This window comes from Euphorbia lathyris, chromosome 10 (assembly GCF_963576675.1).
Source record: "Euphorbia lathyris chromosome 10, ddEupLath1.1, whole genome shotgun sequence".
NCBI classification, from domain to species: Eukaryota; Viridiplantae; Streptophyta; class Magnoliopsida; order Malpighiales; family Euphorbiaceae; genus Euphorbia; species Euphorbia lathyris.
The window spans coordinates 25,656,515-25,728,603 of NC_088919.1; the positions used below are offsets into that span (position 1 = coordinate 25,656,515).

The 72,089-nt window shown below is 34.9% G+C and overlaps 4 protein-coding genes across 4 annotated transcripts; 2 read left to right on the plus strand and 2 right to left on the minus strand.

Annotated features, from left to right (window-relative positions):
* The first annotated feature begins 1,226 nt into the window (after positions 1 to 1,226).
* On the plus strand, positions 1,227 to 3,419 carry LOC136209959 (large ribosomal subunit protein bL28m). The gene is made up of 2 exons (XM_066001598.1): positions 1,227 to 1,576; positions 2,505 to 3,419. The coding sequence occupies exons 1-2, from the start codon at positions 1,380 to 1,382 to the stop codon at positions 2,941 to 2,943; spliced, it is 636 nt and encodes a 211-aa protein (XP_065857670.1). The 5' UTR covers positions 1,227 to 1,379; the 3' UTR covers positions 2,944 to 3,419.
* Positions 3,420 to 40,156: 36,737 nt separating this feature from the next.
* Positions 40,157 to 43,545, plus strand: LOC136208610 (protein OBERON 3). The gene is made up of 2 exons (XM_065999669.1): positions 40,157 to 42,210; positions 42,816 to 43,545. Exons 1-2 carry the CDS (start codon positions 40,452 to 40,454, stop codon positions 43,397 to 43,399), a joined length of 2,343 nt encoding a protein of 780 aa, XP_065855741.1. The 5' UTR covers positions 40,157 to 40,451; the 3' UTR covers positions 43,400 to 43,545.
* A 2,747-nt stretch (positions 43,546 to 46,292) lies between these two features.
* On the minus strand, positions 46,293 to 47,098 carry LOC136208056 (probable ascorbate-specific transmembrane electron transporter 1). Its single transcript, XM_065998894.1, has 3 exons — positions 46,943 to 47,098; positions 46,829 to 46,877; positions 46,293 to 46,738 (listed from the first exon to the last, which is right to left on the minus strand). Exons 1-3 carry the CDS (start codon positions 47,096 to 47,098, stop codon positions 46,293 to 46,295), a joined length of 651 nt encoding a protein of 216 aa, XP_065854966.1.
* Positions 47,099 to 50,509: 3,411 nt separating this feature from the next.
* Positions 50,510 to 51,776, minus strand: LOC136209310 (probable transmembrane ascorbate ferrireductase 3). Its single transcript, XM_066000749.1, has 3 exons — positions 51,544 to 51,776; positions 51,404 to 51,452; positions 50,510 to 51,341 (listed from the first exon to the last, which is right to left on the minus strand). Exons 1-3 carry the CDS (start codon positions 51,703 to 51,705, stop codon positions 50,884 to 50,886), a joined length of 669 nt encoding a protein of 222 aa, XP_065856821.1. The 5' UTR covers positions 51,706 to 51,776; the 3' UTR covers positions 50,510 to 50,883.
* Positions 51,777 to 72,089: the final 20,313 nt, after the last annotated feature.

The window sequence follows — 72,089 nt, forward strand, 5'->3', positions numbered from 1 at the left end:
GTAAAACTCAAAAGAATATAAATTAGGCATTATTTCAAGGATTGTCACACCCCTACTTGGCCTCCATTACCCTGCCATTTTCAGCTTAATTGCTTGGAAAAATTGACAGGACTGACTGAAATAAATGTACCCACCATCCTCAACCCGCTGTCCTCCCTGTCTGTTGGGGTTGTAGGTAGCTTAATCGTCAAGCCATCGTCTTCCTCTTCAGTAAATGAAAGATTGGTGGATTTTTCATTCATCCTGATTGCCAGATTCTTGCAATCAGATTCTTTCTTATTCCCCCAAAATCCCCAATTCCCTCCATTCTTTCTGTTCCAAACACCAGCACAGACCTCTCCGGCAGCCGCTCCACTCTGATATGGTTTTCCCTCTAGTCTTCTTCAAAATCGCAGAACCACCTGCTTCTTTCTCCCAACAATACCCTTTCTCACCAAAGCACTAGCCTTGCGATTTGTAGGAAGAGCTGCAACCTTTTTTCACCGCAGCCTTTCTCCCAGCAGATCGTAGAACTCATGATTCAGTAACTTAGGAAGAAAACACCCTCACCAAAACGACTATCGAAGCAAAAGCCAAATCAATACACGCAGTATAACCCTCTCACAGAAACGGAGAGACTACTCCCATAGTCACCGGCAGTCGGACCCTCACCGCGAGATATGAAGGATTCTGCCGTCAATCGCTTGGAGAGACTAGGTTTTCTTTATCGCAATATTTTCTTTTTTCCTAACAATATTTTTTACTATTCAGTTGTTTTTTTTTATTTCATAAAGTATATCTGGTTAATATTGAGTAATAACCTGCTAATAGTTGTTTTTGAATAAAAATAAGTGAATTTCTTTTTTTTTTTGAGGGAAAAGTGAATTTCTTTTAGCTATCATAAATAAACAACTAACAATAACTATATGAACCTCTAAATCTTTAATTGGATTTTATCATTTTTTTTTTAGTGATGAATTGAATTATTTTTTTTCTTTGAAAAATAGTGAAATTGGCTAATAGTATGAAGATAAAATTAAGCTATTCTTGTTTTTACAATGATGGTAAAATTGAACAACTGATTAATAATAATATTTTTTTAAGAAATCAATAATAATAATCTTAAGAGCCAAATTAATCCCCCATCTCACTCTCTAAAAAAAATAAAAATAAAAATAGAAAAAGACAAGTAAAACTAAAACTGAAACAATATATGGGCTTGAACTAGAGTGTTGGACAATGACACAATTACATGTTTCATTGTTGGAGATTAGGGTTTTACTTAGTTCAATTATACAATTCACCGTATCCTTTTTGCTACTAAGATCAGTCGATCCTTTTTGCTACAGCTGTGGAAAATTTAGTTTAGCAGGAACTAGGGTGAGGCAGAGGGGTTCAAAATGGCTTTTAGAGGGAGGGAAATTATGAACAAGGTACTGAAAAAGGTAGGAGAGAAAAATTTGGCACCGGGAGTTAAGGAATCGCTCAAGAAATGCATACCCGATAAAAAGATCATTATGGGCAGAGCCAATCGTGGCTTGTATGCTGGTCGCCACATCCAGTTCGGCAATCGTGTCAGTGAAGACGGCGGTAACAAGTTTGTACTCTCCTTCCCTTCTTTTCATTTTTTGGTGGGTTTGGATTATGTCTCGGTATGTGATGAGTGGTGAACAATTTTGGGCAATTTTTTGTGTTTTTATTACTATTAGCCGTGTTGGTGCGATCTACAATCTTGTTATTGATCTCCTGGAAATGGTGTGGCTTCCGAACACATTAGTCTGTTGATGTTAATATTATCGCCTTCTCCTTGCTCTGAAAGTGTTAGAGAATGTTGTAAATGAAGGATAGATGTGTATTGGGTTTTGGATCAATAGAGTTAGACAATCGGTAAATATGAACAACTTAGGTTTGCATATGCCTGATTTCAGACATTAACTAGTTGGAAAGCTGCTGCGGCCACTAGCAAGCATATCTATGTAATGTATGTAACTGGAAATGTCTGCATCAGAATGAGTCAAGAAAACTTTTTGAATCTTGTGTTTTTCCTTCTTACGCTGAAGAATTTTTGCAATTAAACTCTTATTGAAATGCTTGATTCACTTTAATCATTAGGTGACAATGTAGCATTCTTCTGCAAGTCGCCAATTCCCTTTGTTGCTTTCAGAATTTCACTATTGAATATGTAACTTAGATTCTTCTCAAATTAAAACTTCTGTTTGATCTTGAAGAGATGGATTTTTTTTCCACATTGAACACCATATGTTATCCAAAAAGATTTACTAGCTGAGTTTGGTATGCCTGTCAATGCCATGATTTTCAGTTCTGCTCCAGTTGGAAGTGATTTATAAAATTCATCACATAATCTTGAGTGTGTCTCTTTTGAAGTTTACTTCTACAACTTTCTGGACTTTGATGCTCAGTTTTTCTTTAACATAAATACATATGTTGTTTTGTTTGTGGATTTCTGTTTAGGAGTAATTGATGGTGCTGAAGTGCACTTTTCATGTTGGTAATTGTGACGACAGGACCAGGAGGAATTGGAAGCCAAATGTTCAGGAGAAGAGACTATTCAGTTACATCCTAGACCGACATATTAAAATTCAAGTCACAACTCATGCCCTTCGTTGCATAGACAAAGTAGGAGGGATTGACGAGTACCTGCTAAAGACTCCTTACCAAAAAATGAACTCAGAAACGGGCCTCTTTTGGAAAGCTAAGATTGAAAAGCTGTATGAAGAAATTGGGAAGAGGGATGTAGTCTTCTTTTTGGCAGAAGATGAAGCCAAACTTGAAGAGGGTTTCAAAGATTTGAAACTGTCTGAAAGGGAGGCTCGTAAGGAATTCAGAAAACAGTTGAATGCTGATCGGACCAAACAGAAGCAAACCGAGGAAGGTAGAAGCTGGACTAGTTTCACCTTATCAAGCACCGAAGACTATCCAGGTAAGATTGTGGCTAACTATTGAGTTTTAATCTTGTTATTAGCCTCAGAAAATTATGTTGCCCAGTTTAAAAGTCCCAATCGTCTCACCTTCTGTGATGTTCCACCATTTGAATCTTGTGGATGAAGGTGCAATGGTTGGAACATTTAAATGAGTTTTTTTTTTTTGTCTACAGATCTTTGCAATATTAGAAATAATAACTATATTGGTCCTTTTTAAGTGTTCTTTTGAAAATTGTAATCTCTCTACATTGTTTCCAAAGGTTTGCATTGTTTGGTTCTACTGATCTCTAGGGTGGCATCAGGACAGGGATTTCCTGTTTCCTGCAGGGATCCGATCCATCGGGGATTAGGAATTCCCGAAATGGTTGCCTGTGGGGACGGAAACGGGGACATTTTGTCCCCGACGCCAAAATGGGATGAGGTTCCTGAATATTTTTAATATATACCCTTATTTTCAATGGAGATAGAATGTTAAATGTTTGAAATTGTGGTTGAATATGTATTTATAGTATACGTAGAAGTAGTGGTAGATTTAAGAATGGTTAAAATTTCATTTCTTGTAAGTTTACCATCGACAAGTGATGATATCATGTTTAGGTGTTTTGTTATATGTTGGTAAAGATGTCAAGAATCTGTTAAAATAACCTAATGATATTAATTTGATGATCATGTTTCTCTTTTTATATTCAAGTACATAAATGCTGGATCATGTTGCACTCCTTTTTGTTTGTTTTTTTATACTCAACTTTTGTTATGACTTATCACGAATGATTGGTCAAAATGGCTCCTAATGTTGACAGACAGTTATTTTAGCCCAAAAGCAATCAATTTTAATACCTAAAAGTTTGTCAAATTTTGGTTAATTTGTCAAGTTTTGCCAACATCGGAAATGATACTGATCCCTGCATGTCAACTTCTGAGGCCATTTTGAGTGTTATCACACATCTAAAGTTGGTAATTAGAGCATCTCCAATGGAGTACGATGAACCACTCGTTATACTCCTTTATTAAACTCTTTTCCATTGGAGTTAGTTTAATATATTGAGCATTTATCAACCACTCAATAGATTTTGAGCTTTTGACTATTTTTATGATATATTTTTAATTTTTAAAATAATATGATAGGGTCTAATTAATGTTGGATCCCTTGTGATTGGTGGATCCTTTATGATTGAATGGGTATAGAGTTTAACCATTTGAGTTAGAGTGCAAGTTATGGTTAGTTTGTTTTTGACAAAGTAATTATTACTTTGTGTGTTTTCACCATTGGATTAATTTTATACCTTTTAATCCAATGGTAATTAATTTATTGGTGAAAACACACAAAGTAAAACAAAGTAACCATAATCCAATGGTGAAAATACGCAAAGTAATGGTTATTTTGTAAAAAAACATAAGTAACCATAGTCTTTACCAAATAACATATATGCTCCTTACATAGCATCGATATATCATATATGTCGTTATGCTCCATCAACCATTTGAAACGTATAAGCTTAAATTATTAAAAATCACTAAAACTGTATAAGCCACCAAATATGTAAAAGTAATTCTAAGTAACAATTTTAATATCACAGTCAAATTAACCCTTGAACAAAAAAAAAAAAAAAAAAATTGTACGTTAGTACAAATAAAAAAACTAACCACTTCAAAAACTTCCTTCGCCATTTTAAATCAAAGAGCATTGCCAGCACAAAAGAAAACAATCGAGAATCGCTCAATCCTCTAAAATCAACATGGTCTGGGCAAACAGAATACTAACAGATAACCAATTGAATTAAATTAAGAGAAGCAACTCAAGAATTAGAAATATCTGAGATATAACTCTTGCTAAGTTTCAATTCATGGGCAGTGAAGCGAATTCTGCCAAGGTCATGGATGAATCGATATCTCAATCTTTTAACTCTTTTCAATTCAAAAAGACACGGGTCTTGTTTGGCAAAAAGCTATTAGCTGATTATTTTTTGGTTAGCGATTGTGTAAACTTGTTTGGTAAAACTTAGCTGATTGCTAATAGCTGTTCGATAAATGACAAATAAAAACGTGATAAAACATTTATTTGAGATTAAAGAGTAATAATTAGGTGTAAAAATGTCGTTCAAAAGAGATGAAGTAATAAGCTAATTGAAAAAGATTCTAAAATGAACTTTTTTAAAATTTTCTTTTTGGATCTAATAAGCATTTTCAAACATTTTTTTTTACCAAACACCACTGTTAAAGATTTGACTTGACTCAAACCTCTAATTTTATCCCAAAAAAACTCTTTACCAAACAAAGCAACAATTAGAAAATTAAAACAAGCGTGAGACTTTCCATCTTGAAGCAGATCGAAAACATAAACAGAGAGCAACACAGATGAATATGTTTCTTAATACCCATGTTGTTAAAGAGACTCGTTTTAATCTAGTCAAACCCGAAGAGACGGTGTTTTATTCTGCTGAAAATCCATATGAGATAGAGAGAGGGACGTACCATGTTGCAGATTGAAATCGATGGTAATTGAATACAGATAATTGAAAAGAAGATGAGACAAACTTCAAAAATGATAGACAAAACAATGAGATGCCGAGTCGCCTTCTGTATCACATTCATGGTTATTTCCAGAGATTTTAAGATGGAAAACAACAAATAACACAAAACTTGAAATCAATCTGGACTCAAAGATTATTTTCAAGCTCAGATGCATAATGAATTCTAGTTTTATAATATTATACAAGAGCAAAGTTTTCATTTTCCATGTATACTCAATAGAAAATTCTTTTTTTGAATAATAATGAAGGATTTTGCTGGAAAAACAATTTATTGGATTAGATTCCATTTTCACACTCATAAGATGTCGGTGGCGGAGATGCGTATGTTGAGATGGATGTGTGGTCATACGAGAAAGGATCGGGTGAGTAATGAAATAATTAGGACAAAAGTAGGGGTTACATCAATTGAGAATAAAATGAGGGAAAACCGACTAAGGTGGTTTGGCCATGTAAGATGAAGAGCGCTTGATGCGCCGGTTAGGAGGACTGAAGAGTGGCAAAGGGATGTAGTGGTGAGGGGTATGGGAAGACCTAAGCAAACTTGGAGGAGGGTGATCGAGAGTGATATGAGTTTATTGGGGATTGCGGAAAATATGGTAGTGGATAGGAAAGAGTGGAGGGAGAGAATTTGTGTCGATGACACGACTTGATTTCACGGTTTTATATGATGGTTCATGTTAACCGACCCCGAATCATTTCGGGACTAAGGCTTTGTTGTTGTTGTTCTATTTAAGGAATTCATTTTCGTGATTAAGCATATAAAAATTAAGGTGGAAATGAAATTTAAAAATAATATAAATTCAAAAGTTACTGCTAAAATATAACTAAAAAATGGCATGGAATTTGAAGGTCTCCCACCAACATTTCCTTTTTGGCGAAATATTTAATTTCTGTTTGGTAAATTAGTGGCATCATTAACATACCACAGCAAATCAATTAGAAGAAAAGATGAGGATGTATGAAATTGGGGAGATATGTAAGAGTGATGAAGAGATACGAAACCAAATAAAGAACCCTTAAACCCTCTAATAAAGTACCTGATCTTGTTGTATCATAGCAGGAAGCCAAAATGGCTCTCTCTCTTGGTTGTTTTGAAGTCCCACTGTTTCTAAGTTTTTGCTGTTGCATATACCCTTGTAAGGGAAGGGTTAATAAGGATTGATAGAAACTCTTGTTTGGGAGGATGAAAGGTTAATAAGGGTTTCTACAAACCCATGTTTGGAACATAAAAAACTTAGGAGGGTAAGGATTTGGAGGGGTTTTGAAGGGTTTCTTTTTAACAAATTGCATCCAATTTTGAACCCTCCAATTTGATGGGTTTGGAAGGGTTAGAAATTACCCTTCCTTCCCCTTCCTTCCCTTTCCTTACCTTTTCCTACCCTTCTCTACCCTTCCTTTATTAACCCTTCCCTACCCTTCATCCAATCAAGCCCTTACTTGCTTGATTTCAACATTAGGACCAATATCCGAAGAAAAAAAAATATTGTGAAAGAAAACCAGATCGCAAAGGAAAAAAGGCATTTCAAATTTTTCATGTAAATCGGAAAAAAATAAGGAAGATAGTGGAGTTTGTTGGTCCCTTGTGAGGTAGCATTAGTTCCAAAAAGGGATGAATGGAACTATTGGTTACTTTTTAACCTTTTTAAATTGTAATCACGTGGCGTGTTTCTGTTTGCTAAGCACAGAAACAAAATTCAAGATCAGAAGCAAGTTCATATCAGTGACAAGTATGGTCTACTGAGCTTGGTTCTGATTTCAAAGAGTATGTTACAACATGCTATTAATTTGGACAGAGCTTCTGATGAAACTATAATTAGCGTTTGTATGACAATCAGTCAAAAGCAATTGTGGTGAAGCTCTTAGCCTAGTGGTTGAGAGCTTACCTATGACTAGGGAGGTCATGAGTTCGAATCACATCCGGGTTTGGTGGGGATTTTTCTTTCTTCTTTAATGTAAGCGCATTGTGCGCAAATTTTTTTTAAAAAAAAATCAGTCAGAAGCAATATATATATATATATATATATATAGGATAAGTGTTAGAGCATAAATAATCAGAAGCAATAGAGGCAGAGTTAGAAAATAGTTACTCAATAGATTTATACTGTTTCGGTCTCTAGCCTACGTCTAGTCCTCAGAATACTTTCTTCTGAGCTTTAATCCACTAAAGCAATCTTTCACGGGTAGAACACAAACGTTTATACAATAGTCAGAGCCTCTATAAAGTACCTTCATTTATAATTTCTCTCAACTATCTATTTCTTAGCTATTTGCCTATAACCGAAGCAAACATCAGAGCTTCTGAAATACCATGAACATAAAATGGTTCTAAGAAGGAACATAATGAAGATCTAAATCTCTTTTGGACGAACACAAATATTACAATGATTGTGTATTACAAACACTTTGAAAGAATTGATCTCTTTTAGCAGCTTAGGATTTTCGTCAACTTCTCAATGAGCATGTCTTGGTATTTATAATAGTGGTTGGACAGAGGTTCCGTTTGAAATTCAAACTCGCTGTTTGGAGGGAAACAATTTCTGTCAACATCAGATTCTGACTTCTGTGTTCTTTTCTCCAAAAGTTCCGTTGCAGAAGGATGAGCTCTTTTGTCATGAGCTGCGTTTCTAATTTAGCAGACGTGTAGCCTGTGAACTTTCGAAGTTAGGCGTGTCCATAGAGACGTTAAGGGAACATGGCTTTTGTAGCTTGTCCTTGTTGCTAGTTTGGGAAATATGCGTGATGTGACAAGGTCAACGCCGACTATCCGTCTCTATTGCTTCTGGACTTCTGGTTCCTTTGAACTTCTTTCTTTTGGTTCCAGAAGTTCAGCCTTTTTGGGCCTTTGTGCATTGTAAGGCCTTTTTTTATTTTTATTGATTTAAAGCTTATGTGTTAAGACATTTAACAAACATAGTTAACTTAAATCAATTTTAATTTAATTCATTTGACTTGAATATTTTTAGTGATCTAATTTCCTTAATTAATTTATTTTTGTTAGAATAAAAAACTTTTAGAAATTGTGTTTCAACAATCTCCTCATTTTTTAAGATGACAAAAAATTTCAGAGAAGAAATAGATAACTTACTCCCCCAAAATTATTGAACTTACTCTTGCTTTTGGATACTTCCTCATAAGGGTTGCACTGCTAAATTTCGTTAAGCTTGATAAACAATCAAAGGGCTAAAATATTCAGTAGCAAAATAAATTCAGAGTTTATTGGAACTTTAGCATATTCAATATCAGATGTGGTTTTAACGTCGAAAGCATGCAATTTATATATATGTGTCAAAAGACAAAAGTAGCTTGATGTAGGTTGGTGTTTTAACTACTTTGTTAGACGTTCTAAGTTAAGATATGGCAATATTGAGAACATTCAGAAGAAGAAAACTAAAACGCGAGTAAGTTAAATTAGTAGCGCAAATATTCGGAGTCATAAGGATATTATATATTTAGCATCAACAAAAGGTTCAAGGATAAAGCTCAATAACTTATTGTTATGAGTACAACAATACCTATCTTAAAATACTTGGCATCTACTTATGCAAATTTATAGATATGGTATTGGATTTTTGTGGTGGTTTAGTCAATGGGGGATCCTTCTCTAGGTTGTTTTTCTCCCCCATTTTATAAGCTTCAGAAGGAGGATTGAACGGTCTGGCCATAATATGATCAGTGTACTTTCGGAGGAGCTCATTACTCTTCTTCAGACCCATAAAAATGTCTTTGCTAGTATGGAATGCTCAGGAGAGAAGGTGCCACCACGACTCATTTCTGAGAGGATCAGTTAAAGCGCCTTAGCATTCTAGATGGATGTGTCAGCAAGAGCGTAGGTGTACTTCTGATGGATATTCAGAATGGCAGCATCCAACATCTTGTAATGATTGAAAATTAGGTGAAGGTTCTGGTTCATGGTCTGGTGCTGACTGTAAAAGGTAGTGACCTTTTTTATCCAAGGTTTCTACAACAGCTTTGTTCATGTTCAGAAGATGTAGGGCTTCTGTTAGTTGATCAGTAGGATCCTGGTCAATTATGTGTGTAGTCATGTTCCTCAGCTCGAAAGAGAGTTTATACAATTTAGAGGAGAGCTGGGTTGATACTACGTACCTTAGCTGTCTCAGTACCAGAAGGTATGCTTTTGATCATGTGCTAAAAAAGAGACATGTGATATACCATGGTCAATTTTATGGAGACCATCCTTTTAGCATAGGTGTGAATCCCTTGTTGAGTGATCAGAGCTACAATGGTATGGACTGGGCTTTTGATGCCAACAAGCTTATTCAGCAGAATGGTAGTAGAGCTGAGGGTGTGATCTTCTTGCTGAGTAGTCAGAGGCGTTTTAAGTGCGGTAAATGCCTTAGCCATTTCATTGAGGTGAGTAGTTGCAGCAGCAAGTGATTCAGCAATCTATGGAGTGGAGAGTGTTTGAGAGGTAGAAGCGCTTTGAAGTTGCGTAGATATCAGTTTCCCACCTTTACAAAGGTTACCAGCAATCTGAGGAAGATTAATTACATTTTCCTTAAGGGAGGATGGGTTGGTTGGAGGGGTAGGTTACAAACCAGCCAGAAGGGCATCATCTATTGAGCTTTTGGGAGTGATAGGGGCGTTTCGTCCCTATCTTTTAGCGTGATTTACGGATTAATTTTAAGAGAAATAAATAAGTTTAATTGCAAAAATAGAGTGTTTTTAATAAAATAACGAAATAAAAATAAATTCCGTACTTTCGGTTAATTTTTCCTATTTTTGATTAATTTAGAAAATAAAAACGTCAAGCTAACTCGGCTCTCGAGAATTGTATTTCAGGTACAAGCAAGGAGTGAAATTCCACCGACATACGCGGGGCGTATCTCCCTTCACGCGGGGCGTGGAACATTTGGTCAGAAATAATTGTGCAATCCACAGGCACCACGTGGAATCTAGTCACCAATACGCGGGGCGTATCAACCACCACGCGGGGCGTGGAACATGTGTCAGAAATGATAAGCCTAATCCTGAAAGTCAGACTGCATGGTCCCCCTGAGTCAACTACCCTACGCGGGACGTACCACCTTACACGCGGGGCGTGTAAGGAAGTTCTTCAATCTAAAAAGCTCAGAAACTTATTTACGCGAGGCGTGCTTCAGCTACGCGGTGCGTAAAAGGCCCAATTCAAGCAATAAAATCTCAGAGACTCAAACACGTGAGGCGCACTCCAGTCTACGCGCGGCGTGATTGAGACAACAAGATCTGGATTTGGTCCACATGCAGGAGATTTCTGATGGAATGGGCAATTACGCGGGGCGTACCCTACCATACGCGAGGCGTGTCATGGGAAATCTGCATAAAATCATGTTCCTCCATGCTTGTATCCTATGAAATTATAACTTTACCCTAGCTTGATGTGTATAAATAAGAGTGACTAGCACTCATTTAGACACCTCTTGAGCTCTTAATCTTGTAATCTTGTATCTTAGACTTTTTGATTCTTATTATAGTTCTTGTTAGATAGTGTGAGATTGTAGTTTATATAAGCAATTCTCTTCCACCTTGAGAGCTTGTTCGTTGATCCCGGCATTCCATCAAAGTTCCGTTCCATCTTCGTCCACCAAGCTCGAAAGCTCCACCTCCAAGTCCTAAGAGATGGCTTTGAGTCCGGTTAGCTAGTTCCGAGGGTGGATTCTTCCCTTTTCACTTGCTAATTAGCTTGTACTCTTCCTATGTACTAGGCTTGGTTGTATTTCATATTTACATTCTCCATATTTATAATTCATGATTCATAATCTCCTTCTCTATATTTGTGTTGATGTTTGCTACTTGTTTTGATACTCGTAATTGATTATTGTATAGGAGAACGCGATTTCCGACGCCATTCGGGCTATCTTTAGGGATTCATATAGGTGTTGCCTTACCGGAATTGACGCTCCGGAAACCATAGGGATTGACAAACCACGAAACTTACGGGCCCTAATTTCTGGTCCCAAGCATTAGACACGCCTTGACTAGGAACCACGTAGTCTAAGTACTTCACGGATCGGTCACACTACACGTAGTCGTCATTGCAAGAGTAAAACATTAACCGTTTATATATTGAGAGCCATTATTTGTCATATTTATAACTTATCGCCGTCCATATCATTCCGTAGAGTTTTTTTATATAAACTTGTCTCACCCATAGTTAGGAGTAGTTTGTAGTTGTTCCCCGCATCAACTCAAAGTATTCATCGCTTAGATAACGTATAAAACCGAGTCGTTTAATACTTGTAGTTATAAATCCCGTGGATTCGATACCCGGTCTTAACTGGATTATTACTTGATACGACGGGGTACACTTTCCCCTAAGTAGTGGCGTCTAGTAGAGTTAGAGCATTTAGAAAGATCACATCCATAGTCGTAACGCAATTATCGTAATATACATTTCATCGTAGAAAAGCTCTACCTAGCCGTTCACCCCATCAGGGAGCATCAATAGTGAGAATCGGCTTCTGAACAACTTGAGAGTTAAGTTGATTCAGAAGTGACTTGGCAGTAGAAGTGGTTGGAGGAATGGAGGTCTCAATATCTCTAATTGGTGATTGGCCCTGTGGAGAATTTGCCTGAGGAGACGAGTGATCTAGGGTAAGGAGGTCCACAACCTTAGCATGTTTGGGTGGAGGAGGGGAACAATCAGAGGAAGAGGAAGAAGAGCAATCTTCAATGATGGGCTTATCCGGATTAACAGACGGTTGGGTTTCAGCAGCATTTGGGTTTGGTGTTTGTTCAGCAACATGAATGTTAGAGGCTAACGAGTGTTAATGTTCAGTATTTTCCTCAGAGACATGCTTGTCAGAAGCAGAGGTCGTTGAAATTAGCTATTCTTCAACAGCGTCCTCAATAGAAGTTTGATCATTGTGTTGTTGCTAAGACAGAGAGGCTTGATTTTCTGAATGTAGATCAGAGGCTTGATTTTCCTAGATTGGTACAACCTTTAGAGGCTCAAGCATATATGGTTCCATATGATACATAACAACATAGAGTTGCTTGTAAAGTTCAAGTTTAGGGTTTACCTTCAGATGTGAGAGGTCTTGGATTTTGTTTTGGGCACCCTTGGTGTGTGCCTTAACCAGTTTCCTAGAAGAGGTCTTCTTGAACCTGGCAGATTTAGGTTCAGAGGTAAGAAGAGGTGGAGGTGATAATGTTGGAGATCGTGGAGGTGTAGTTTGTTTGGTGGGAGACTTCCCAGAGCCGCTTCTAAGGTAGTTGTCTTTGAGACCAGGCTTGCTTAGGTTGATGGCCTTCTGAATATCAAAAGCCTCTTTTTCAGTAAGTTTAGCATCTGGTTGGTGTGCTTTTTACTCTTTGACCTTTCCTTTCAGAAGTGCCTAGGCAGCTAGAAATTTCTCTTTTTCTTTGGGTAAACCAACAAGATGGAGGTTTTCCACTCTTACGAACTCCTTCTCAATAACATTTTTGTTCAACAGCTGTTGAGGCCTTTTTGCAATATGTTGGTTATTGCTGGAGTCATTTTGGAGAAGACTGGAGGGGTTTCAGAGGTTCTAGGATTCTTGAGGTGGATCTTCAAGGGTTTAAGAATTTTTGGTTAAGAGGCTTGAGTTTCAGAGGCCTTTTTTTGGGTGCCTTCTTTGGCTCGGCGTCAGTGGGAATGGTTTTGTACGGCTTGTTATGGTCTAGGTCATTGATGATTTTCTCATTAATGATGGATCCTGATATGTGTTTTATAGAGGTAGAAATAGGAACGTTGTTTTCTTGAAGGATCATGGTGATCAGAGATCCGAACACCAGCTATATATGGCATCTCTTTATAGCGTCGATTAGAAGGACTAAAAGATTCAGAGGCTTCCCTTTTAGGATATGCCACATAAGAGAGAGCTCAAACTTTGAAACTGAGTTGATAGAGCCCTTCTTAGGAAAAATGCAGTTCACAATGAGGTAGTGTGTCTGACATGGTGCTTCTGGAAGAGAGTTGGAGATGAGTTCTCTATACAAATTGTTCGGAGTCAGATACTTCTAGGGAAAGTTTGCAATGCATCTTTCATCCCCGGACTTTCAAAGCTCCTCTCCTTTAAGATCTACTTCCAATAGATCTGCCAATGTCTATGAGGTTACAAAGAAGGTGATTTTTTGAATGGTGGTGACAAGTTGGTCCTTGTTTTCAGGATTTATGTGAAGGTTCTAGTAGAACTCTACTACCAGATCGTGATAAATGATGTTAGGAATGCTAAAGAACGTTTGTCGTTTGTTCGTCTGAATCCATGTTGCAAACGGTTCAGTAGTGCTCATGCAGTTGTAGTCAAAGTATTTGGTTCTTTGAACTAGAGGAATTATGAATGGCTTGTATACTGTAAATGGACTGACAAAGCCATAATTGTTGGCATGTTCTTATTCTTGGTGTTCTTCTTAGTGTTGATATTTTTCTGCCATTGAAGAAGGTTCAAGTTAAGAGTTTGAAGCTTTTAAAGATTTAGAGAGAGAGAGAGAGAGAGAGAAAGATGAAGATTTGAATCTTTGAAGAATATAATCTCAGCATAAAGAGGAAAATAGGAAGGATAGAGCACTATTTATAGGAGGTGGCAGAAGTGGAAGGGGTTATGGCAGCCCAAACGTCAAATCAGAGTTATGATGTTCTATGTATTTGTGCAAAGCATTCAGCGGTGTCATTATTGATAGGGGTAATGATGGACTAGGCACTAGGTCTTAAATGCATGTGATATACCCTAGTTTCGTGGCATTCATGCAGCCATACACGTATAGGCGAGTTTCAGAGGTTCTGATTCAATTTAAGCATGCATACGTGTTATTTCAGAGCTACTAAAAAGGATTAAACATACCTATTGATTCTCTTAGAGTGCAGAATTTCTCTCTTGCCAGAGGCTTGGATAAGATATCAGCGAGTTGAGCTTCTGAGGGTACATAGATCAATTACTTTAACAACATGATCTCTGATGAAGTGATTGTTGAAACACCTTTCCAACATGATTTTGATTTGACAAAATTATTTAAGATAATCCATGATTAAGACAATTAAATTTAAGTGCTTTGATTTAATTGTACTAATGCGTTTGTTCAATGTTGAGTATAAAAATAGAACATGAATCAAGTTAAGACAGAACATAGTCAGCATGACAACATAGCATGGGCTAAGTAAAGAATAACTCAGTACGAAAGAAGGAAAGTCTTCTTCAGAACCGAAGCTTACAAATGAAGCTGATCACAGAAGCTGAGTGAAAAGTAACTCAGCATAAAAGAAGAGAAGTCTTCTTTGGAATTATATCTTGCAGAACGAAGCTGACCGTGGAAGCTGAGTAAAAGGCAACTCAGTATCGGTATTGGCAACAATCAAAGACAACGACTATCAAAGTCATGCTGAATGATTTTAAGGACATCACCAATGATCCGTTTGCTAAAAGACAAGATCTGACAACTGTTTGCACCAATAATAGAAACCTTGGAATTACGCAAAGAGTTAATTTCGAGATGCATGGGTCAAATGTCCGCTGGCTAAATGACGAAACCTGCACTACAAGACAATCCTGCGAGAAGAAGACAAGCCTGGCGCCTGCGGAATTCAGACGACATGATTGGCCTGCAAATCTGAAGCTGACCAGAATAATGTCGGAAGAAAGAGCCGTTTGAATTCAACGGATGGATCCGAATTCAAATGATTGTGTCTTCAGATTTCAACTATAAAAGGACAAGTACACTTCTTGGATCCTTTGCCGAAACACAAGAGAAAAAGCATACATACAAAAGCACACCAAAACAAGAAAAAGATCTTACACCAAATTTCCATTTCTGTGTAAAAGCTAGAGTGATTTTTGTAATCATCAAAAGTGTTCTTTGTCTAAAAAAAAGAACGATTCTGTATCAATTGTAAAATTGAGAGAGTAGTGCCGAGTACTCGGTTTTAAGTACTCAGCGGTAGAGAAATCTAGGTGTTCGGTTATAGCACTTAGTAGGAGTTGAGTAGACGAATAGAGGACGGTACTCTTGCATATTCAACTGCCTTGTAAATGGTTTGTGCTCTACCTTTAAAGAGCTCAGTATTGGATTGAAAAAGCCCGGAGGGATTCTGGGGACTGGACGTAGGCGGAGAGGCCGAACCAGGATAAGTCGTGCTGAGTAATTTCTAACTCTATCTCAATATATATCTGTGTGTGTTGCTTGCTATATTTACTCAGTATATAAATTGTTCAAGCTAACATTGAGTAAATTAGAGTGCTGAGTTGGAAGCTGACCACAAAAGCGTTATTTCCCAACTCGCAAGTAAAACAGCTCTAGTCAGTATCTGACTAAAACTTTCTTACGCCTCACTCGGCCGTGCTGACCAAAACTGAGTTGTAAAACTCAAAGAATTATATTAAGTCAGCGTAATTAAAACGAAAAAGTTATATTAGTTCATAACCCCCCCCCCCCCTCATTGGAACTAATCACACGGGACCAACAGTGATGTCTTATACTAACATGCTTCACCCTGCTGTGCTAGATTGGATTTTTGGAGAGGTCTATTGCACTTTTGTTGTCACACATGACATCAATAGTTTTGGTTCTGACTCCAAAATCTTCTAGTTGTTGCTTTATCTAGAGGACATGGGCAACACAGCTTCCAACAACAATGTACTCTGCTTCTGTGGTTGACGGAGCCACTAAAGATTGCTTCTTGCTGAACTAGGACACTAGACTTCTTCCGAGAAAGTGACATTCGCCAGAGGCACTTTTTCGTCCCAGCTTATCCCATCTATAGTCAGCATTTGTGTATCCTAGAAGTGTAAATTCAGAGGTATTGGGATATTAGAGGCCTGCATTCGTAGAACTTTGCAAATACCTAAAGATTCTTTACACAACTATGTAGTGTGATTCCTTAGGGTTAGATTGATATCTGACACAATAGAATACTGAGAATTGTATATCAGGTCTACTAGCAGTAAGATAGAGTAGGGAACCAATCATACCTCTGTATAATTTGCTGTCTATTGACTTACCTGACTCGTCTACTGAAAGTATAGTGTTAGTGGTCATAGGTGTGTGTTGGGGTTTAGTGTCCTATAGACAATTGTTCTAGGATACAAACTTAATGTAAATGAAGTGTTCTTTATATCATTTGTTTTAATGAGATATGTTTTCATAACTATATAAAGGCAATCCCTTTTAAGAACTAAATAAAGTCTAATAAAAGGAAATCCATAAGTTTGTTTAAAGTGATTATAAAGTGTTCATACAAGCATGAAGTGAGACAAAACTTTATAATAAACTAATAAACTTAAAACCACCCCAAGTCAAGTAATATGTTTAGGATTGACATATCACTGCTGAGACTTGCATGTAACAATGTCTTCTGTCGAGACAGAAAGCTGATCTCACAAGCTTCATATATACAGATATCTGGACAGTTACGTGGATCCAATGAAAAGGAGTTCATTAGGATTGGGGACCCGACTTGAGATAACAGGATGGGTAGATTCATCATTGTCACATGTTCATCTCATTGGTATTAATAGGTATAAGTAATCCTCAGACTCAAAGGAATGTTAATTAGTAATTCTGGATTACGGAATGTGACGCTTTGATCCTGTTGTAACACGATCCATAACAGAGATGACTCTGGGGTGTGAACGGCAGACGTTGGGTATCACAGGAAGTAATTGCAGGATAGTTATACATTGGATTGAGCATTTATCACTCCCGATAAATGGGAGATACGTCCATGGATCACTTGTGGAAGACTTGACTCTAAATCCTTACAAGGTGATAGCTTAAGACTTGAAATACAGATTTCACTTAACCTATATAATTGGAGTTGACTCGGCCTGTACAAGTAAAACGAACGTCTCGCTATATGTGACTTGACATTATCCATAGTCATAAGATTCAGTTCAAGGATGTAGTTGATAAAGGATCGAATTATACTGTAACTAATACGAAAAGGTCAACGACAGAATCAACTTGTCTTCTTATAGCTCTGGGGGAATGTTTCAGATTTGCTAATCACATTTTGCGTACTCATTCCGTTATGCAAAGATTAAATATAATTCTATGAAAATTAATTTAATAGTTGCGTACGGCTAGAAGCAATAAGAACCTAATGGGTCACACATAAGACTTGGAACCCAAAAGAGAAACGGATGTTAATTAATTGATGGAAGCCCAACTGAGTCCGCTAAGGCCCAGTACATGGGGTGGGGCGATTTTATGTATATATAATACATAAACATTTAATTTGATTTTAAACAATTCTAGTTAGATTATAATTGTGAATTAAATTAATTAAAGGATAAATAAGTTAGGAGTTTTAATGAGATTAAATTGCACCTATTATTATCCTATAAGGTTACTATTATTATCTTTATATTTAAGATATAATTATAGATAATAAATAAGAATTATATTCCGAATTAAATTCTTATTCAGTAACCTAATTCTATCTAACTAGGGTTGAGATACAAGAGAATATAAATACCCCCAATGTGTAATTTTCAAAATACACATACTAAGCCGGGAGAGAGAATTTCGACCCACACCATAAGGACGAGATTATCCACCGTTTCCTTCCGTTCAATTGATTACATCTCTTTTCTCTTTATCCTTGATCTTGTGTTGATTAATTAGAGACAATCTATTTTGGTTATTGTATATGGTTGAATTCTAACTTGATCTTCAATTGTTTGTTTTGTGCTTGGAAACTCGAAGTAAGAGTTGTGGGCACTTCGTTTGCAACGGTAGATAGAACTTCTAAAAAATATTTCTTTCTATCCCTCTTTATATGAAATAACGATTAACGGATCTTGGGTTAATGGAAATAGGTTAAAATTTTATATTTTCGCTGCCAAGCGTTAGCCAATTTTTCTTCAGTGGTATCAGAGCCTGTGTTAAATCCGTTATTTCATATATGAAAATTTAGAAGTTTTTCAATCAGATTGAATAAATATTTATAGTTAGGTTAATTAACAAAACTGTTTTGATTAATTAGTTCTAAAGATAAATAAGTTTTAATTAATTGTTAATTAAAATAGTTTATGCATATGTTCCTAATAATTTTGGTTGATAATCATTATAACAAAATCTATTAGTTTTATAGTTAGATTGATAAAAGTTAGTTTTATTAATTCTAAAGATAAAACGGAAAATCTATAATAGGTTTTCTTTACTTTCTGAAAATCGTTTTAAAACTGATATATATATATATAATTATTTATAAAAAAAAATTTGACAGCAGCTCGGGTCGCGCCTCACGGCGCAACGCGGCTGCTGTCGCGCGGTCGCTGCCTCGCGGCAGCAACCGCGCAGCGGCTGGCCGTCGCTACCGCAAGGCAGCGGATGGCCAGACGCGTTAGGGCTGCTGCCATACGGCAGCAGCCGCGTCCTCGGGCCCGGCCAGAGACCCGCTTATTTTAAAATTGTTTTAAAATTAGTTTTAAATATATTTATGTATATATGTTTCAGAAATTAATAGTTTTCTGTTTTGATTATCGAATGAAAATTTATTTAAAAGTTTGTTTTACCTATTTGTAAATCAAAAGTATTAAATGAATTGAAATCAAAATAATTGGGACATGCATAATTAAAGTTTTGTATAGTTGTATTAATCTAAAAGGTTAATATAGAAGATACGAAACTGTTAGAATTAAAATTGGATGAAAGTTAATTTGATGTGTTAATGTGATTAACCTAAATATTACATAAAGTACTTATGTAATCAACCAATTAAATTTATTTAATTGAGTCTATGCATGTTTGGAGTTATGGACATATTTGGATCCTCTTTTAGTCTTTTGGTATTTTTGAAATAGGGTCTGCGAGTCCTGCCTTTCTACTATCTATTGTAATTTCTCATCTCATCTAATTCCCTTCAAGTTAATTGAAGTTTTCTTTAGTAGAATAGGAATTAATATGTAATTTCAAGGCGCCATGGAGAAGACGAAGGACCTAAAGAGAAATATGTAATAGTTAGTATTTCCCTAGGTTTGGCCTTTTATTCCGTCTCTGGCTCGACGGAATAATTTAGATAATATGTCCATAACACCAATGTATGTGTCTGATGTATGCTAAAGCAAATCAAGACTAAGTTAGATTATGAGACTTGAAATAAAAATCCCTCACTAATTAAAAGTTAAGTAAATAAACAAGTTATTAAAATCGGTTGCCCCTCCCTAATATTATAATTCAGCCGGCAGTACTGGGGGCCTTTGGGTTGTTGAGCAAACTCAAGCTCGGGGTCTTATGGTAACACCTGAATTATCGAAAATCGTTCTTTCATGAATATGGGGTAATACTTAAATTAGATTATGATAATTGGATGAGCAAACTCATGTTATCATATACTAATGGGCAATATGATTGGGATTAATATGAATAGCATATTAGTTACTAATGTGGTTAGTAACCCAATAACCTAGGCATCACATTAAAGATGTGATTGATTACATGAATCTACCTAACAAATGAGACTAGCTTGTTGAGCAAACTCAAGGAGAAATCTCAGGAGTTAGGATCCTAGCTCACTAAAGGATTTGTGAAATTCTTCGAATTAATATGGAGGGCTATTAATTTGGCAAAATAGTGGGAGCAATTTAAAATGAATCAAAAGACCTATAATTTTAGATTGATGTACTTTAAAGAAAATGAATGACATACGTTTACTCTTTCTCACTCTCAGGTTAAATTAAAACACTCTTAAAATCATGACTAAAACCAATCTGCAAAACATTCTTACCGATAACAAGTTGAACGGTTCAAACTTCACCGACTGGTTTCGTAACCTCAAAATTGTTTTGAAGTTCGATAAGATAAGGTATGTACTTGATACATCGATACCCCCTATCCCTGCTGATGATGCTCCCATCGAAGAAATTGATGCTTACCAGAAGCACAAGGCTGATGACGATCATGCGGGATGCATCATACTTGCATCGATGACACCAGAATTGCAAAGGCAACATGAGGAAATGGATGCCTATTCCATCATCATGCACCTAAAGGAGCTGTTTGGGAAACAGACTAGGTGCGAATGCTACGAGATATCCAAGTTGCTATATCGTTGCAGGATGCAAGAGGGCACATCTGTGATGACACATTGTGTCAAGATGATTGGCTATATTACCAAGGTTTCTAGTATTGGATTCACGATGGATAACGAACTAAGCATAGACTTAATTCTTCAATCCCTCCTAGAGAGTTATTCACAGTTCATCATGAACTACCAAATGAATGACTTGCAAACCTCTCTTGAAGAGCTTGCAAATATGCTCAAGTCAGTTGAGCCCAATATGAAGAAAGACAAGGCAATACCGGCTCTTGTCATAGAGGGATCAAAGAAGAGGAAGGGGAATTTTCCCAATCCTAAATATCCCAAGAAAGGCAAGGGAGCCATGCCCACTAGAGCTAAGGGAAAGGAAGTGAAGAAGCCCAAAGGAGAGTGCCACTTCTGTGGTAAAGACGGGCATTGGAGAAGGAACTGCAAGGAATATCTAGCCTCCCTCAAGAAGGGAAAGAGCGGTGCTTCAACATCTGGTATGTTTTATATTGAAATAAATACAGTTTCACATTCTGAATCTTGGGTACTTGATACCGGATGTGGATCTCATATTTGTACAAATATGCAGGAACTAAATCGGACTAGGGAATTGAAGAAAGGAAGCATAAACTTGCGAGTAGGAAATGGAGCAAGAGTTGCCGCCCTCGCCATTGGAGATTATGCTTTAAGTTTGCCCTCTAGGCTTATAATAGAATTAGGGAACTGTTTGTATATTCTAGAAATGTCTCGTAACATTATTTCTATTAGCCGTCTTGTTGACGACGGTTTTCATATTTCAATAAAAGACAAACATTGCGATTTTTATAGAGATGGGATTTTCTATTTTTCAGGAATATCACAAAATGGGATTTATGTGCTAGATGACAAAATTTCTATTTTCGCAATTGATACCAAAAGACATAAGCTAGATAATTCAACTTACTTGTGGCATTGTCGTTTAGGCCATATAAACAAAAGACGCATGCTTAAGCTACATCAAGATGGGCTTATAAATTCAATTGATCCTGAATCATTGGAAACATGCGAAGCATGTTTAAAAGGTAAAATGACAAAGACACCCTTTATCAATAAAGGTGAGCGTGTATCAGACACTCTAGGATTAATACATTTCGATGTATGCGGTCCTACGTCAGTCCAAGCAAGAGGAGGATTCAGATACTTCATAAGCTTCATAGACGACCATACCCGATATGGTTATATCTACTTGATGAAGCACAAGTCCGAAGCTTTTGAGAAATTCAAATGCTTCAAGAATGAAGTAGAAAATCAATTAGGAAAGAAAATAAAGATACTTCAATCCGATCGAGGTGGCGAATATCTTTCAGATGATTTTCTGAATTATTTAACTAAATGTGGGATATGCTCATAATGGACACCTCCCTATACACCACAACACAATGGTGTATCCGAGAGGAGGAACCGTACCTTACTAGATATAGTACGGTCCATGATGAGCATAACATTATTTCCAAAGACATTCTGGGGCTATGCCCTAGAAACTGCCCTCTTCACCCTAAATCGAGTACCAACTAAATCCGCTAGTTCCACACCATATGAATTGTTCGTTGGTAGGAAACCCACATTCTCATTCATGAGAGTATGGGGTTGTTTAGCATTTGTCAAACGCATAGCGTCAGACAAACTAGATTCTAAATCTGATAAGTGTTTCTTCATTGGATACCCTAAGGAAACTGTGGGGTATTACTTCTATCATCCAGATGATCAGAAAGTAATAGTATCCAAGCACGCAACCTTCTTGGAGAAAGAGTTTCTCGAAGAAACAGAAAAGGGAAGCATGATGAGGTTGAGGAACCCGAAGCAGTCCCATTAGATGAGACTCAAGTTCCACCCATTCGTAGATCACAAAGAGTTCGTGAACTCCCAATTAGATATGGTTTTCTAGTGGGAGATGATGATGAGGTTCCCGTGTTAGACAATGAACCCGAAAACTACGAAGAGGCTCTTACCAGTCCAGATTCTAAAGCATGGATCGAGGCCATGGATTCTAAGATGGATTCCATGTACACCAACCAAGTGTGGACTTTGGTTGATCCACCTGAAGGGGTAAAACCCATTGGGTGCAGGTGGATCTTCAAAAAGAAGACTGACATGGATGGAAAGGTTAGCACCTACAAAGCTAGGTTAGTAGCGAAAGGATATCGTCAGAAACAAGGAATTGATTATGACGAAACTTTCTCTCATGTGGCTATGTCCAAATCAATCAGAATAATGCTCGCTATTGCCGTTCACTACGATTACGAGATTTGGCAAATGGATGTGAAAACAGCTTTCCTAAACAGAAACCTGTTTGAGGATGTATATATGATGCAACCTGAAGGTTTCACATCAAAGGATGCAAACAAGGTTTGCAAACTACAGAGATCCATTTATGGACTCAAGCAAGCATCAAGAAGCTGGAACAAGCGTTTTGACGAAACCATAAAACAATTTGGTTTCGAACAAAATTGCGAAGAAGCTTGCATTTACAAGAAAGCAAGTGGGAGCTCAGTTGCATTTCTGATATTATATGTGGACGATATATTATTAATGGAAAATGACATAGCTCTACTACAGTCGGTAAAGGTATGGTTATCAGGTAACTTCTCCATGAAAGACCTTGGTGAAGCAGCTTATATACTTGGTATAAAGATCTACAGAGATAGATCAAGAAGACTGCTTGGTCTTTCACAGGCTACATACATCGAAAAGGTGATAAAGCGGTTTAGCATGCTTGAATCGAAACGAGGTAACTTACCCATGATACATGGAGTAAAGTTAAACAATCATCAATGTCCTAAAACCGAAGATGATAAGAAGCGCATGGCTGTAGTCCCGTACGCCAGCGCAATCGGTTCGATTATGTATGCTATGCTTTGCACTAGACCTGACGTAGCGTTCGCGTTAAGTATAATGAGTCGTTACCAAGGTAATCCGGGAGACGAGCACTAGAATGCCGTCAAAAACATTCTTAAGTACTTGAGAAGGACTAAAGACATGTTCCTAGTGTACGGAGAAGGGGATCTGAAAATAGAAGGATTTTCAGATGCCAGTCATCTCACAGATGAGAACGATTTTAAATCCCAATCAGGATACCTGTTTATCTTGAATGGGGGCGCGGTCAGCTGGAAGAGTTCCAAGCAAGGAAGCGTAGCTTTCTCTACGATCGAGTCAGAGTATATCACTGCTGCGGAAGCAGCAAAGGAAGCTGTTTGGATTAAGAAGTTCATTACTGAACTTGGTGTGGTGCCTGACATTGTAAATCCCATTACACTGTACTATGATAACAATGGAGGCATTGCGCAAGCAAAGGAACCACTGTCTCATAATGCATCCAAGCATTACCTGAAGCGATACCACATTGTAAGAGAAATTATGGCAAGAGGAGATGTGAGAATAGAAATAGTGTACCTACTGAGGACAACGTTGCAGATCTATTGACAAAGCCCTTAACCCAGAAAGTACATGATCGTCATCTAACTTCTACTGGGATAAGTTGTAGAAACAATTGGCTTTAGTCCAAGTGGGAGTATGTTGGGGTTTAGTGTCATATAGACAATTGTTCTAGGATACAAACTTAATGTAAATGAAGTGTTCTTTATATCATTTGTTTTAATGAGATATGTTTTCATAACTATATAAAGGCAATCCCTTTTAAGAACTAAATAAAGTCTAATAAAAGGAAATCCATAAGTTTGTTTAAAGTGATTATAAAGTGTTCATACAAGCATGAAGTGAGACAAAACTTTATAATAAACTAATAAACTTAAAACCACCCCAAGTCAAGTAATATGTTTAGGATTGACATATCACTGCTGAGACTTGCATGTAACAATGTCTTCTGTCGAGACAGAAAGCTGATCTCACAAGCTTCATATATACAGATATCTGGACAGTTACGTGGATCCAATGAAAAGGAGTTCATTAGGATTGGGGACCCGACTTGAGATAACAGGATGGGTAGATTCATCCTTGTCACCTGTTCATCTCATTGGTATTAATAGGTATAAGTAATCCTCAGACTCAAAGGAATGTTAATTAGTAATTCTGGATTACGGAATGTGACGCTTTGATCCTATTGTAACACGATCCATAACAGAGATGACTCTAGGGTGTGAACGGCAGACGTTGGGTATCATAGGAAGTAATTGCAGGATAGTTATACATTGGATTGAGCATTTATCACTCCCGATAAATGGGAGATACGTCCATGGATCGCTTGTGGAAGACTTGACTCTAAATCCTTGCAAGGTGATAGCTTAAGACTTGAAATACAGATTTCACTTAACCTATCTAATTGGAGTTGACTCGGCCTGTACAAGTAAAACGAACGTCTCGCTATATGTGACTTGACATTATCCATAGTCATAAGATTCAGTTCAAGGATGTAGTTGATAAAGGATCGAATTATACTGTAACTAATACGGAAAGGTCAACGACAGAATCAACTTGTCTTCTTATAGCTCTGGGGGAATGTTTCGGATTTGCTAATCACATTTTGCGTACTCATTCCATTATGCAAAGATCGAATATAATTATGTGAAAATTAATTTAATAGTTGCGTACGGCTAGAAGCAATAAGAACCTAATGGGTCACACATAAAACTTGGAACCCAAAAGAGAAACGAATGTTAATTAATTGATGGAAGCCCAACTGAGTCCGCTAAGGCCCAGTACATGGGGTGGGGCGATTTTATGTATATATAATACATAAACATTTAATTTGATTTTAAACAATTCTAATTAGATTATAATTGTGAATTAAATTAATTAAAGGATAAATAAGTTAGGAGTTTTAATGAGATTAAATTGCACCTATTATTATCCTATAAGGTTACTATTATTATCTTTATATTTAAGATATAATTATAGATAATAAATAAGAATTATATTCCGAATTAAATTCTTATTCAGTAACCTAATTCTATCTAACTAGGGTTTAGATACAAGAGAATATAAATACCCCCCCATGTGTAATTTTCGAAATACACATACTAAGCCGGGAGAGAGAATTTCGACCCACACCATAAGGACAAGATTATCCACCGTTTCCTTCCGTTCAATTGATTACATCTCTTTTCTCTTTATCCTTGATCTTGTGTTGATTAATTAGAGACAATCTATTTTGGTTGTTGTATACGGTTGAATTCTAACTTGATCTTCAATTGTTTGTTTTGTGCTTGGGAACTCAAAGTAAGAGTTATGGGCACTTCGTTTGCAACGGTAGATAGAACTTCTAAAAAGTATTTCTTTCTATCCCTCTTTATATGAAATAACGATTAACGGATCTTGGGTTAATGGAAATAGGTTAAAATTTTATATTTTCGCTGCCAAACGTTAGCCTATTTTCCTTCAGTGTGGAGATTGGTTTACAATGCTCCATGTCATACTTCTTCCGTATTTCCTTAGAGTACTTGGCTTGACTAATGAATCTGCCATTTTTTTCCTTGTTTAATTTGAAGACCAAGAAAGAAGCTAAGTTCTCCCACCATGGACATCTCAAATTCATCATGCATCTGTTTACTAAATTCTATGCACAGAGATTCATCAGTAGCACCAAAAATAATGTCCTCAACATATACTTGTGCTAATATGGTGTTTTTACCCTTTTTTTTAATAAATAAGGTTGTATTGGATTTGCCTCTGATAAAATTTATTGTCAGAAGGAAGTTAAACATTCATACCAAGCACGTGATGCTTGTTTCAAACTGTACAGAGTCTTCTTTAGTTTATAAACATGATTTGGAAACTTAAGGTCTTCAAACCCAAGAGGTTGGTTTACATACACCTCTTCATTTATTAGTCCATTTAAGCATGCACTTTTTACATCCATTTGAAATAACTTGAAGTTCATACAGGGCCGGTCCTGACATTTTATAGGCCCCAAGCGAAATTAGAGATAATAGACCCTTAAATTGTATTTAAAAGTATAAATAGAAATTTGGGCCCATTTTATACCTAAAATATCATATTATTTGGTCCACTTTTAGATATGAATGGATATTATAACTACATTTATAAAAAAAATAGTATATAATCAACAAAATTAAAAAATTTGGACCCTTTTTAGCCTTGGGCCCTGGGCAGCCGCACCCCCGGCCTATGCCTAGGGCTGACCCTGAGTTCATATCGCTAGCATAAGCATATAGGATTTGAATAGTTTTTAACCTTGCTACTGGAGGGAATGTTTCTCCACAGTCTATACCCTCTTATTGGTTGTACCATTGGGCTACGAGTCTTGCTTTGTTTCTGATGACGTTCCCTTCTTCATATAACTTGTTTCGGAAGACCCATTTGGCTCCAACTGTCTTTTTATTCTTTGGATAGGGAACCAAGTCCCATACGTTATTTCAGCTTCTAGAAAAGTCTTGGGTTCTAGAAATGAGACGAAAGCAACATTGCTCAGAAGATGCATTAGCTGACTTCTGGTCTTTACAGTGTTCTGGACAGAATCAATTATATTTCCTTCAGAGTGGCCTATGGGGACTCTTACTTCTCTTGGAAGAGTGGTGTCTTCAGCTATAGTTGTTTCAACAATGTCTGTAGGGAGATTTTTGTCAGTAAAAATAATTTCAGTTTCTGAATTACCTTCAGAGGTTCTCACTTGATTTAATTTAGCACCCTGGTGGTTCTCAATAGGTACTGAGACTGGTTCTTCTTCTGGGTCATTGCTAGACTTCTTTACAGGGTTAGTTTCATCGAATTCGACATGTACTGATTCTTCTAGTACATGAGTTCTTTTATTGAAAATTTTATATGATTTATTGTTTGTTGAGTAGCCAAGAAAAATAGCTTCATCAACCTTGGAATCAAATTTTGCAAGATTGTCTTTAGTGTTTAGAATAAAAAATTTACAACCAAAACCTCTGAACTATCATATCTTAGGATTTCACCCTTTCCATAGTTCATAGGGTGTTTTCTTTAGAATAAGTCTAACTAAACCCCTATTGAGAATATAACATGCCGTGTTAACGGCTTCTCACTGAAATACTTCAGAAGCTTGTTTTCGCTCAGCATTATTTTGGCCATTTCAACCAGAGTTCTATTCTTCCTTTCAACTACCCCATTTTGTTGAGGAGTTATAGGAGAAGAAAAATTATGATCAATGCATCTGGTTTCACAGAATTCATCAAATAGTTGATTTTTGAATTCTCCACCATTATCACACTACACCATAGATGGCCTATTGCAACATCGTAAATGAGTTGCAATAGACCCTAAAAATGTAACAATAGGCCAAAGAAAGAGATATGGCAACACATTAGGTCATATTCAAAGTGTTGGTATATTCACCATTGCCTTTGATGTCAAAAGCAACATTATGTTCTCGAATGCAACATCAAGAAACATGTTGCCATTTTTTTATAGAAAAGGCAACATTATATCATAAAATAATAAAGGTAACATTTTTTCATCGTGTAAGCAACAATTATAATAGTAATAATATGTTGCCATTGTTAAGTAATGGCAACATTTTGTAGTTAATACAACACTTACATTCAAACAAATGCAATACTCCGTGAATATAAAGCAACATAATATTTTTATGCAAAATCAATAGTTGTTTGCAATAAAGGCAACATATTATGAGTTATAACAACATTTTTTATTTGAGAAATGCAATGATATTTTTACAGTAAAGGCAACTTTTTAAAACAAAAACAACACTTTTCTATTAACACGTGCAATGTTTTGTAATGTAAAGCAACATTATTTGATTTCAAAAGCAACGATTTCAAATCTGTAAAACAACACTTAATAATCCAAAAGGCAACTTTTTAAATAAAACGCAAAATAACATCTGTTTACATAAAAAAGAAATTTTCTATCAAAAATACCTAATATTATAACTCAACAATACAATAAGTATCCTTAAGATTGATTCTCGTGGATTTAACCACCTTTGCACCAATTCCAATTCCTTCTCCAATAAGAGCCAACAGAATATGCTATGAGCAATTTTCATGTCCGTCTCATTCTCAATTCTTTTACAGAGTCCTGAGAATGTCTCGAATGTTTCATCCTTGCTACTGAGCAAGATGACCCATGTATTCTTTTACAAAGTCCTGAAAATGTCTCGAATGTTTAATCCTTGCTACTGAGCAAGATGACCCATCTGTATCGAGAATAGTCATATACTACAACTAGTGAAAATCTTCTTCCACCCAAACTAGGAGTTTGAATGGGTCCGAAGAGATCCAGATGTAGCAGCTCTAATGGACGTTTGGTTGAAACAAGGTATTTGCGTTTAAAAGATTTTCTAGTTTGTTTTCCTGATTGACAAACATTGCATAAATGATCCTTTTCAAACTTAAGTGGTTGATAGGGGTCAAAAACCCCTATCTTTCGGTACAGTTTTAGGACAGTTTTTAGTTTACTTTTTTGCTAATAAGCGAGCAATTCTCGCATTTATATGCATTTGTGTGGGTTAGTTAGAATTTGTATATGTTTTATTTACTTTTATGGTTTAGACTCATTTTTTGATCATTTTTCGGCAAATATGGCCAAACTAGCATGTACGTTAACTTTCGATTATCTTTTATGGCTAATTGATCCGCCAAAAGTCGCACCAAACGGAGTATTTACTCAAAACAAGCGATTGGTGGGTCAATTTTGTTGGGGTTTAGTGTCCTATAGACAATTGTTCTAGGATACAAACTTAATGTAAATGAAGTGTTCTTTATATCAGTTGTTTTAGTGAGATATGGTTTCATAACTATATAAAGGCAATCCCTTTTTAAGAACTAAATAAAGTCTAATAAAAGGAAATCCATAAGTTTGTTTAAAGTGATTATAAAGTGTTCATACAAGCATGAAGTGAGACGAAACTTTATAATAAACTAATAAACTTAAAACCACCCCAAGTCAAGTAATATGTTTAGGATTGACATATCACTGCTGAGACTTGCATGTAACAATGTCTTCTGTCGAGGCAGAAAGCTGATATCACAAGCTTCATATATACAGATATCTGGATAGTTACGTGGATCCAATGAAAAGAAGTTCATTAGGATTGGGGACCCGACTTGAGATAACAGGATGGGTAGATTCATCCTTGTCACCTGTTCATCTCATTGGTATTAATAGGTATAAGTAATCCTCAGACTCAAAGGAATGTTAATTAGTAATTCTGGATTACGGAATGTGATGCTTTGATCCTGTTGTAACACGATTCATAACAGAGATGACTATGGGGTGTGAACGGCAGACGTTGGGTATCACAGGAAGTAATTGCAGGATAGTTATACATTGGATTGAGCATTTATCACTCCCGATAAATGGGAGATACGTCCATGGATCGCTTGTGGAAGACTTGACTCTAAATCCTTGCAAGGTGATAGCTTAAGACTTGAAATACAGATTTCACTTAACCTATCTAATTGGAGTTGACTCGGCCTGTACAAGTAAAACGAACGTCTCGCTATATGTGACTTGACATTATCCATAGTCATAAGATTCAGTTCAAGGATGTAGTTGATAAAGGATCGAATTATACTGTAACTAATACGGAAAGGTCAACGACAGAATCAATCTGTCTTCTTATAGCTCTAGGGGGATGTTTCGGATTTGCTAATCACATTTTGCGTACTCATTCCGTTATGCAAAGATTAAATATAATTCTGTGAAAATTAATTTAATAGTTGCATACGGCTAGAAGCAATAAGAACCTAATGGGTCACACATAAGACTTGGAACCCAAAAGAGAAATGGATGTTAATTAATTGATGGAAGCCCAACTGAGTCCACTAAGGCCCAGTATATAAGGGGGGGGGGGGGGCGATTTTCATGTATGAAAATACATGAATAATTTAATTTGATTTTAACAATCCTAATTAGATTATGATTATGAATTAAATTAATTAAAGGATAAATAAGTTAGGAGTTTTAATTAGCTTAAACTGCTCCTATTATTATCCTATAAGGTTAATATTATTATCTTTATATTTAAGATATAATTATAGATAATAAATAAGAATTATATTCCGAATTAAATTCTTATTCAGTAACCTAATTCTATCTAACTAGGGTTTAGATACAAGAGAATATAAATACCCCCATGTGCAATTTTCGAAATACACATACTAAACCGGGAGAGAGAATTTTCGACCCACACCATAAGGACGAGATTATCCACCGTTTCCTTCCGTTCAATTGATTACATCTCTTTTCTCTTTATCCTTGATCTTATGTTGATTAATTAGAGACAATCTATTTTGGTTGTTATATACGGTTGAATTCTAACTTGATCTTCGATTGTTTTGTTTTGTGCTTCGGAACTCGTAGTAAGAGTTGTGGGCACTTCGTTTGCAACGGTAGATAGAACTTCTAAAATGTATTTCTTTCTATCCCTCTTTATATGAAATAACGATTAACGGATCTTGGGTTAATGGAAATAGGTTAAAATTTTTATATTTCCACTGCCAAACGTTAGCCTATTTCCTTCAAATTTAGCCTCAGAAATAATATCATTTGGAGTTTGCGTGCGTGTGCAGGTCAAAACAGGAACGAGTCTGGGTGAAAATCGCATCGCGGGAACACCCAACAGTCATGCAGGGCCTATGGGCATGTCGCTCGTTGAAAACTGGCCTTTTTAGGCCAGTTCGGTGAGCTGGCACTACCAGTGCGGCGAGCTGGCCATGTCAGCTCGGCGAGCTGACCTACAGGAATCAGTCTTTTGACTGATTCTCGGTCCCACGACGCCACGATTGACCTCACATCTTCCCACATGCAAAAGGAAATGAATTATGTCAGAACGAGGGCCCGAACCGCAACTATAAATAGAACTTGTAGTTTTTGTTTATGGATATCCTTCATTAATTTTAAAAACGCTAGCCTTCCTCTTGAAGAATCCTCTCCACCTCCTCCATCTCCTTCAACCTCCATTGAAGAACCTCTGAAGCTCCGTTCATCGAGGATTGTTCAAGCTCCATCCTTAAGTCCTAGGAAGACGCCTGCATTGGTAGACAGGTTCCCTGAAAGGGATTTTTCTTCTCTTTTATATTCTGTTTAGCCTCTGATACATGTTATGAATCCTAGGCTCATTGTATCTTCGTGACAATACTTTCCATCTTTAATAATATTATAGTTTTGTTTTCTTCAATTGGTTTATAGCTTTTATCTTTGTCTTACGCTTTGTCTGATTGGTTTAACTCATTTAATAATCAAAATATTAAGTTGGCATATATTGCAAGCTGAATCTGACCTAGTCAGTGCCTATAGGATCGATGACCCTAAGATGATTAAGCCCAAATTACTGAGCCTTAGAGCTAGTTTCGGCCTTACAAGGGAATCACGAACTAGGTACCTCAAAAGGATAAGTAGGGTTAATCGCCTCGGACACAAGTGACTTAGATTAGGTTTTAAATCAGTTATCTAAATAATCTATCTTCATTATTATCGTATCATCCCATGTCCCTTCGGGCAATTACATTAGTAAAGTATCACTTATGAGTAGAATAACTTAGCTAGGAGTAGAATAATTTAATTAGGAGTAGATTAACTTAGTCCGAAACCAATCTCAAACCCCCCAAAGCCTAGATAACACATTAGTGAGCTTAGCGGTCCGACGCCGTTAGGCGCATCAGTGGTGGCAAACCTTCAACAGATTGCTTTCTTGCTAATTTGGCCAGAAGGTCCATGCTTACAAGTCTTTTGTGCCATAGCCATAAATTTTCTTCTTTTGATACTAAGCATATTTCTTTTGTAAATTTGTTTTCCATGTTTAGCATAAAGACATTATCTACCCTAGGAGTAGTAAGGATTAAAATGTTTACCATAAATATATTGTCTATCTTAGGAGCAGTAAGGATTAACTGTCTATTATTTGACATCAGAGGCGTCAAAAGCCACCCTTCTGCCTTTATCGCAGAGCTGAGCCACGCTCAATAGGTTGTACTTTAGACCTCTGACTAGGGAGACTTCTTCAATAGTTGGATTGGTTTCGATGGATCTAGATCCCACTATTCTTCCTTTCATGTCATCTCTGAAACTTATAGTTCCTTTTTGTTTACGTTCTAACATGATGAATTGTGTTTCATCACATGTCATATGCCTTGAGCATGTGTTGTCAATATACCACATTTTTTACTGTTGTGCACACCTTAGGCTTACCTGCAAAATGATCAGTGCCTCTTGGGTACCCAAGTCTTTTTGGATCCTTTAGGGTCAGTTTTAACCGGTTTTATATTCTCTTGATCAAAATAGCAATTTTTGTGCTAGCACATATTTGTGACAGGACCCTTTTTCCACAGAAGATACAACAAGTTTCTGATTTGTTTTTCCATCCTTTCCTATTAGAAGCATAGCTTCCAAAGTATTGTTGATGGTGGCTGATAAGCCCAAAATATACCTAAAATATAATCGATAATTACGTCAGCTTCGTATTGAAATCATATTAATTATATTTATTTAGAATATTTTTATGTCTATATTTGTTTCTATTGTGCAAGGTACTTAATTATTTGGAAAAATCCAAATAGGAGCTAAAACGGAGCACAAACGAGAGAGAAATCACAATTATCAAGCTGAAAGGCACGTACGATTCAGAGGCCGTGACAAAGGAGTTGGGAAAGATCTTGGAACAGAGACAAAAGTCTCTGTCGCGACCGAGATTCCCAATATCTCGATCGTGATACGCATTTTTGTTGGGGTTTAGTGTCCTATAGACAATTGTTCTGTAAATGAAGTGTTCTTTACATCATTTGTTTTAAATAGATATGGTTTCATAAACTATATAAAGGCAACCTCTTTTAAGAACTAAATAAGTCTAATAAAAGGAAATCCCTAAGTTTGTTTAAAGTGATTATAAAGTGTTCATACAAGTATGAAGTGAGACGAAACTTTATAATAAACTAATAAACTTAAAACCACCCCAAGTCAAGTAATATGTTTAGAAATAGGATTGACATATCACTGTTGAGACTTGCATGTAACAATGTCTTCTGTCGAGACAGAGAGCTGATCTCACAAGCTTCAGATATGCAGATATCTGGACAGTTACATGGATCCAATGAAAGGGAGTTCATTAGGATTGGGGACCCGACTTGAGATAACAGGATGGGTAGATTTATCCTTGTCACATGTTCATCTCATTGGTATTAATAGGTATAAGTAATCCTCAGACTCAAAGGAATGTTAATTAGTGATTCTGGATTATGGAATGTGATGCTTTGATCATGTTGTAACACGATCCATAACAGAGATGACTCTGGGGTGTGAACGGCAGACGTTGGGTATCACAGGAAGTAATTGCAGGATAGTTATACATTGGATTGAGCATTTGTCACTCCCAATAAATGAGAGATACGTCCAAGGATCGCTTGTGGAAGACTTGACTCTAAATCCTTGCAAGGTGATAGCTTAAGACTTGAAATGCAGATTTCACTTAACCTATCTAATTGGAGTTAACTCGGCCTGTACAAGTAAAACGAACGTCTCGCTATATGTGACTTGACATTATCCATAGTCATAAGATTCAGTTCAAGGATGTAGTTGATAAAGGATCGAATTATACTGTAACTAATACGGAAAGGTCAACGGCAGAATCAACCTGTCTTCTTATAGCTCTGGGGGAATGTTTCGGATTTGCTAATCACATTTCACGTACTCATTCCGTTATGCAAAGATTAAATGTAATTCTGAGAAAATTAATTTAATGGTTGCATACGGCTAGAAGCAATAAGAACCTAATGGGTCACACATAAGACTTGGAGCCCAAAAGAGAAACAGATGTTAATTAATTGATGGAAGCCCAACTGAGTCCACTAAGGCCTAGTAAATAGGGGGCGATTTTGTGTATAATAAATACATAAATAATTAATTTGATTTTTAACAATTCTAATTAGATTATGATTGTGAATTAAATTAATTAAAGGATAAATAAGTTAGGAGGTTTAATGAGATTAAATTGCTCCTATTATTATTATCCTATAAGGTTATTATTATTATCTTTATATTTAGATATAATTATAGATAATAAATAAGAATTTGATTCCGAATTAAATTCCTATTCAGTAACCTAATTCTATCTAACTAGGGTTTAGATACAAGAGAGTTTATATAACCCCCCTTACATGAAAATTTCGGCCAAGCTATTGTCTACCGAAGAGAGAAATTTCGACCCCTAGTTGAGGACGAGATCGTTCACCGCTTCCTTCTGTTTCAATTGATTATTAATCTCTTTCTCTATTCCTTGATCTTGTGTTGATTAATTAGAGGCAATCTATTCTTGATTGCTTTCATACGGTTGAATTCTAACTTGGTTTTGAATTGTGTTTTTGTCTTGTGCTCGGGAACTCGAAGTAAGAGTTGTGGGCACTTCGATTGCAATGGTAGATAGAACATCAAAAGGTATTTCCTTCTATCCCTCTTTATATGAAATAACGATTAACGGATCTTGGGTTAATGGAAAAAGTTAAAATTTTTATATTTCCGCTGCCAAACGTTTGCCTATTTTCCTTCAGTTTCCTAGACAAGGAAACGCGCATTCGTGCATTATTCTCCCTCAATCCAAAGTCGCGACCGAGATTATTGAAATCTCGACAGAAACAACAACTTTCCTGCACATATTTTACATGTTTTTAATTCAAAACGACGCGTCTATTCATCCGGATAGAAACGACTCTTCCCCAACGGACACGACACTTCAAACAAGACTCTTCAGCAATTATAAATAGAGTACACATTTCAGAATCCAGGGTTGGATATTTTGTTGATAATTCTCTAATTTAGAAGAGAGTTAGATAGTTAGATTTTAGTTTTCAATTCTGTAAAAGCAAACTTGTTGTACACAAGTTGTTCAATTAGTTTAATTACAAACACAGGTTTTATAGTTTAAGTTCGAGAATTGTTCGAAGACGAGTTTACACTTTGTAGAAGATCGATCGTAATCTCTATTTCGAGGATTCAGCGAGAAGAACCAGCGGCTGAAGCGCCCCAAGGTCTGACAAGCCTATGAAGTTTGAGGAAAGGATTGACAACCCGAAACTCAAATTAGTTAAAATGTTATCCAAGCTTCTTCTTCTCTGTTAACTTGTGACGATTCACAATTCATTAATAAATTATCTTTTCAATACAATATATTTTCTACTGTTGTTATTTTCGAGTCTAATCTAGCGATATTCTTTGAAGTAATAAACCGGGTTTTCAATAAAAACCTTTTTACACAAAATATATTTCAATGGAAACTTTGTTGAACACTTAAAAGAATTAGGATTTATGGTTGGTATGATCGATAGGTTGGCTTATCAAACATAGAACACCGATTTGATAAAGGTAGCAATCTGTTCCGATCGTAGAAAGATTGTCTGCAGTTCGAAGCCAAGTAATTGCATTAAATGATAAATTATTACACACTCATAATCTAATCAAAGTTATAAGTTGCTTTCTTTCTTAGTGCGTGCAAGTCTTGAATTCTACTTATTTTTAAACGTAGTTCCTGTAATTGTAATCCAAACTGTTGGCAGAATTGGATTCTGAATCACAACCATTTATTCCATTCAAACCAAACAAAAATGATTTTCTAATTAAACCTAGAGAAAGTCAATTTAATCTGAATTAAATAAGTTTTTATAAAAATAAGTGTTCCCTGTGGGTTCGATATCTTTTATTACTACAAGCGAAAGCCGTGCACTTACGGAAATCGCTCAATAGTGGCTATATTGCTTCGGAGTCAAGTGACTCTGAATTGATATGATGTCCTTTTGAAGGCATTAGATTCCTTTTGGACTTCAGTAACAAACTTACGCATGATTTTGAGATTTTCATCTTACCTAGTATTGTTTGAAGAAGATGTCGGATGTCTTCGAGTTTCACTTCCTCAATTTCATCACATCTTCTACCTAGTGCCCTTATCCTTTTATTGCACTTCTTTACAAGTTCATAGACATCACATGAGGCATTTATCATTTCATTTCCGAAGACATGAAGGGAAATTACCTCAACATTCTGATCGTCATCATCAGAGGCATTGGAAACTTCAATTTCTTCAGCAGCTCTTGGCTCTTTTATCTCCACAACCATGGAGCATATGTTGGTTGTTTCAACAGCTTCATGTTTGGAGGACGAGGATTCATCGTTGTCACTCCACGTAGCTACCATGGCCTTCTTGCGATACTTCTTCTCCTTTTTCAGAGTTGAGGAGTTTGACTTGATGTGCCCCGGCTGATGACATTCAAAACAAGTGATAGGCTTGGAAGGTTCCTTTCTGAACTTACTATCACTTGGCTCTCTTTTAGGTTTTTCAGACCGTTTGAATGACTTCTTATATTGATCGTCTTTCTGAACATTCTCTTCATCTTGCGGGTGAACATTGCCATCTCTTCATCATCAGTAGTGCTCTCTTCTGAAGAGCCAGCCTTCAGCACTATTGGTTTTTGTTTCTTGTCTTCTGACTTCTTTTTAGTCTCAAAATTCTTCATTGAGATTTCATGTGTTAGAAGAGAACCAATCAACTTATCATATTAGTACGTCGTTCGGTTCTGAGCTTCCTCAATGGTCGTCTCTTGGCCTGCCAACCTTTTGGAAGGCTTCTGAGGATCTTCTTGACCTGCTCCTCTTTAGAAAAGACTTTTCCTAGTATTTTGAGGTCATTTATGATATTGGTAAATTTGGCATTCATCTCAGAGAAGAAGGCGACTAATTAATGATTTTAGGTGACGCCATTGGTGTCATACATGTCACTTAACGTTCTGATAGATGAAAGCCTAAAGAATTTCATTATAGAAGTATGGGGGAACATCTGATAAGGTACCAAGTTATTTGGACTTTTGGCAGTCAGGCCCCAACCATGATCTGAAGTCATCATATGGGCCCAATTCCACCAAAGCCCATAGTTGCGTTCTTATTGGCCGAAGTCATGGCTTCGGCCACTTCATGTCCGAAGATTTCCCTTCGGGAGCTGCTTAAGGAAACATGTGGACCAATGAGCATACTGGATTCCAAAAGCACGCTTCTCCAATTCATATATCTTACAACATGGAAAGATAGGGTCCGAAGACTAATCAGGTGCTGACATGTGTCCATGTACACTCTATTTTTACTTATAAATAGCATGGACATTTACGACACATGTATCTTACTTCAACTGTTTCATTACTTTATTCCTTGTTATTAGTTAGCTTGATATTATTTATAATATCTTCTGACTTTAGCACCAGAGAGGGTTCAGGCTCCCTTTTCTGGCGTTCTTTGTGATCTCAAGTCACCGGAGTGCAATATGAAGTGGTGTTTACAAGAAGTTGTATATCACAAATGAATTTATGGATCTTGAATTGATATATAAAATTGAAATTGAATTGCAAATGATATGAAGTTGAGTGCAAAAAAATTGATCAAGTCATAATATATACTAACGATATTTTATAGATTGTTTGGATAATGGTATTTGAAAGTAAGTGAGGGTAATACCATGTTCTTTATTACTTAATTTCAGTAACAATCAGTTCAGTTCAGTTCAGTTTCAACATTCAGTTTCAGCATCCAATTTCAGCATTCAGTTTCAATATTCAATAATTTATCATTATTTATTATAATTATAATTATTATATATAATTTATTATCATTATTATTATTATTATTATTTATCTATAATTTATCATTATCTATAAATTAGATAAAAGTCAAGAAATGATAGTTTATTAAAGTATACATTGTTTAATAATAATAAAAAAAATTAAAGTATGCATTCATATTTGAAAATTAAGAATTGTAACTTTTTTCCCTTCAATTATTAATAGACAAAACTAGATTCATGGGATAGGCTTTATAATTAATTGTAGAGTTAAGGTGCAAAAAATACCCCTAACATTTTGGATCAGGAGCAATTTTATCCCTAATGTCTAAAATAATGCAATTTTACCCCTAATGTTGGTAGCCAACATATGTTTGTGATTTGTTACTTGATAAAATGATGCACGTGTGATGTGTAGATGACAAGATTCATGATCGAGAAGACAGTTTGATAAATTATTTCTTAAATTTACCCAAAACGTTAGGGGTACTTTAGAGGTACTTTTTGCACCTTAACCCTTAATTGTAATAAAAAGTTAAGAGTTTGTATTCATATGAAAATTTGTATTTAATTTCATAGGCTTTAAATTGTTGTAAATTTGTATTTGTATGTAATTTGTATTTTTAATTTAAATTAGACTCATTTTTATTTAATTTCATAGGCTTTTATGGAGCCGAGCTTTTATTTGATATTCAATTTAGTTTTATCTTTAATAATATATTTATTTATTATTGATATTATTATTATTATAAGCTTATTAATGTCCAATATTATCATTAAAATTATTTTAAAGTCTAATATCATCATTATTGTTAAGTTAGGTTAAGTTCGGTAACATTCAGTTAAGTTCAGTAGCATTCAGTTAAGTTAAGTTAAGTATTTAGTAGCATTCAGTTCAGTTCAGTTTTTTCAACGACAAAGAACAGAGCGTAAGTGTAATTAGATAAACTTATTTATTTTAAGGTGTAATCAGTGGCGGAGCCAGAAATTTAGACTTGGGGGGATAATTTTAGTCGTGGGGTTAGGGGATAATTTTGAAAGTCTAGACCGTCAGGGCTGGGCAAAATTTTTTTAGCCTCCAACACGTTAAAGTATTATCGTTTTAGTGTGTTGGCTAAAAATTAAAAGTGTCCAATGTGAAAAGAGTAAACCTATTTAATTTTCTATTAGTCTAATGCTAGTTTCTAAAAAATTATAACGTTTTTACAATTTTTTTGAGAAAACATTTTAATTTTTTTTATTTTAGCTTTTATTTTTCACAAATTAAAATTCAATTTAGAAATTAAATTATTTAAATCTTAAAAAAATAAGAAACTAATTTTTTTTATAATATAAAAGACAATAAAAATAAGTTGAAAAGTGTTATAAAAATAAAGATTCCATTTAATGGTAAAATAATTCTATAAATAAATAAAAAATTCCTAAAGTAAAAGAAAAATGAGATTGGTGGAAGTTGAACTTTGGACCACATAAATAAGAGTAAGCATCTTAACCATCTCATCTACTTCAAAGCTTTATTATAATACTACATAATGTCTATAAAAACTAATATTAGGGGGGGACTACAAAGGGCGAAAGCACGGATACTCAAGGGTGGAGCCGGTGGCCGGGGGGACGGCCCGCCGAACCCCGAGCTGGCTCCGCCCCTGGATGTAATGGAAAAACATAGTAAATAAGGGTAAATGAGAATGAATTTTGAGTAGTTTTTATTACACTCAAAATTGGAAAGGAATCCAAAATTACATTTGTCCTTTATTTTATTTATACAAATAAAAGGATATAAAAATAATTTTATATATAATTATATTACTAAATCATTACTTACCTTATATTGCTTTCAAATATATATATAGCTTATTTCATCTTATATTATTTTATTTTAATTATACCCCTTCGATGGAATAGGCTTTAGAAAAGTATAATTTGAAAGATCTAGTTGAATAGGAGAGAGTGATATGAGTCTCGATATGTGAAATGAGTGGGTTTTGTAATTTACACTTATTTAAGTAAATTCAAGAGTTGATAGATTTTTTTTTTTAAAGTGGCGCAGGAGTTAATTTCTTTTTAAATAACTACAGGGTTAAAAGTGTTTTTTTGTGTTTTTTATTGAATGTATAGAAAGCGAAGACTGAGTCCACCCACCGGACATAATTTAATTTATTCAGACAGGCGGAGAGAAAGAGAAAGACAATACTACTATGTAAACAAAACTGTGTGCGGAGTTTCACAGATCTCTTCTCTGCCATTACCATTTAGGATTAAGGTTATTACTGTAATCTCATTTTCTAATTTATTACTAGAATAAAGGTGTCGCCGTTTTTGTCAGTCATCTAAACGCTTTGAAATTCCAGCCGTTGTTGAAAATTCCACACCCTCAGATTCCTTCCTTCTCATTTCCTCTTTTACCCCCTTCAACTTGTGTTTCTTCTTCTCCTCTTCCTTTCCCATTTCTGAGTCTCTCTCTCTCCTTTCTCTGTTTCTTTGACTTTGCCATGTTTGGAGAGAAAGATCATCAACGTCTCTCCAACGGTGACGCAGAGAGCTCTCAGAATCAAGATAACCCCCAAAAAGGGATTGATTTTCTTAGGGACTCAAAGATGGGTCTCGATGGTTTTGCTTCTAAACCTCAAGAACTCACTCTCAGCTACCTTTGCGAAAATCCCAAATTCGTTTTTGCTCAAAAGGGGAAACAAGTCTTACTTTCTGAGAATTCAAATCCCGATGACAAATGGGTCGAGAGAGATTTCATGAATCTCAAATCCAATTCTTCTTCTAAAAGGGAAGTCCAAGAAGATGATGATATTCAAAGGGAAAATTGCTCTAGAGAGAAGAAACCCAAGTTAGAAACTTTGAATCTCTCTCTTGCTTTACCCGATGTATCTCTCTCCCTAACAGCATCAAACGCCTTACAAAATGCCGATTCTCTAATTAAACCAAACCCTACTCGGAGCATACAGTCTTTAGCCGCAGCACCTTCAACCAACAACACACAAACTACTTGTTCTAATGATTTCACTGCTGCTTCGCTTTCATACTCTTATTCTCACCAATTTTCTCACAATCCCTCCTGCTCTCTCACCCGTAATTCAACTGACAATTACGATTATTCTGTAGGAAGAGATGATCAAATTTGGTGTGGAGGAGAAGGTACTAACGGATCTGTTCACAGCAGATTCAGGCCAATTGGAGATGGCCTTGTTGCTTTGAACAACAATGGATATTCTATGATGCAGAGTCACCGTGTAACCAATAAAGAATCATGTAATAATAGTGTTTATATGACTACTAGTTCTGACAATATTTCATTTTTTCCATCCGAATTGCCTGCTAGGCCGCGTTTGGATGCTCAATCAGGTGATTCAGACAATTTGAGAGGTTTGGAGGGTTTAGATGCAGCAGGAGGAAGAGCAAGAAAGGTGTCTAGGCCGGAGAGAATTCTCAGGGAGATTTTCTCTGAGTCAATTCCTATTGTTTCTCAGATAATTCAGGAGCTGTCAGAAGAAACATTAGAATCCATTAAGGAGCATCTAAAGAATGTAATTGCAATGCCTGAGAAGAGAGAAGATTTAGTAAGCCTTCAAAATTGTTTATCAAGAAGATCTGATCTGACTAAGGAGGGTCTATCCAAGTGCCAAAAGGATCTGTTAGAGATCTTTGTTGCAGCCAAAATGGGGGTGAGTAGTTATATATCTGGGAAAGTGAAAGTTGGTGCAAATGAATTGATTGAAATATTCTTGTATATGAGGTGTAGGAATGTGAATTGCAAGAGCATATTACCAGTTGATGATTGTGACTGCAAGTTTTGCTCAGGAAATAAGGGTTTTTGCAGTTCATGTATGTGTCCAGTGTGTATGAAATTTGACTGTGCCAATAACACATGCAGTTGGGTTGGTTGTGATGTATGTTCACATTGGTGTCATGCTGCTTGTGGGATTCAGAAAAATCTAATTAGATCAGGTCCTAGCTTGAAGGGCCCTAAAGGAACTTCAGAGATGCAATTTCATTGCATTGGGTGTAATCATGCATCTGAAATGTTTGGATTTGTTAAAGATGTGTTTGTTTACTGTGCAAAGGATTGGGGTCTACAAACACTTATTAGGGAACTTGACTGTGTTAGGAAGATTTTCAAAGGAAGTGGGGATTATAAAGGCAACCAATTGCTTCTTAAGTCTCAGGACTTGCTTTCCAAGCTTGAATCCAAAACCATATCTCCTTCAGATGCTTGTAACTTCATTATTCACTTCTTCGACTGTAAGTATCCTAACTTACTGCATTTTCCTTCTGCTTCATAATTTATTGTATTATAGTGGATTTCCCTATAGGAACCAAATTTATTTTCGTTATGAAGCTGACCTTGGCGCAACGGTAAAACGTTGTTGCCGTGTGACCAGAGGTCACGGGTTCGAGTCTTAGGAGCGGCCTCTTGCCAATTAAATTGGCAAGGGAAGGCTTGCCCCCAATACACCCTTGTGGTGGGACCCCTCCCCGGACCCTCGCTCAGCGGGGACGCGTAATGCGACCGGGCCGCCCTTTTTTTTTATGAAGCTGACCTTTCAGGATTGAATATTGAACATGTCTGTTTTTGGTGTATCTTCTGAGGTAGAATTGATGTATTTACATGGCCTAGGAGGTAACTTTAGGGTATCCTTCAGCTGGAAGGGAATTCATACTTTTGTGCTGGTTGCATTGCTCCAATTGCAACTAAAAAAAATGTATAGTAGAATCAATATTAAAACCAGATTTACAGTACTTGATGTGCTATGGAATCAATATTAAAACCAGATTTACAGTACTTTATATGAACTTTTTTTTTGGCAATGCATCATATTGATTCTTTTGTATTTTTTCTCTTTTAGATCCAGAGAGTATTCCAGACATTCCTGCTTCTACTGTATCTGCTAAAGAACTGATGCCAACTGAAACTAGTCTTAGAAAGGATGTGGCACCCGTACCGCCGGCCACTTCTCTTCCTCCAAAATATTCAATCTACAATATGAGCTCTTCTAGTGGACGACATGACTCAGTAGTCCAGCGAAATGACCTAAAAGCTGCCCTTCTTGGGGGGTTGAAGATGGAAGATGAGTTTGAGTTTGGAAAGTTGTCAAAGAAAGATGGACTTGACAGCTTAGAAAGTATTGTGAGGATCAAAGAGGCTGAGGCAAGAATGTTTCAGAGCAAGGCAGATGAAGCACGGAGAGAGGCAGAAGGTTACAGAAGGATGATTCGGGCCAAGTCAGAGAAGGTGGAAGAAGAATATACAGGAAAACTGGCAAAACTATGTTTGCAAGAGACAGAAGAAAGGCGGAGAAAAAAATTGGAGGAACTTAAGGTTTTGGAGAACTCACATTGTGATTACTTCAACATGAAACTAAGAATGCAAGCTGAGATTGCTGGTTTGTTGGAGAGAATGGAGGCCACAAAGCAGCAGCAAATTGTGTAACTTTAATCTTTCTTTTTTGTTCACAAAGATGCTTACTCTGTGTGTAATTAATTTGCCATTTTTCTGACTAAAGCTTGTTTCTGCTAATGTAAGAGCCATGCTTATTTTTTTCAATTCATAGATTTAATTCAGTTTGGCTTACTACATCATTTGCCTCCTGAATTTGTCTATAAAAAAAAAACCTTGATTGGTCTTCTGAACTTTCAAAGTATCCCGATAGCTTATTTAATTTGTATAAAATGTTTAGTTAGCTCATGAATCTGCATGCATGGTTTGGCCGGGATGGAACACTTTTTCCTAAAGTAGTTGTTCACCCTTGCCTTTTCCGGGACTTAAAGAATGGAAAAAAGTCTGTTTTCTATGTAATTAATTAATCACCTAGTTACAAAAAAAACATAAGTTAAATACATTATCTTATTATTAATTTTCTTTTAACCATGAATATATTAACGAGTGGATGGAGCATTAGGAATATTTTTAAGAGATAAACTTAAATATTAATCTTTAATCTATTATACTGCAATAAAAAAAAAGACACTCAATTATTGAGGTGAGTAGTGAATTATTTATGCGTTGATATCATATTAAAATAAGATATATAAAAAAAATGAAAATGGTTAGATGATCTTGTGCGACAGCATAGTTGTATTGAATGGGTTTGATGCAAGTCGGTATGATTCTATTCTATGGAGCATTAATTGAAACGGCTGTAATATAAGTTGGATTCTTTGGGCTATACATGTCCACTTACACCTTTTTTCTTTTCTTTTCTTTTCTTTTCCGGCTTACACCACCCATTCTTTGAGAAATTTACAGAGAGGTTTTCAAAAATTATTTATAACTATACCCATTCAAAAAAATCATTATTTTTTAATATATTTTAAAACTTGAGATTTATTAAATAGAGTCCTAAAATATATTTTTTAGTATTAGAATTTATGAATTAGGGTTTAAAATTTATAGATTAGAAAAATAAAAGTATATTCATTTTATGATATATAAAATATAATAACATATTTAGAATTAAGTTTTGTGATAATCATAATTTTTATAATTCATATGACTTAAAAGGTAACCAACCCCATTTCTTATAATATCTAATAACTACATTAAACATTTAAAACATTCAAAATAAATAAATAAATAAATTATATTGTTACTTTATTTATTTTTTACAATAAAATAAATATATTACATATGAGAAATTTTACAGTACTCCAGAAGTAATAATCCGGACCAATCAAAATCGTTTTAAATACCACTACATGGACATGATTAGTAGAAGGAAAAAAATATATACACATGTCATGAATTAATTGATTGGGAATATTACTCCAAAAATACCCTAAAATTACTCGTTACATATGAAATGCCAAGAACAAGGGGATGGATGCAATTAAGATATCAAATCAAATTTATGGTTGAGTCATCATGAACCATTTAGTTCAATCTAATGGCTCAAACTGTGACGTAATAAATAAAGAAATAATATATATTTTTTGATTAAAGATTGGTTAGTAAGGAAGGGTAAGCGGCGGACATCCCAGCTATGCTGGCACCCCCACCACAGACCCAAATAATATATATTAATTATATAACTAATTTAAAATTATTTTTATAAATTTAGCAAAATATGCTTTTTAGAAATAGCAATCTTTTCAACCTGATTATAATTGAATCTTTTACTATTTTACACATGGTTAATAACAAAAACATTGGTTTTCAATTCCTTAGTATTTTCAACATGGTTAATAATTTAAAAAGACCATAATCATAAAATTCGTTAACAGAGCAAAGAGACACACATAAACACATTTTCCCTATGGTTTTTTTCGTTTCTTCTTGTAATTTTGACTCACATTTTTTACTTTTTGGGTTTGTGTTTTTCTTTTATCTTTTTGTATATGAAGTCACTAATTTTGTATTACTATCGTCCAAATACGTTTAATTTCGGAATTCTGATGGGATTCGTGAATTAGTGTTGGTATGATTAAGTTAAATGTAAAAATATTTATTTTATTATATGAATGTTTTTTTTAGTTTTACGCATTATCACTTGATGATGTGTTATGATGAGAAATAACTGTTTTTTTTTTTTTTTATAAAAATGAAAAATAACTTTTTAAACTTAGCTTTTTATATATAGATATAGATTTAGTTTTACTATTTTAACTTAGCACTTTTTATAATCCTATTGTTGTTTTTATATTTATATAAAATGCCAAATCTTGTTCTTGCTCATGCCAAATCTTGTTGCAAATCCGGTGATAAAAAAACTTGTTCATAATCATATTATCATGTGAAATGTTTTTTTGGGGGATTTCTGGTCTTCATCAGAGCAGATCCTGATGAGTATGGGAAATCCCTGTCCAGGGGCGGAGCTAGCCCAGAGCACGGGGCCGAAGCCCCCGGCCACCGGCTCCGCCCATGAGAATCGTTAATTTTGTCCCGTCTAGCCCCCTAAAATTGGTATATATTTAATACATGTAGAATTATTTCAATAGTTTAAAGTAGCTGAGTTGGTTTAAGAGCCTTGTTTCAAAGTGAGAGGTCATGGGTTCAAACAGTGTGTTGGAAGCTTAAAAAAATTTGCCCAGTAATAACGGGCTGGACTTCGAAAAATTACTCTGAATAGTCGGACTAAAATTAGCCCCCCCAGGTGTCGATTCATGGCTCCGCCAATAACAATTCTAAAGTACTGTTGGTTGTTTTTGTTGAGAAACATGACATGAGTAAAGCATGAAATTGATGATGTTGATTTTGAAGATTGAATATTACAATTAAACGAAAAGAATATTAGTAAAATAGTACGGATGAATGATAGGAGTTGATGCATTCCGAATACAGAAAATGGGTAGAAATAACATTGGTTTATATAGGAAATGAAAGTTAATTATCGTCGAGGAAGGACAGCAGTGAGGGAAACTCCAACTGCAAATAGAACAAGGAGAATTCCAGTGAAATTGATAATAAGTCCTTGTTGATTTAAGCTGCTGAACCTTTGAATGAGACCAGTTAGTGCTGCGGAAATAGCAAGCATGAATATGAAGATTCCACCAAAGACATGCCATGGCAAGTATGATCCTCTTCTTGACATTTCAGCTCTTGGATACACGAACGAGAATACACCTAACAGCCACTGTAGAGCAAAGAGGGAGATAGCAGATATTCCGAGCCAGGAGTGTAAGGTAATCATATCTTTTGATCCAATTTCATGCTTAAACTTAAAAGCTGTATAAACCCCCAAAACTCCACCCACTACTGCTATTGTATGTAATGTCAAGTGAATTGCTTTCTGCACCCTTCTTTTTCCTGGAACTGTCTTGTAAGCCATAACACCTGCACTCATATATTAATTAATTTCAGACTAAAATAAATAATACTCCATTACAAAATAATAATAATAATAATAATAAAGTTATTACGTACCTTCCCCTGCCATAACTATGAATCCAACTACCATTAGAAATGTATGCACCTGAATCACACAACACAACATCAGCATATATATATATATATAGGTAGGTAGTAATGAGTAAATACATTCAAAATCTTGAGTTTGTTGAGAGATTTGAAAGCAAAGCCATCTTCAAAATGAAGGAGCCAAACAAGCACAAGGGTTATGATTGAAACAGCTACTAAATGTGTAATCATACTAACTGCCCCTGCAGACATTTGATAACTCCCACTTTTAGCCATTGGGAGTGAGTGTATGAATGAGTTAATGTTGGAAATAACAAAGTAGTTTGTGTATATAAGTGGGAACTAAGTGATGATGTAAACAATGGAATGAAACAATGCAATGCAACAAAGATGGCATCAACCTGTTCACCCTAAGCGGCAAGCCGGCACCCAAAACTGCTGTGTAGACTAAATATACCCAACATTTGCTTTTACTTATACCAACTCAATATTGGTTTATTATAGAGCAACGCAGGAAGCATTACCAAATAAAGTATCAATAATGGGAACCCAAAAGAGTTGGGTTTAAGCCAAAATCAATTAAGTCCAGCCCATATTTCAACTATCTTTAAGGGAAGATACTAGTAAAAGTATACAACATATTTTTCTTTTGTTTAAATAATAGATATACGAATACATATGAGACATTTTAGATACAAATTGTGTCTTTTTTTTTTTTTTTCATAAGAGTTTTTGCTACTTTCTTTAAATGTTCAATTAAGGCAAAAAAATGATTGCAATTCTCCTTTTGTCCCTCTGTTAACGTGTGTTTCTATTCCGATGATAATTTCTACACATGGTTTGATTTCACTTATCTTTTTGTTGTATACTAAGAAACGATATTCAATTACAACTAAATCTCTCTTAAAAAAAACTGATATTATCAGACTTAAGACTACTCCGTCCGACATTCGTTCGTCAAAAAGTTTAAGGAAACTTTATAATTTCGTTTGATTTCTTGTACTTTCAAATTCATTATATTTTCAGTTCTTTTCTATTCCTATTTCATTGTCTTTTTAGATTAATAATGCTAACAATCTTAAGATAAATTTTATATTATTTTCTAAAGAGGCGTAAAAGAAATTACATTGACGAACATAATATACTTTCAGAGTTTTGAACAAAAAAATTATATTAGGACAAATTGCACTAAATTATAAATATAAACATGTTGTGCGGAATTAACGAAAGATAAATAAACAAACAATTGAAACACAAATTTACGTGGTTCACCAACATTGTGTTGGCTAGTCCACGGACAGAAGGAGAATAGTATTTATTAGGAGACGGAAAAATCAGATTACAAATTAGGTTTACATAATGTAGTATATATATTACTCAATCTAACCTAATCCGACTTGGAACCCATGATGTCCCAACGATTCCGAATCCAAACAGAAAACCGAAACACAATACTAATCGAAATAGGAAACAAGATATACCGTCGGGCCGGGGGCAACTTCGTTCATTGCTTCCTGTCGTAGTGTGTTATACTGATTTAAGGCATTACGACAAAACAAAATTTGTATTTGTTTATTATTTGTTCGTTTTTTGTTTCTTGAACAGATTATATTTTCTAATTCTAACTTGGTCTTCAAACAAGCTGACTAATGCACTATATAGTGTTTATCAAGTCAATAAAACGGTAAAGGAATTGCAGGAATTTGTGGACCATAAGTAAAAACCAGAGGATGCAGGCACTACAAAATTCTTAGTTAGCAAAATTCAATAGAAAATGCTACAAGACAATTGATTTCAACGGGTGTTATTTCTATTAATTTTATAATCAACCTGTAAAGTAAACATATTTTTGGAATAAAAATATATATTTTTTGTGATTTATATAAATCCTTTTTTTTATGCTTTAGCCACCATGTATGTCATGTTTATTTCTAAATTTTATATAGGAGAAATGCATATATTATCAGGGACGGATCTACAGTGGAGGCAATGGGGGCACTTGTCCCTACTGAGATCTATAAATAAATAATACCTCTGTAAAAAAAATTGAAGATTTGAGCTTTACCCCATTATTGCAGAAGGAAGAAAGCTGCTGGAACTTGAAAATTATATCGAGAGGAAGAAGATGATATGTGAGGGTATAATTGTAAATTTGTTTATTTCTTTTTAACATGGAACCACGCCGTTTGCTTTAGAAGGAATAAAAGGAAAATTATAATTATACCCTCAACTCTCCCTCTCTCATTCATTTTGTCCGAGTAAATCTGTAAACTCCCCAAATATTTGATTCGAAGTCTAAATCCCCAGACAAGATCTCTCCTGAAATTGAATTCTTATTATTACCCTCAACTCCCCCTCTCTCATTCATTTTCTTTTCATGAATTCCTGTTTTTTTTTTTCTTTTTCTTTTATTGTCCAATACTTTCTTTAATTCTTAACTTAATTGTTTATTAAGTTATTATGAATTCCTAACTTAATACTTTCTTTACTTATCAACTTAATTGGTTCTTTTTGATATTTTGCCTTTAACTACTATTTCAAAAAATATGACTATTTTGGTTCCTTTTTATATTTTGCTGAAATTGTTATTTAGTTGCTTTTTAGATTTTGCTCTTTTTATATTTGGCAAAAGCATAATTAAGTTCCTGAATTTTATCTGTTTTAAGAATCAAGTTCTGATCAATTATTTTTTCACATTGAGTCTCTTAGTTTTTTTCATTTTTATCTCTCCTAGTCAATGAATTTTTATTTTTATTTGTCCATGTCAACACGCCGAATCGCCCTAACAATGTATGCAGTCCAAACTCGACGAAAAAATTAAATAAGGGCATAATCCATAGTAGAATCAATGATCAATGGCTCAACGTGGAAAAATAAATGATTAGAGACTTAATCCTTAAAACAATCAAAGTTCAGGAGCTTAATTATGCTTTTTGCCTTTATATTTTAATGTACTTTGTTTGTTTGGTGTTTGGTGTTATATGTTGATTGAGCAATTTATATTTTTTTTGCACTACTTTTTGTTTAGTAATTTATATTGTGGCTTTTTTTTTATATATATTTAGCAATTCCAACTTAACAATTGAGCAATTTAGAAATTAATAACAATTCAATTTATACGTTACTAAAGTAGAATGATATTAATTGACTTAATACTCAGTCTCCTAAATTTTATTAAAATGATCTATTGACTTCTCCTAAACTTGCTTAAAGTGGTCTATTGACTCCTTAAAATAGAAAAATATTCATTGACTTATTTTGATATAATGTAATTGAAATTGTCTATTTATGTTCTATTGATTTTTTATATGATTTTTTTACACGGCATATATAGTTTGCTCCTACTACGTACAAATTCTGGATTCGTCCCTGTATATAATCCTTGATTAATTCCGTTTTTACCGATTAATTTTTTTATTTTTAAATTGATAAATTAATCACATAATAAATTTTTTTAGTATAACCTAATCATTTAAATGGATATATTAAGTCATTCATCAATTATTATTTAACAACATTAAATTCATATTGAACGATTCAATTGTGTGTGATGCAAACTCATTTTAACACGTGTGGAACTGAGCATATTTTTATTTTAACAAATTACTTACGAGAAATTTTTATATTAGACATCTTGTTCCTAACAACATGTGATATCATATCAACCTATAAAATAACTTTACCGCATTGAACTTCAAACTTTTATTTGTTACAAAAATTGCGGGAGGTATTGCTCTCGCAATTCCGATCCCCATATGATTAAGTCTCTCCAAGTGTACAGCTCCACGGATTGAATACTTGACCAAAGGGTTAAACAACCATCTTTAATTACTGCAACCATCATCAGCTGTTGGATTGGGTTAAAAATAATTGATAAGAAATTTAATGTATCCATTAAAAAAAATTGTTAAAATTAGATTGAATAGGAACTCAATAGTGTTACGTTTGGAAATAAACTTGTTATGTTAGTATTAATTCAATTATTATAGGAAGAGAGAAGTCGAAAGAGACTATATAGGAAAAGCAGGCAATTATTACAAAGAAAGAATCGAAATTGCAAATTAAACATAACGGGCAAGAGTAACAGATAGATCAACGAAAATGCCAAATAGAAGAATGAATAATCCAGTGAAATTCATCAAATGATTTTCACGAGTATGCTTCATCTGCATGAAGGTTGCTTTCTCCATTAACCCTGTTAATGCTGCAGATATAGCCATGTATAAGAGTCCCCTTCCTCCACATATATGCCATGGTATCATTTTCCTTCTTGTTTCTGGATCTGATGTTACTATAAATGACAACAATCCAAATATCCACTGCATACCAAATAAGCATATTGTGGATATTCCAATCCATGAATGTAGGCTGTACATATCTTCTGCATTTATCATATCATGGAACCTGAATACAGCTGCTATCCCAACTATTCCACAGCATATTCCAACTAAGTGAAGTATCATATGTATCACTTTCTGCACTTGGTGTGATGATGGTACTGCCTTGTATACCATCATTGCTGCATCCATTTCAATTTTCATTATTTCAATTTCAATTTCAACTATATAACATCATACGTACCTTCACCAACAAGAAAGATGAATCCGCAGAACATCATGAATGGATGAACCTGTACATACATGCATACAACACTCGCATCATATTATACTATATATGCATCATACAATTATGAAATTAAATAAATAAATAAAAAAACTTACATTGAACACTCTATCAACATTATGAGAGTCATACTCAATCCCACCACGATAATGCAACAACCAAACAAGCATCAGAATAAAAGCCAATACGCCGAAGATGTGAGCTGCTACTGTTAATCGAGAGGCAGATCGCTTGTATCGGTAAGTTACTGCAACATCCATCTTTTATCTTTTATGTTCTTGTTAACTCTAATTATTACTTTATATATATATAGTACCAAAGCAACAGAATTCGATAATTTGCTTGCTTCTTGGTTTTGGTATAAATATTTTATAACTTTCTTCTTTACCAAAGCATCTTCCACCAGATGGATAATTTCCTTTTATGTTTCTAACTTGTTACTTCTAAAATCCTTTTTAAACAACTATTTCTACATTTCCACCCATTCTATCTTTTATCTAAATAGCTACCCTAACTACCAGATAAAAATGGTGTCTATTCACTCATACCAAATTGAGATTTTTTTGGTAAAAAAACAAGTACAGCAAGAATTAAGTAAGGAAAAAAACTTTACAATATCCACAAAAGAAAAGATAACCACTACAACAAGCAAAAAAATAACCATAAAACAAATAAAATATATACTTCATCGAAATCCACATCTATAGGAAATCAACTCCAATCAAATCTTCAGCATTTAAACTCTTCCGAACATTCGGATTTGAGTCATTTTTTGTTGCAACCATATAGATCTATAGATCTACAGACGAAATAAACAGTTTCCACTCTTTCTAAATTAAAAAATGTATAAATAACATAATAATAAAAAGCAATGCAATTTAAATGGAAGATCCCATAAAAAAACATATAAAATCAAAAAGAAAAATACAATAAACCTAATTCGGTGGGAGGAAAAGAATATTTAAAATACATCACAAAAGAGGAAGATTGACAAAGGAAAAAAAAATGAAAAGAGAAGAAAAGCAGACCGAGATTGTTGTTGGAGAACCAAATTGAGAAATTAAACCATCATAATAGTAGCCTTTTTTTAAATAAATAAAACTATATAGTCAATTTGAATTTAATACGTTTCTGAAATCATATTTTTTTCATAACCAAGATAGTGTTATCAAATTCCATCAAAAAAAAATTAGTGTTATCAAATCAAAAGAAAAGCATCGTGTCATTGTCATTAGTAAAAAAACTCCACTAGTAAAGTTCCAATTATACTGGATTGATATGTAACATATTTTCGGATCTTTCCTTAAAATAATGCTTATTTTGGCATTATTATCAACAATAGACCCGGGTTAAACTTATTACACACTGTAATACTAAAAAATTTAACCCGGGTTAATGGAAACCGGTGATCCATTCATCGGTTTGAGAAATTGTAGAAAACCCGGTAAATGATTTACCGGGTTCACTGCCATGTCTGCCAAAAGCAGACATGGCAGTCTTGAAACCGGTGAATCATTCATCGGTTTCAGTGGAGCGTGCGAATCTCACTTTAGTGAGATTCGCACGCCAACTCTGCTTCCTCCTTTGGGGAAGCAGAGTCCGTGAAGGGGCAAAATTATGTTTTGCCCCTTCAATTCCGGAAATTACAAAAAAAAAAAAACACACTTTTCAAATTCAATTTATATATACACTTCATTTTCACTCTCATTCTTTCTTACTCTTCAATTTCTACTTTACACTCTTCAAACTTAACTCTTCCCTATTCTTCAAAAAAACTCTTCCCTCTTTTCTTCAAAAAACTCTTCCCTCTTCATTCTTCTTCTTATTCCATTATCTTATACACAATTAAATTCTCTACTTTTCGTTCCACCATCTTGAAGAATTATTTTCGTAAAAATATTAAAGGTATGTATTTTAATTTATTTGATTTTGTATAAAATGTTGTTATTGATTTAATTTATGTACTTGTGTTATTGTTTTTGCAGTTTAAATATTTTCTGTGTTGCTCTAAAAACAAGTATGTCTATTTACAGTTAATTTATATTTAGTTATGTTGTTAGATTAAATCAGTATTTTGTAAAGTTAGATAGTATTAATTTTTTTATGTAATTAGATAGTATTAGTGCTATTATTTTGTATATATTATTTGTATAATAGAATTTGTTCTTCATTCAAGTAGTATATAACTAGATAACTAATAATAAAATTATCCATAAAATTAATAAATATAGGTAGTTAATAAAATTATTCATATTGTTATTATTTTGTATGTATTATGTATATTACTAGTTAGTATATTATTTAATTTAATATAATTGTATAAAATTAAAGTAATACCACCCATAAAATTAATAAATGTACGTGGTCAATAAAATTATTCATATTGTTATTATTTTGTATGTATTATGTATATTACTAGTCAATATATTATTTAATTTAATATAATTGTATTAAATTAAAGTAATACCACCCATAAAATTAATAAATGTACGTAGTCAATAAAATTATTCATATTGTTATTATTTAGTATGTATTATTTATATTACTAGTCAATATATTATTTAATTTAATATAATTTTATAAAATTAACGTAATACCATCCATAACATTAAAATGATACTATCAATAAAATAACCACATACATAATAACCATAAAAAAATACTACACAAAATACACATAAAGTGTACATAATATCTCATCCATAAAATATGACTATACATAATAATCATAAAATATTACTATCCATAAAATATTACTACCCATTAAATTAAATAATACTATCCATAAAATATGACTATACATAATAATCATAAAATAATACTATCCATAAAATATTACTACCCATTAAATTAAAATAATACTATCCATAAAATATACTATACATAATAATCATAAAATAATACTATCCATAAAATATTACTACCCATTAAATTAAAATAATACGATCCATAAAATATACTATACATAATAACCATGAAATAAAAATCTTAGCCATAAAATTGTAATGAATATAATAAAATAAAAATGTAGAGCGGATTTTTTAAGCTTATAAGAATATTTGACAATATTTGATCATTTTTTTATATTAATTTAATTTGTATATTATGTAGGTATTTTAGAATGACCGAATATACTAATTACATCATAAGTTGGGGAGGGGAGATGAGTTTTATTGGCGCCAGTTTTGAATATGATTGGTCTAGTGCATTGGCTAGGAATAAACGACTTAAGTTGAGAAGGAGACCATCATATAACAATCTTGTATCTAGGATCCGAGCAGCTATTGAACTAAATAGTGGTGACAGAATAACCCGAATCGTGTACAAGTATCCTATCTTTGGCCAAGCTTCACTATCGTTTTCTCATATGCTTATTTCGAGCGACGACGATGTTGAATTCATTTACGATAATTTGAGCAACGTACCAACATATAATACTGTTGAGTTATTTGTTCAGTTTGAGAGAGTAACCAATGACAGACCCATGTCAAGTATGTTTCCTGTAACCAACGAGTGTGTGAATACTAATATCGGTTATGGGTCTACAACTACTGGACCTAGCTATCAGCCAACATCATCTTTCTTATCACTAGGCACGAGAGAGTGGGACCAAGCCGGACCATCTTATGCTATCCCAAGTGGAGATTTCCAAGACGACAGACATACTAATATTGGTTACCAATCCAACGTGACTGCATTCCCTAATTATGATGTTGAAATAAATCGATATGAAGTGGGCACAAGCCGAGATTATGATGAACCTGATCCAGTAATTGAATATGGTCTCGATGATCTAGTTGAAAGTGAGAGTGATGACGGATTGGATGTGGAGGAGGATTTTGATTATGAAGAATATGCCGATGAAGATGAAGAGGTGGAGGAAGATGTGATTGTGGATCATGAAGGAATGGTAGGGGGTGATTATAGCACAATACCTTCAATTCATGTTGTATCTTCATGGATGATGGATTTGAATGTAGCTCCAACTGATGTGCCTGAGTACTATGGCATCCCAGCAATTGCTCCTTTATCATCATTTACATGTCCAGCTCCTGCATATTCAATGATAGAGGAAGACCGTGTATATGGTGCTTCAAATGATACCGAAGAGATATGCGTATGGGATGGAGTTTCAGAGTTGAGAAAAGGATTAGTGTTTGCTGACAAAGAGGATTTCAATCAGCTGTGAAGAAATATTCAATGAGTAGAAATGTTTCGTACTCAACAGTTGAGTCCCAACCACACAAATTAGTCGTGAAGTGCTGGAAATCGGAACAAAATTGCGATTGGTGGTTAAGGGAACTTTTGAAGAAAAAATTGGGCTACTGGGTAATAAGTGTGTATCATGGTCCTCACACATGCTTTGGTTCAATGTTGATGCAAGATCATAATAAGCTTGATAGTAAAATGATTTCAAACTGCATTATGGATATGGTTGCAAAAGATCCAAGGTTGAGTGTCGGAGTTATACAAGCAAACATCAAGACTCAATTCAAGTTTTGTGTGTCCTATAAAAAGGCATGGTTTGGGAAAAAGAAGGCGTTAGAAAAGATCTTTGGCAATTGGGAAGAGTCGTACAACATGTTGCCTCGATACTTGAATGCCATGAAACACTATAATCCGGGATGTGTTAGTTGTCTAGTGACCGATGAAACACATAATCAACAACATCAAATATTCAAACGAGTTTTTTGGAGTTTCAAACCGTGCATCGAGGGTTTCAAACATTGTCGACCCATGATATTGATAGATGGGACATTTCTCTACGGTAAGTATAAACATACATTGTTGGTGGCAACGTCATTTGATGGCAACAACCACATACTTCCTATTGCATTTGCAATTGTAGAAAACGAGAATCAGTCCAGTTGGTCATGGTTCATGGATTGCATTCGGAGGTATGTCACTCAACGCATTGGTTTAAGCGTCATCTCAGATCGACATGCTGGAATTTTGTATGCAATGTCCCAACCAAACTTGGGTTGGGCTGAACCGATGGCATTTCATAGGTTCTGCCTCCGACACTTTGTCAGCAATTACAACCACAGTTTTCATAAGACTGGAATTAAAAAACTTCTATACCGGGATGGTACGTGTTAGTATATATGTTTCAAATGATTCCATCTCAATATGTAGTGTATGTTTTCACAAAATGTTGAATTGACTTATTTAGGTGCACAAGCACAACCGAGGAAGTTTCAGAAGATAATGGATGCAATCAAGGCAATGGATGTAGCATCGTACAATTGGGCAATGGAGAGACCTATGGATCGATGGAGTCTGTCACATGATAATGGTGCACAGTGCGGGACTATGACAACAAACATTGCAGAATGTGTAAACAGTTTTCTAAAAGGCATCAGACAAATGCCTATACAAAGCATTGTAGAGCATACATTTGCAAAAATGGTGCATTACTTCGACTCGCGCAGACAGGTGTTTAGTAATTTGAAGGATACCACACAAAAAACCTACCTGATAATTGCATAGTTAATGAGTATACTCCACCTGAATGGATGAGGTTATGGGAAGTTCGATGTGAGCTTGAAGCATACTGTGTTTGCCATTGTATAAAAAGGCCGAAGATCATATCATCCATGTTGCCAAGACGAACAACAGCAGAAAAATGCATTGTGAAAGAACAACTGCAACGGGAAATAGATATAATGGAGGTTCGACTAGCTAAGGTCCATGATGAGGAAATCACAAAGGAAGAACCGACCACATCAACATCTGATTTATCTTCTGGCAGTGACGATGACGCTTTTCAAACATTTTTACCTCGTTCGTTGCCTCGTTGTTTTACAACTTTTCGCATGTAGGCCATGTCCACATTTTTTTCCAATGTTTTTCAATATGTATTTTTGTTTCTCAATATGTACTTATGTTGTTATGTTTATGATGTTTGAATGAATATGTTATTTGTGTTATTTGTGAATGAATATGAATATGTTATTTATGTTATTTGTGATAAAAATAAATTTGAAGTATGGAGAGATACTTTTAAGCATGATGAATTGATTTGAATTATCATAACTTTTAGCATGGTAATAGTAGTATGGAATTGTGATATCGATAATTTCAAGTATCATAATATGGAAGTATAATAAAAATAATATATATTAAAGCATTTTAGAAATAATACATATTGAAGTTTGCTATAAATAATATATAAAACTTATCTACGTGGTACATATGGTTGACAACTTCCTGTATAACAACTTCTAGCAGTAATAGGTCTACGTCCTTGTTCATCTTCATCCACTTCAGGATTATTAGACCCAACCACAGCTTGGTTTTCATCCACAGTTGCCATTTCAGGATTACTAGACCCCCCCACATATTGAGTTGCATCCACAGCTTGGACCCATGATCCTACATCTTGTCGAGTGACTGAAAAATGATCATAACTTGGCATGTTTAGGTCCAGGCCTATGTGGGAATTATACGGTATAGGTGGTTGACACATCATATTACCTGCAACAGAAGTACTGCCACCAAATAACCATTGGGTAGAGTCCATTGTTGAATTTCCCACCAAATTGTCTTGTGCACTCCACTGACTCATACCATAATTTGGATTTTCAAAAGAAGGAACAATATTTTGTTGCGGAGTGTAGAACATACTTGACTGTTCTCCTATATCAGTTCCTTCAAATTGATGTGGTGATGTATAGTGGAATGGTGAAAAGTGTTGTGGTGATGGTAACACTATTGGTGAGAATTGTTCAGCAGCCAAACCGAAATGTGATTGTGTCGGTTGGGGACCACTATCCCATACAGACTGTGGACCTGTCTCGGCTGTGGGTTGTGGAATTATTTGAGGTACTTCTGACGGTACTTGGGGCATTTCCTCCTCCGCAGCATGGGAATAAAGATCATAAATCCTTTGCCTAGGTATTTGTTGAATACCCACCGGTGCCGGAGGGTATGGCAATTTCTGACGTCGTGACAATAAAGTCCGTCGCCGCCTCCTTGTTTCGACCTCTGGCTCTTCCATATGTGGAATTGACAATGAAGCTGGAGCAGGTTGTGGTTCATATGTATTTGCCATACGATGCTCTTCATTCATTCCACCTAACATGCTGGCCGTCATTTCTCTTACATTTTGCAAATTATCAGGTTGCATATGATACAGATATTGCAATCCGTCTCCCTACACACATAAATTTTTACAAACATTACTTTTTATTTAATATGCAATAAATTAACCTTAATTTAATACTACTTACAATTGCCGGTCTAGCAGCGCTTATAGGATCAATCCACCTTTTTGTGTGTTGTAGGTACCATTGCATATATTGTGCTTGGGAATGCAATCCAGCTCCTAATGGAACTGACTCTGCTAACCTAGAGTGTCTTTCGTTCCACAAACCAAGTGAATGTTGATGTCGGTGTTCCCAATTTGTTCCGTGACGCCCTCGCATGTCAAGTGTGTGGTATGATTCAATTTGGAAAGGGCGTTGGGGAATAGGTTGGTTCATACCAAATTGACGAAGACATCTATCCGGTTGATGGAATTCCACTGTGGCATTGAATATTAAAGGAACAACGGATCGCCATACGCTCTCTCCAGCACGACAATATGGAGGCAACATTTGTAGCATATTAGTATATGGCTCCCAAATAAACTAACAAAAACCACATACAAAATAATTAGTGAGTTACATTAATTAACTGCATACATATGGTGTGATTTTAAAAAATATGTATTTACCTCATCGTCTCTCTGGTGATCTAATGCTATTCTAATTTCTTTGACATTATGATGTACTGTTTGCGCCATATTTTTGGGATATTTCCACCTACAAATATAGCAACGTCATTTGTACATGTTAATTCATAGATATATATAGTACTCAATAACCGTATTAAAAATTAAAACAAATTTATTTACTTGGCAGCGAGTGGCCGATCTGTGTGAATTTGTGAAGACACATTCAGCAAGCGTGGCCGAACCATTGGAATTCGCTCGTATGCCCATATTTGCAGAAATTGTAGGCATCCACTAATTTGTTTAGTGGGTGGATTAGTAGCTTTGTACAACTCTCGATATAAAAAAGCTAGCATGGCAGCCCCCATGCATATTTTTTTGCCCCTTCGTCTGTGACTAGGTCGATTAATAGTGGCAACATCGTCATATGCACTACATCACCACTCTTACTAGCAAACAACATACCACCACATATCCGCATTATCAAAGCACGGGTATGGCACTGGATTTCAAAATCAGTAGCATGCTCGGGAAGCTTTTCAAATTTTTCTTTCAACCAACCAAGTTTTATATTTGCACCAATTAGATCACCAGCAGAAGGCAATTGTCCTAAAAGATCTAGGCAATATTGTTTCCAATCTAGATTGGCTTCACCACAAATAACAGCCTCACCATCAACTTTTAATCCGGTTATAACTTCCACGTCTTGTAATGTCGGAGCTGCCTCCCCGACAGTGAGGTAAAAAGTGTGCGTTTCTGGACGCCATCTTTCAACTAGTGCAGTGATTAAAGATTGGTCAACTGACATACCACCAACACTAGTAATACATTGTTGCGGAATGCCTTGAACCCCAATGCTCTTTGACATCGCAAAACAACACCATCATCCTATATATTTATAAACGCAATATGTTAGAATATGTTTGAAAACAAATTTAGTAAGACTAATATGTTAAGGTTGAAATTTTACCGGATTCATCCATATATTTTGTGAACGATGAGCGGATTGTAAATGCAATAATTCTGCATTCTGTGGATGAGATTGTATAATTTGTTCAACTCTTCTTTCATATGTCATTGTCTCTTAAGAGTTCACATACATAATAGATGATAGTAAAATTTGATTAGTATAATATTTTGAATAATTAAAATGATAAATATATAAAAGCCAACTATTTACCTAAGCATAATTGTACATTATGAGCTAACTAAAAATAATTTTACTAACAAAGTAAAATATTTGCATACATTATTAACTACTAAATATACTTAGTTGACTAAATATATATTCATCTACTAAATATACTAGTTAACTAAATTTACTACAATATATACTTTCTCACCTTTTAAAACATATTTAGTTAGCTAAAAACACACATTTGCTAACTAAAAATATATTTACTAACAAATCTAAACTATTTCATTATATACACTAATTTAATTTACACTATTTTATATACACTAACTAAAAGATATACATTCTTTTACTAACTAAAAAATATTAAACACTTATTTACTAACAAATATAAACAATTTAATTATACTAATTTAATTTACACTCTTTTATATATACTAACTAAAAGATATATACTCTTTTACTAACTAAAAGATATTTAGTTAACTAAATACACTCATTTACTAATTAAAACACTAATTTAGTAACTAAAACTATATTTGAAAAGTAAATTATACAAGTATTAACATTTTAATTACTTGGAACTATAAATAATACAAGTATTAACATTATCATGCAAGTTTTCCTAAAAAAAAAATATTATCATGCAAGTATTAATAATATAATCAATTAGAAAAGTAAATTAAGAGATATTAATTACCTTGTAGAAGAGAAGTATGTAGATTTTGAGGAAGAGAAGTATGAGGAAGAGAGGAGTTGAGAAGAGAGGATTGTGAAGAGGGTTGAAAAGAGAAGAAGAAATGTTTTGGAATTGAAGAAGGAATTATGATTATATTCCAAAATTGAAGGGGCAAAACAGCATTTTTGCCCCTTCAATAATTCTAAATTTGACTCTGCTTCCTCTGTGGAAGCAGAGTTGGCGTGCGAATCTTATTCGCACGCCACTGAAACCGGTGAATGATTCACCGGTTTCATGAAACCGGTGAATCATTCACCGGTTTCAAGACTGCCATGTCTGCTTTTGGCAGACATGGCAGTGAACCCGGTAAATCATTTACCGGGTTCTTTATAATTTCTCAAACCGGTGAATGGATCACCGGTTTCCACTAACCCGGGTTAAACGTTTTAGCATTACAGTGTGCAATAAGTTTAACCCGGGTCTATTGTTGACAATAATGCCAAAATAAGCATTATTTTAAGGAAAAATCCCATATTTTCGGCTATTATGAAATAATATTATAAATAGTCTCATCAAATCAGGTAGATTGGACTTTTTTTTTATATATAATGAGCATATATAGACCTTATAGACCTAATGTAAATAAATTTTAGTAACTGGTTGTGTCTCTCTCGTTACAAATGCATTGGTTAACATATAATTGACTTATTATTTTTCACTATGAGAGTACGGATTTGGATCTTATAATGTAAATTACATGCCATATAAGAATGAAACAACGGTCAAGTTCTAAGGAGTTTGCGATCAACGGAAATACAATGATCACTGAAAAAGTCTTTAAAAGTTTGAAATGGTTAAAAAATCTCACATGTTTAATGTTGTGAGAGATACCAATTTCACTCATTAATCTTTTAAGCCAGAGCAGTTCACAAAGTCCTTTAGCCATCCCTCTAAATTCAGCCTCAGCACTGGATAGTGTTGGTCCCGTGAAATGTACTAGAATTAGTTCTAATGGGGGGTTAGGAACTAATGTAACTTTTTCGCTTAATTATGCTGACTTAATTTAATTCTTTAAATAACTTTACTCAGTTTTGGTCAGCAAGGCTGAGTGAGATATAAGACAGCTTTAGTCAAAGGCTGATTAGAACCGTTTTACTTATGAGTTGGAAATTAACACCTAAGGTCAGCTTCCAACTCAGCACTCTGATTACTCAGTGTCAGCTTATACAATTTATATCCCGAGTAATTTAAGCAAGCAACACACACACACACACACACACACACACACACATATATATATATATATATATATATATATTGAAAGAAAGGGTTAGAAATTACTCAACAGTCTTATCCTGGTTCGGCCTCACCGCCTACGTCCAGTCCCTAGAATCCTTCCGGGCTTTTTCAATCCACTACTGAGCTCTTTAAAGGTAGAGCACAAACCGTTTACAAAGCAATTGAGTATGCAAGAGTAACGTCCTATATTCGTCTACTCAATCCTACTGAGCGTTATAACCGAACACTCAGATTTTCTCTACCGCTGAGTACTAAAACCGAGTACTCAGCACCACTCTCTCAATCTTTACAATTGATACAAATTTGTTCTTTCTAAATGAAGAACACTTTAGATGAATACAAATTCACTCTAGACTTTTACATAGAGATTGGATTTGGGTGTAAGAAATTGCTTTTTCTAATCAGACAGCTTCTCTTTTGGATTTTCACTCTTGTGATGATTTTCTTTTCTGTCTGTACTTGCTTTTTCTTTCTGTAAATCGGCAAAGGATCCAAGTGATGAACTTGTCCTTTTATAGTAAAATCAGATGCTTCAATCATTTGAATTCAGACATATCCGTTGAATTCAAACGGTCTTCTTGCGTCATTCATTGGTCAGCATACAAATTTGCAGGCCAATCCTGTCGTCTGAAATTAGCAGTCGCCAGGCTTGCCAGTTTCATCTTCTTGTGCCAGGTTTCATCTTCTAGCGCCAGGTTTGTCTTCTTGCAAAACGCCAGTTGATCCATGCATCTCGAAAAGGTCTCTTGGCGCAATTCCGAGGCTTCTGAATTGGTGCAGACCTTTATCGGGCTTTGACTTCTAGTCAACGGATCATTGGTGCTGACCTGCCGAACACTCAGCTTGACTTAATTGACGTTGCTTTCGATCTTTATCTTTAACGAGGCTGAGTTACGTTCTACTCAGCTTCTGTGGTCAGCTTCATCTTCAAGCGTTAGTTCAAAAGAAGACTTTTCTTCTATGATGCTGAGTTGTGCTCTACTCAGCTTCTCTGGCTCATGCTGACTTCGTTCTGTCTTACTTTTTATTTCTGTTCTCATTTATAAATATACTCAACATTGAACAAATACATTAGTACAATTAAATCAAAGCACTTAAATTTAATTGTTTTAATCATGGGATTAACTTAAATAATTTTGTCAAAATCAAAATCATGTGGAAAGGTGTTTCAACAGATAATGCTACCACTTTCTGGTTTTTACTTCTCCATGTAACAAGGTTACCACCAATAAAAGTAAAGTACCCAGATGTGGATTTTCTATCTTTAACATCCCCTGCCCAATCTGCATCAGTGTTTCACATGGTTATTCTTTGAGAACATGATCCCTCTTCTCGGCGAAGACTTTAAGTATCGTAGGATTCTGATGGCAGCCTCCATATGATCTTTGCTTGGACAATGCATAAATTGGCTTACTATACTCACAGCGTAAGCGATATCTAGACGTGTATGTGAGAGATAAATCAACTTCCCTACGAGCCTTTGATATCTTTCTTTATTAGTAGGTACCTGATTGGGATATTTTCCAAGCATATGGTTTTGAACAATAGGAGTATTTGCTGGCTTACAATCTAACTCGCTTCAGCTAGCAAGTCTAAAATGTATTTTCTTGAGATAAGAAAATACCTCTCTTTGATCTAGCAACTTCAATTCCCAAAAAATATTTGAAACCTCCTAGATTCTTCATTTCAAACTCAAGTGCCAGTTTCTTTTGAAGTGTTTCTATCTCTTCTAGATCATTTCCTGTGATAATCATGTCATCTACATAAATTATTAATGTTGTTACTCTTCCATGTTGGTGCTTTAAAAATAAAATATGGTCTGCACTGCTCTGTTTATAGCCATAATTCTTTATTGCCAAACTAAATCACCCAAACCATGCCCGTGGAGCTTGTTTTAATCCATACAGTGCTCGTTGAAGTTTGCATACAACTTTGCCTTCAGAATTCGGAGTAAAGCCAGGAGGAATTTCCATAAACACCTCTTATTTGAGATCTCCATAGAGGAAAAAGTGTTCTTTACATCAAACTGGTGTAAGGGCCAATCAAAATTTGCTGCAAGAGATAATAAAACCCTTACCGTATTTAATTTCGCTACGGGTGAAAAGGTTTCATGATAGTCAACTCCATGAGTTTGAGTGAAGCCTCTTGCGTCTAGTCTCACCTTATATCTTTCAATTGATCCATCCATAATGTACTTAATAGAGAAAACCCATCTACACCCTACTGCATTTTTTTCTTTGGGCAAAGCAACAAGAGTCCATGTTTTATTTTTTAACAATGCCTCCATTTCTTCTTCTATTGCTTGTCTCCATTTTGGATCTGTCAAACCCTCTTCAATATTGATAGGAATATGGTTTGAGGATAACTCTTGAGACAAATTTTGAAGGGGCTTCGAAAGTTTGCTTGTTTACACAAAGTTGGCAATTGGATATTTTGACTTTTGATTCACAATCTCTGGAGAGTATCTATTTGGTGGTTTGCCACGATTTTTCCTGAAAGGTAAAGTATAACCAACAACAAAGGTATTCTCATCAATAGAGCATAAAGGTGGTAAAGTACTAGGAGAATTTACCTGAGGCATATTTTCATGAGTTTCAGATACTGATGGAGTTTGTCCAGCTTCAAGGATATTCTCAAGAGAATAATCGTCAAGTACTAATGGAGTTGGGGACTCTACCTCATTAACTGTCAAATTTTCCTCTGTATTACTCATTGGTTCTTTTGGAACAGTGTCAGATGAGTCTGTTGGAGCAGTGTTCAACCATTCTGATATTGTCCAATTCTGATCTTCATTTTGAATCTGCCCCTGAAGATTAGAATGTGGATTTTAGTATGTGTCAGACTTGAAATAAGTAACATCTATGGTGACATAGGTTTTTTTGCAAATTGGGTCATAACACCTATAACTTTTTTGATGTACACCATATCCCAAGAATAAACATTTAATGGCATAAGGATCAAGTTTGGTACGATGGTTTTTATGTTGGTGAACAAAGGCTATGCAACTGAAAGTATGAGGTGGAATTGACAAGACAGATGGTACATGAACATAGGAGGAAAGAGCTTATAAGGGAGTTTGATAATGTAAGACTCGAGATGTCATACGGTTGAGTAAATGAACAGACAGCATCAGGCCAATATTGATTTGGAATATGTGCTCCAAGTAATAAAGCACGGGCTGTTTAAAAACGTGTCTATGTTTTCTCTCAACGATATTGGTTCACAAATTCACCACCATTATCTGTTCTAAGAACTCGAAAATGAGTAGAGTACTGAGTTTGAATCATCACATAAAATGATTTGAAAACTTCAAACACTTCATCTTTATGTCATAACAAATACAACCATGGCATACGTGTACAATCAACAAAAATTACAAACTAACGGAAGTTAGATATAGTGGTCATCGGGAAAGGTCTCTACACATCAAAGTGGATGAGAGAAAATGGGATAGTGCTTTTATTCATACTTAAAGGATAACAAGTTTTGTGACTCTTGTCTAAAGTGCAAGTTTCACATTGAAAAACACTAGACTTCATTTTCTTAAACAAATCAGGAAATAAATATTTCATATAACCAAAGGATGGATGCCCCAATCGACAGTGCCATAGCCAAATCTGCCGTTCTGCGAGGTTATTATGATGACTGACATTATATGTTTGACCCATACTAATATCATCCATGTAGTAAAGTCCCCCCTTCCTAGTATCACGACCAATTATCTTCTTGCTGAGAATATCCCGAAGGAAGAAAAATTGAGCATAAATGAGCACAACACAATTTAGATCAAGGGCAAGTTGACTAACAGATAGCAATTTGTGAGAAATATAGGGGATAAGTAAAGTATTATGTAAGGATAGTGTAGGAGACAGTGTCACAGTCCCTACTCATGTGACTGAAGAGATCTAGCATTAGCAATGGTGGTACGTCGTGGTGGTGAAGTAGTTGAGAAATCATTAGTATCATAGGTCATATGATCAGTAGCCCCAGAGTCAACAATCCAGAGATTGTTACCTAAATTTGATATGAGTGCATCCCCTTTTTGAATCAACAAATGGTATAAATGAAAGATGTTGATTTGTTGTCACCATGGCAGCCTTACCCTCACTTTCATGTTTATCGTTATTTTTCTTCACCTGATACTCATCCCACCAATCTGGATATCCATGAAGCTTGAAGCAATTCTCTCGAGTATGTTTAGAATTACCACAATGAAAGCATTTAGATCCATCAGAAAAGGGTCGAGGCTTAGGGTTCATACCAAATTTGGCATTTCGCATAGAGAGTGAACTTGGAGATGGCTTCGTTTTGAAACTCTTAGATACCAAAACAGCTCCTGAATGTTCATTATTCTCACTAGTGATCATGACAGCTTGGCGAATGGACTCCTGATGAACTTGTGCATAGGCTTGTTCCACAGTGGGAAAAGGAAGCATATGAAGAACATCACTGCGGATCTTATCAAGACGATCATTGAGACCGTCTGGGAAAGTGTACACTCTTTCTTCTTGAAGAAATTTGTTGAGGTGTTTAATGTCAACCTCACAAGTCATAGGATTTGGACGATGAAAATCAATTTCACGCCACAAACCTTGAAGATCATTATAGTATTTTTCAAGTGAACCTCCAGTCTGACGTAGGCGAGTCACACGGTGACAAAGTTCATACACCTGAGAGATATCACGCCATCAAAATAAGTCATAGCGATAGAATCCCATACCATTTTAGCTGTAGAAAAGCGAATAAAATTGCCAATCAAGGATAAGTCCATAGAGTTGATTATCCAACTTTTGACAATGGCATTATCAGTGCGCCATTTTCGAAAGGTTAAAGCAGTCTCTGGAGGTTGAGGAAGATCACCATTGATGTACCCCAATTTGTCTTTAACAGAAATGTACATCTCAATAACTTGGGACCAAAGAGCATAGTTGATGCCATCAAACTTGATGGCTATTGGAGCTGTAGTAGTTTCTGCAGATGGAGTAGGTTTATTTAAAATTTCAGTCATTTTGGTAGTTAATTTGGTAAAAATAGATTCATATCGTTCGTCTCTAGAGACATTGGAGGTTTCTGAATCTGACATGATAAAAGAAGGGCTGAGAAATTAAAAGCGAGAAGAAAACAAAAATTTCTTTGTCAATGATCGGTTTGCTCTGATACCATGACAACTATTATGGGAAAGTTCTGTATATTTCTCAATGAATATTTACTGGTATTGGGTTACATATATATATATATATATATATATATATATATATATATATATATATGACTTGTAATTCTATACATAAAAATCAAATTTGAATCGCTTAATTTAAGGGATTTACTAAGATAATGCTAATCCCTTAAAATAAGGGATTTACAACAATCAAGGAATATATATAATTATCTTCTTTAACAGTTCACGCCAACATATGGCTTTCTCATAGTTTGTTGTTTTTTTAAAGTTGAAATTGTGATCCATTCCAGCAAACCAAGAGCGAACCTAGGTAAGAAGAGTTAGCCTTATCATTATCATTTTGATGTGAACTTTTCATTTAATTATATCACTTTTCGGAGCTCTTCATTTTCTTCACTAGCTATTATTTTTGTTGTGTAGAATTAACGAAAGATAAATAAACAAGCAATCAAAACAAAGATTTACATGGTTCACCAACGTTGTGTTGGCTAGTCCACGGGCAGAAGGAGAATAGTATTTATTAGGAGGCAAAAATTAGATTACAAATTAGATTTACATAATGAAGATTTATAATACTCAATCTAACCTAAGCCTAATCCGACTTGGAACCCATGACCTAATCCGATTTGGAATCCACGATGTCCCCAGCAAGACCATGTTGCTTCCTATCGTAGTGTGTTATACTGATTCAAGGCATTACAACAATTTCTTCCATTACTTTCCATCTTACAACAACTCCAACATTAAAATTGAGAGAATACATGAATCAATCAATCAAGGAAGAAACGAATTAATGGTTTTAGTTTCAGCATAACAAATCTTTCAAAAGTGTGTTTATTTTGTTAAAATCCTCATACAATAATTCAAAACTTTACCTTTATGAATGCTACTTTAATCAAGGCAACACCCATTTTTGCTTTAAAAAAACAAAACAAACACCCAATTTGTTTTTAAAACATGCATATACATATATTCATATTATAATACAATACAAAATTACAAATTCTATAATTAGAACCTTAAGTCCCTCTATTAAGTCCTCAAATTCTTATTAATTTAACATTTTTCATTTTTATAATGCTAAAAAATATACTCCCTCCCTCCATTCCGTCATTTTAAGATATTTCACATAAATTAAGAAATAGAATTAATATAGAATTAAATTAATAAATTTACATTGGTGTAATTAAAAAAAATAATTCTCCCATGTCATGAATAAGCTTTAGAATATTAAAAAAAAACACATGAACCAAGAAAAACAAATTAATGGTTGGATCAAAAAACTAAATTAAAAATTCTTTAAATCCTAACATAACTTATATTCAGGAAAAAAAACTAATTGGCTAGAATAACTAATATAATGATAAGCTATGGAAATGCGAAATAATTAGGAGCCGTCAGGTTATTATGCGGGGTCTGGATTGTCAGTCCAATTGGGTGGCTGCCTGTAATCTTAGGAATATTGCTGTTTCGCAGGAACGGCCTGTGATCTGTTCGAAGTGGCATCGCCCTCCTCAGGGTCTGGTTTGCTGCAGCGTTGATGCTGCGTTTTTTGCTGCAGCTGGAAAAACTGGTTCTGTTGTTGTTCTTCGTTCAGATGAGGGGCGCTTTTTGTCTGCTCGGGTTAATTCTACCGATGGTCTTCAGCTGGTGCACGAAGGGGAAGCTACGGCTCTGTTAAATGCACTTAATTGGATTAAATTGGCTGGTTTTGAGCATGTGCTTTTGGAATCAGATTCGTTAACTGTTGTTCAAGCAGTTAATTCGTCTCTACCCGATGAAAGCGAGTTTGGTGATATCATTGCTCAGTGTAAATCTTTACTCAGTCTCAACAACGATTTTTCGGTCCGTTTTGTCAAACGTTTAGCTAACGGTTTAGCTGATGCTTTTGCTCGGCTTTCCTGTTTACATGCTATTCCTTTTATTTATGATGTTATTCCGGATGTAATCTCTTCTAGTTGGTTGAACTTTTACCCGATTGTAGCTCATTATTCTATTCCGTTTTAAAAAAAAAAAAAACCTAATATAAGGGAATGGAAATAGTAATACAATACAATAATACTAAAGTATTTTATAATAGTTAGTTTAAGGACATATTCAAAGATAGTAAAGAACTAGGAAATTATTTAAAAAATTTAGCCCAGAGTAGCTTAACAAACCCCAAATTCACTTTATAGAGTAGATCCATCATGACAACAATACCTATTAATATTAAGCCCATGGACTACGTACAAATAAATTTTGCCTATTCTTGATACTTTATTAATGTACTTCTTATATCTTATTTCATTGGTCTTCAACATTATTTTCCCATTTTTCTCTAAATATTCTTGAATGTCTTTTTTCATAGTTAGATAGAGAACAATAAAACAAAACCACCATTTTTTTGATAGAATGTTTGTAACCAATGTCCATTTGTTTATCGAAAAATATGGAATAAGAAATTTTTTGTTGTTTGAAAATAATATATTTTCTGATATTTTGCTACAACACCAAAAGATGGGAAGAAGTAGTGAGTGGCTACTGCTTTTAAGAGAGTAAGAAAAAATGGAGGATTTCAAAAGTTTAGAGATCTTTTGCTCTTTTTAAAATGGTAAAACATTTTTTCTCAATTTCTTCATGTTTTTTTTTTTGTTAACTAATCTAAAATTTCCCATTGACTTATTTTCGTAAGCAAACAAATCATAAATCAGGAAAATATTTTCATGTACAATATTTTTTGGCAAAAAAACGGTGGTCAAGTTGTTCATCTCCCTTTTAGTTCTTAAATCTTGTAGAATGGTTTCATTCTTCTCCTTGCTTGTTGATATCACATCAAATAAAAGAAGCTTAAAAGTAGACGGACATGTGGACTGATGAGCAATGTTATCAGAACCGGACCGGATATCAAACCGGATTGGTGACTGGGTCACGGGTCACTTGGTCGAACCAGATGATGTAATAAATAAATAAATAATATTTATATACATTAAATATATATAATTAATTTAAAATTATTTTTATAAATTATATATATCCAAAACAAATCATAAACAACTTTTGGTTTGTTATTTTTTGTCAACTTGAGACTTAAATATATAACGGATAAATAGAATTTAGAATAACTTGAAATATGTAAACGTATTCTATGAAATGCGGTCTTTTTAACGATATATTATAAACTCAAAACGGACAAGTGAAGCCCGGTCTCCTTTTATTAGATTTTATCTCGTTTTCTTTTTAAACTTTCCATTAAATTTTTTTCCTTAAATTGTATTTTCCTTTCTTTCCATTGAAAATTTTTTCCTTCAATTTTCTTTTTCTTTTTCTTTCCACTAAATTTTTTTTTCGTATTTTCCTTTCTTTCCATTAAATTTTTTTTCTTTAATTTTTTTTAAAGTAACAACCGGTGTGAATCGGGTTGGCCGGTTTCCGATTTAACCACCGATCGAACCGGTCCACTACCGGTTCATATAGATTTTTAGAGGGTTCATCAACCCAGACAAGTTCGGACCGGACTGCCTATCGGTTCCCGGTCGAACCGGTCCGGGTTTGATAACATTGCTAATGAGAAGCCTTATGCAAAAAAAGCATAAATACCAAGGCAACGTGGACTTGAAACATACGCTCATAATTCCCAGACTGCGTTGTAACTTAAGAAAAAGGGAGATAGTTCCAAAAATATATAGATATGTTGGCTGATCAAGCATTGCCACATGGAAACCTACCAAGCTATAGTCTACCCTTCACTCATCTTTATAAATAGTCATCTCAAAAAAGCATAAGGTACACAATCACTCTTCACTCTACTTTTTATTCATTCACTTACTATTAGTAAGATCACTAACTTAAACATCAGAGAAGGGATGTCGTACACCGACCCCCTCTCTAATGGTTTGTTAATTTCATCTCAGGTATCATGAAAGATGTCTACCAAGTCTATATTGCATATTAAGAAACATCAAGTGTGGTACAGTTAGCGTGGAAAGAACCTCTCAATATGACTTATATGAGTAGTTTGTGCTTCAACCTGTTGTTCAACTAGTTTCAGATATTCCTAGTACTTCAACTACTCAGGTTAGAAATAGTGGCCTTGTTTATGCAATTGACAATCTATTAGAGCCATTGCATATCACTCCAGCATTAGACCAGAAGATTGAATCCTGCTTAGGATCTTTATATCATGAGGAACGTAGATTCAGGGACGATATTACAAAAAATCTCATATATAATATATGCTCTATTCAGGAATCTATGAACATTTTGAGAACCGAACATGCTATGCAAATGGAGGTAATGCGAGCGGAGCTAAGGGAGGAAAATGAGGCAAGTAAACAGGTCGACAAACATGATTCCATCGCATGTTCTACTGGACATCATATCATCCGAACATGCCTCCAAAAAAGAAATGCATCAGAGGAATATCAACATAAGATTGATAGAGGACGATCTAGGGAAATGACCTCTAGTAATGTGAATCAAAGGCGTCATCACTCGCCAACACCTCCAAAACAGTCTCATCAATTGGAAAACTCAAGATCTCCGAATACGGAAAAGTAAAACAAACGTCTCATTATATGTAACTTGAATTGTTCCGTTGTTAAGGATTCGTTTAACGATATAGTTGATGAATGATCATATTGTACTGCACCTAATACG

Excerpts from the sequence above, each read along its gene's own strand:
- LOC136209959 (XM_066001598.1), top strand. The coding sequence starts at position 1,380 with ATGGCTTTTAGAGGGAGGGAAATTATGAACAAGGTACTGAAAAAGGTA. Across the intron at positions 1,577-2,504 it reads AGTGAAGACGGCGGTAACAA|GACCAGGAGGAATTGGAAGC; the intron begins GTTTGTACTCTC and ends TTGTGACGACAG.
- LOC136208056 (XM_065998894.1), bottom strand. The coding sequence starts at position 47,098 with ATGGCTAAAAGTGGGAGTTATCAAATGTCTGCAGGGGCAGTTAGTATG. Across the intron at positions 46,878-46,942 it reads ACAAACTCAAGATTTTGAAT|GTGCATACATTTCTAATGGT; the intron begins GTATTTACTCAT and ends TGTGTGATTCAG. Across the intron at positions 46,739-46,828 it reads CATAGTTATGGCAGGGGAAG|GTGTTATGGCTTACAAGACA; the intron begins GTACGTAATAAC and ends ATATGAGTGCAG.
- LOC136209310 (XM_066000749.1), bottom strand. The coding sequence starts at position 51,705 with ATGGATGTTGCAGTAACTTACCGATACAAGCGATCTGCCTCTCGATTA. Across the intron at positions 51,453-51,543 it reads ATGTTGATAGAGTGTTCAAT|GTTCATCCATTCATGATGTT; the intron begins GTAAGTTTTTTT and ends ATGTATGTACAG. Across the intron at positions 51,342-51,403 it reads CATCTTTCTTGTTGGTGAAG|CAATGATGGTATACAAGGCA; the intron begins GTACGTATGATG and ends AAATGGATGCAG.
- LOC136208610 (XM_065999669.1), top strand. The coding sequence starts at position 40,452 with ATGTTTGGAGAGAAAGATCATCAACGTCTCTCCAACGGTGACGCAGAG. Across the intron at positions 42,211-42,815 it reads CATTATTCACTTCTTCGACT|ATCCAGAGAGTATTCCAGAC; the intron begins GTAAGTATCCTA and ends TTTCTCTTTTAG.